General features: G+C 34.0%; 3 protein-coding genes across 3 annotated transcripts; 2 read left to right on the top strand and 1 right to left on the bottom strand.

Moving 5' to 3' along the window:
- The first annotated feature begins 34418 nt into the window (after nt 1-34418).
- LOC128558268 (uncharacterized) lies at nt 34419-36260 on the top strand. Its single transcript, XM_053547167.1, has one exon. It carries the CDS (start codon nt 34419-34421, stop codon nt 36258-36260), a length of 1842 nt encoding a protein of 613 aa, XP_053403142.1.
- Nucleotides 36261-36289: 29 nt separating this feature from the next.
- Nucleotides 36290-38050, top strand: LOC128558267 (uncharacterized). Its single transcript, XM_053547166.1, has one exon. The coding sequence runs from the start codon at nt 36290-36292 to the stop codon at nt 38048-38050; it is 1761 nt and encodes a 586-aa protein (XP_053403141.1).
- Nucleotides 38051-40651: 2601 nt separating this feature from the next.
- On the bottom strand, nt 40652-53887 carry LOC128558266 (uncharacterized). Its single transcript, XM_053547165.1, has 3 exons — nt 53860-53887; nt 42575-42743; nt 40652-41189 (listed from the first exon to the last, which is right to left on the bottom strand). The coding sequence occupies exons 1-3, from the start codon at nt 53885-53887 to the stop codon at nt 40652-40654; spliced, it is 735 nt and encodes a 244-aa protein (XP_053403140.1).
- Nucleotides 53888-72089: the final 18202 nt, after the last annotated feature.

Genomic DNA, 72089 nt, shown 5'->3' with positions numbered 1-72089 from the left:
GGAATCGTATCTTCATAAAATTAAGGAACTTGATAGCACAATGAACAGAGCATTAGATATGGGGGGTATTGAAATAATCAACATAGGAAATCCAGATAAACCCGGTGATGCAGTTTTATATAAACGGTTTGTGTTTAAAAAAGTTCAAAGTGTAATAGAAGACTATAATCTTGAAGACATCAAAAGTATAAAACAGACATTAGAAGAAGAAGTAAAGAATATTGAAGAATTAAAAAAAGATTTTAAAAACAATTCATTATTAATAGTTCAATTACAAGGTAAATTTGAAGAAGAAATGAAAGCTATGGTTGATTCTATTACAGAACTTGAAGAGAAATCTGATATGACAGACAGTCAGATGAAAGAAGTATTACGGGTTAATTTTGAAATGTTATTCAATCAAGTTCAGGAATTAAAAGACAGTATGATTAAACATGAAGAATTAAAAGACAAGATTATTGAAGCTGAGAAAAAGTTACAAAATATGTATCAGTTAGAAATCAGAACAGAAATAAATAAACTTAACACTGAAATGATCAAAAAGAATCAAGATTTACTCGACACATTTTCAAATAAATTTGCAGAATATCAATCAGAACTTAAAGGCAGCTTCACAAAGAGGTGATGACCATGACAAAGCATTAGATAACCTTAGAAAAAACTTAAATTCTAACATAGAAAATTTTAAGGAACAACTTCGGATCTTGATTAGTACTGTCGACCTAGTCACAATTTAAAATACGCGGAATTAAGTACACTACACTGCGAAAAAAGAGTTAATATACGGGAGTGTACGGGATCCCGTATATTACCCATATACGGGAAGAAATACGGGAAAACTAAAATACGGGCGTGTACGGGGCTTGTATATTTAAAAGTCCGTATACTAATAAAATACGGATTTCCGTATACTATGAAATACGGAATTCTTAGTATACGATACCCCGTATATTATTGAAATACGGGAAATTCTAAAAAGGGTTATTCTGATCGTATACAACACCGTATATTCCCGTATATGTCTGGTGTACGGGAATACATAAATCCGTATATTACGAAAATACGGGAAGTATATTTCCCATATATGTTTCATATACAACCCCGTATATTTCCTGTATATTCTGGATATACGGGATATGTATAGTTTGTATATTTCGAAAATACAGGGATTAAATTTCCCGTATATTCTTCGTATACAACTCCGTATATTTCCCGTATATGCCGGAAATACGGGATTTAAATAATTTGTATATTTCGAAAATACGGCACGTATATGTCCCGTATATGCTTGGTGTACAACTCCGTATATTTCCCGTATATGCCAGAAATACGGGATTTAAATAATTGTATATTTTAAAAATACGGGACTTATATTTCCCGTATATTCTTTGTATACAACTCCGTATATTTCCCGTATATTCTGGATATACGGGGTATGTATAGTTTGAATATTTTGAAAATACAGGGATTAAATTTCCCGTATATTCTTCGTATACAACTCCGTATATTTCCCGTATATGCCGGAAATACGGGATTTAAATAATTTGTATATTTTAAAAATACGGGACTTATATTTCCCGAATATTCTTTGTATACAACTCCGTATATTTCCCGTATATTCTGGATATACGGGGTATGTATAGTTTGTATATTTTGAAAATACAGGGATTAAATTTCCCGTATATTCTTCGTATACAACTCCGTATATTTCCCGTATATGCCGAAATACGGAATTTAAATAATTTGTATATTTCGAAAATACGGGACGTATATGTCCGTATATGCTTGGTATACAACTCCGTATATTTCCCGTATATGCCGGAAATACGGGTTTAAATAACTTATATATTTCAAAAATACGGGATGCAATCAATATGTGTAGTGAAAATTATATTCTCGGCCATTTCAAAGGTCAAACGTTTCGCATGTTTTTCGAACTTGTACGTGTATGTAGAATGAATGCCAATATTGAAAGAAAGAAATGTTTAATACTAATATGACATGAACTGAAAAAAGCATTCACGGACCAAAACAGGTATAAATTTAAAATCAAACGTGAATGAATCCATCATTTCATCTAGCGCGTTCCGATTTATTTTAACATTTAATCTAAATAGCCGATTGAGAAAAGAAAAGGATTAATCAATTCATCCCTATTTATTTGTAGTGATAAATACATCCGTTGATCATCGCCATTGTAAAAATCTAATGCAAGCATAAATTAACTGTTTTTTCTGCACATTTCCAACGCTTGTGCATACAATGCAAATATTTATAGAAAAAAAGAGGAACTAATCCATTTATATTTTGTACTGAAAAAGTATATAAGACATGTATTGATACTTTACCTTTGAAATCAATTCTAATATTTTTACAGACGAAAAATAATCGATATAATGTGTCTGCGTCCAAGATTCGAACAAACGCCCTTTCATATGAAATATTTTACTTTTTCTGTGCGCACGTGTTAGCTACCACGTGCGTATGTGGTAATTCACACGTGTGCGGGTGATAACTATCACGTGCGAAAGTGACAGCACGTTATACTACCATGTGCCCATGTGATAACTAACACGTGCGCACGTGTTAGCTGATCAATGAAAAAGCGTGAAAGATCTGCAATTTTTTCTAAATGGATGTCTTTCATAAGGAAGTGTTATTTATAGTTAGCTGTAATTTACGAAGTAAGTGTTTCTTGTTTATAAAAAAAGGCTGATATCTCGATTAGTTTCGTTGGTAATATTTCACGTTCGCACGTGTCAGCTAACAACTGCGAACGTGATAGCTATCACATGCGAACGTGTTAGCTAAGATAGTTTTTACGTGCGCACGTGTTAATCAACACATTCGCACGTGGTATCTAACATGTGCGAATGTGGTGCTAACACGTGTGCACGTGATAAATAAAATGTTTCCTATGTCCCCTCTATTCCACTGTATTTATACACTGTGGCAGACTATTTTATTTCTCGTGGATGTAGGGTCCTTTAGTATTGACCTAGCACATGTGAATATTTCGTATATTTCCATAAATTCATTTTCAATGTCCAAACATAAATAGCGATACAAATATACATATATAATTCTTAGTTGATATTTACTATCGCATGTGCAGGTAGCTGGGCGGCAAAGCGTTTAGCTGCCAATATCAGGGTAGTGGGTTCGAGTTTTGGCCATACCTTTTCCCCTAAATTTATCTGCAAACTTTCCACTTATTTGTCAAACGCACCGTGATATTTACGGTCCATTTATTAAAAGTTATCATATTCATCCGTTGTAAAAAAGTCAAATTTTTTAAATATTCTAGACAAAAAGAAAGACACATTACCAGTCACAAGCGTACTAAAAAATAAATACTTTAAGAGAAAAAATAAAATTTATAAAGATAAAACAGGTAGCGATAACATTACATTACTTTACTTTAAAGCAATGATAACCGTGGTAACGTGGATGGCGTGACACTGATTGACTGTATAAAATACAAATATTGCTTAAAATTAACGAAACCGCTCGAAAAATACTGGCAAAGATTAATGAGTGTCTTTCATTAAATCAAATGATATAAGCATTTACACTGACTTACCCATCTCCACGAAAATAAACTGTACATATAATTTCTGCCGAACAGTTTTACTGCAACATTAATTGATAATAATTGTATGCATATTAACTAAATCAGATAGATAGCCCATGTACCCTAAGCCTGGTAACCCAGTCTGACAATTTCTAACATTTTTCTACCTGCAAATTGACAATATCAGAAACTCGATGAATGCCAATTAACACAAATTAGCGCAAATTAATTGGGATCTTTAATGCATACAGATATTAGGTATCCAATCAGTTGAGAACACGCTTCGTCACGCTTCGCGCGTTCATATATCCCAAAGCAATAACATCTGGCTCAAGTGACCGCACGCGATAATCTGTATTGCATATTTTAGAGGGAAAGGAAGTCACGAGTAAGTACTTATTTGATTTTTTATAAACTGATTTTTTTTTTGTGACAAACCAGACCATGAATTATATTTCAATTAATCGGAAACACGGGTTGCTTTTTATTGCTTTAACAAATTCAGAAGCGTCAAAAAGGTCAGTTTAAGGTAACTTGACATGAACAACCAAGATGGTGTCACGAAATTAGGGTTGGTCACATTATTTACCTCTATAGACAATATGCTGCTACAGAGGTCTAAAGATGCATTTTAATCATTTAACACACACATAAACAATTGTAAAAATGCATTTAATTTTTAAAATTATAAAATCAAATGTTCTGAAACTCACAATGAAAAGTAGTCAATTTTTGTCCGCATCTTGCGGAAAAGTTATGTATCCAAACTGAAAATAATTTATATCATCATATGTTTGAATATGTCCTTCAGATGCTCCACCTATGAACAAAAGAATTTATCCTCTGAGTTTTATGCTATTTGCTCTGAATTTCATCAGTAAATTATAAATTTCAAGTATTTTGTTGCAAATAAATTCAGTAACAAGGGCTATGCAATTTCATAAATATGTTTATTGTAAAACTCACCCAGTCCTATGAATGGAAAATCAACAAAACATAGCTGATTTTGGTATTATTACATTATTTTTATGACTCTTCATGTTCAAATGAAGAAATCCTTATCTAAACCCGTCTCTATATTTTTTGGGAACAACAAAATCAAGAATATGTACTTTATCAATTACATTAAACATATATTATTTGGTATGGCCTAAGATCCATGCTTTCCATGAGATTTCCATGCAAGTCAGTAAAGTTTTGACATTGAGGGTTATTCAAACAGTAGCAAACACATTTGAACTAGGACACAGATTGAAAAGACTGTAAATGTTTTATAAAATTTAAATAGAAACAATGTAAAATTACTAAGAAATGAACACATCACTCAAAACTCTTAATATGTGAGGATGTAAAGTCTCAGAAATAAGGACAAAGTAAACTTACATGTACTTTGAATTTTTTTAACGACCCTCATACTGCCAGCAGGTTTCAACATTTTAGGGTGTAAAATATAGAAATTTATAATTTGCTGATGAAATTCCAGAGCAGATAGCATAAAACTCAGTGGATAAGTTATTTTGTTCATGGGTGGAGCACCTGAAGGACACATCCAAACATATGAGGATATAAATTATTTTCAGTTTGTATTCATAACTTTTCTGCAAAATACGCACAAAAATTGACTAGATTTCATGGTGAGTTTCAGAACATTTGATTTTATATTTTTATAAATTAAATGCATTTTTACAAGTGTTTATGTGTGTGTTAAATGATTAAAATGCATCTTTAGACCTCTGTAGCAGCATATAGTCTATAAGAGTAAATAATGTGACCAACCCTAATTTCGTGACGCCATCTTGGTTTTCCCTGTCAAGTTACCTTAATTTTGTAATCTTAATATAACAAAGAAATTCAGAATAGCCGTTAAGTAGTTCATTCATTCATTCATTCGATTGATCATTTCTTCACAACTAATCATTTAACTATTATTTCATTCATTCTTTCATCCGATAGTCTACAAGGATGTCAGTCACCACATGTTGATGTTGCAAGTGTTTGAAATAAAAAAATATCGTGCAAAAATCATTTGATGAATACCATTGGGGTTAAACGAGATTAATGTTGAAAGGACAAAAACAACTCCAGATAGAAGTTTTATTTCGTAGAAGCTAGGTAGCCGAGGCTAGCTTTAAGAATGAATAAGGCGGCACGCACGTTCATTCATTCGATTAAAACTGGAATCTCGGAAAAGCATTAATAAAGTTAATAATTACAATCTTTTATTTTTAGAAAATGGGTACCGGTAATCTGACAAAATAACGCTTTTTTCTAGATGGCACTTTTGCAAAAAATTACAACATCTCTTGCCTCTGTCTAGAGAGAAAATGTATTTCTCTGCGAAAATATCAGTGTCAGTATGAAGAAATTAATACTATTACAGATTATTTTATCTCTACAGACTTTGTAAGTCTATGTAAGCGGTTGTCATGCGTATTTTTTTTTCAAAGTATTATATAAAATAATTGGTAATAATAACAATTTATATTATGTAGAATTTGATTATTAATCTGAAAGTTATAAGAATTTTATAGTGACCTAAAATACATACATACTATAGATCTTTTGCATTACCAATTTTTAGTAACATCTTTAAAACCGATAAAGCGGGAGAACAAATAATCCAATTTGTCGATTTCCGTACAAAGTGTTGTTGTTGTAACACGGGGGTGGGGGTGGGGTGAATCGATAACTAATAGCTTTGGTCATTATATTTTTATGCCCCCGAAGTGAGGCATATAGTTTTTGAACCGTCTGTCGGTCTGTCAGTCTGTCGGTCTGTCCGCAATTTTCGTGTCCGGTCCATATCTTTGTCATCGATGGATGGATTTTCAAATAACTTGGCATGAATGTGTACCACAGTAAGACGACGTGCAGTGCGCAAGACCCAGGTCCGTAGCTCAAAGGTCAAGGTCACACTTAGACGTTAAAGGATAGTGCATTGATGGGCGTGTCCGGTCCATATCTTTGTCATCGATGGATGGATTTTCAATAACTTGGCATGAATGTGTACCACAGTAAGACGACGTGCAGTGCGCAAGACCCAGGTCCGTAGCTCAAAGGTCAAGGTCACACTTAGACGTTAAAGGATAGTGCATTGATGGGCGTGTCCGGTCCATATCTTTGTCATCGATGGATGGATTTTCAAATAACTTGGCATGAATGTGTACCACAGTAAGATGACGTGCAGTGCGCAAGACCCAGGTCCGTAGCTCAAAGGTCAAGGTCACACTTAGACGTTAAAGGATAGTGCATTGATGGGCGTGTCCGGTCCATATCTTTGTCATCGATGGATGGATTTTCAAATAACTTGGCATGAATGTGTACCACAGTAAGATGACGTGCAGTGCGCAAGACCCAGGTCCGTAGCTCAAAGGTCAAGGTCACACTTAGACGTTAAAGATCATTTTTCATGATAGTGCATTGATGGGCATGTCCGGTCCATATCTTTGTCATTCATGCATGGATTTTAAAATAACTATGCATGAATGTGTGACACAGTAAGACGATGTGTCGCGCGCAAGACCCAGGTCCGTAGGTCAAAGGTCCTAAACTCTAACATCGGCCATAACTATTCATTCAAAGTGCCATCGGGGGCATGTGTCATCCTACGGAGACAGCTCTTGTTTTATCTGATGCATTTACAGGCAAACGGTTTACTAACGATTTACTTGAATGAAGTTTAAATTAATATTAAAGTGAAATGCGGAACAAGTCGAATATGTATATAATACTTTATTTATTGTCAAAATAAAAGTAATATTTAGTAATAGGAAGTGGCTATTCCTACGGTCCCGTAAGAATAGCCTCACAGGCTATTCCTACGGCTCTCTCCGGTAAGAATAGTGAAATAGCCCGCAGGTGGCTATTCCTACGGCTCTAAAGACAGTTTGTATGTCCACCTTGTATTGCATTGTACTGAATTAATTCAACTGGTATATTTTCGAACAAATTGTTTACTTTTCAGTTTCACACCCAGGGCGCCCCCTCCCAATAATTTGACCAATTAAGCTAATTCTCTTAACAATCTTTTGACAACGAGTCAATTTTAGCTGTGTCCTGCAGTTTTATAGTTGTTTTTGAGGTTTTAACAACCACTTTAAAAAAAAAAAAAACACAAAAAAAAGTTGTTTAACATTTTATGGAACTGGGTTTGTTATAGGTCGGCTGACTTTCAAAAATGTACGCCGCCCTAGCTCCCCACTCTAAAAATGCTTCCTACGTGCCTGACAAGCGCCTGGATTCTTCCTCTAGTACCAGAAAGACTGGAAAATCATCAAATGACACATTTTCCTGTCAATGTTATGTTAAGCATTTTCACACACAATATGTAGCTGTCCGGCAATGAAAGCCTTAATGCATGAATATTTGATCACCACCCGAAAGAAAATGCACCTACCTTCCAATCAAAATTTAACAGTGACTTAATGATAATGAACATGTAATGGAGGCCAAATGCAAGTGATATTAGAAAACTTATTTTTCCTTGAAGAGATCAAATTTTTATGCAGCTTCTTTAAGCCACGTCCTTTAACAAGTGCATGTACATATTTCACATCTGCCAAATAAGTATCTATTGTGAAATTGGCGAATTCACCCAGATTTTCCCCTTTTCAATAAAAACATGAAAATGTACTCAGAATGTGAAACCCCTTATCTAATGCATTGTTTTATAAGAAGACTTATAATATTTTCTACATGTTCACAAGCACAGGCAGTAATTGTGGTCTAAACTGAAGTAAAACTCTTAAAAAGAAACTTTGAAAAATTAAACAAATTCCTTGAAAAACAGTACAAACTATTATCTGATGAATTGTTCTTCCACCGCTATAAACCATTTATCTACCTGGTACTAACAACATACCGGTAATTATTGGTTTTTAACCGATATTTGCGCTAAGTTCAGTGATTTGAATATTACTTCCTTTTCTTTAAAACAATGTAAAATAGCACTTACATATCTTAAAGACGATTATCTCTAAGTGAACTGAAAAAATAAGGCAATTAATTTGGATGGCAAGATATGGGAACCACAAACTGTGGTTTGAAATGAAATGATAATAATTTAAAATTACCAAAGTGCTCCCTGTAATCTTTATGACTTTATGACGTGATTTTGCATGTCGATGACCATCTGGCAAAATCAACACCTGTATATACTTTTCGTTTCTAATTAATACTTAGTATAAGTATTTTTTTCTTGAAAATTGGCATGCACACGTAGAAATATATACTTAATAAAAGCTTAAAAGGATTTTAAAAAGTATTCAACACTTTAGATTTTATGTCTTGATTTTGCCTTTTACTTGAGATTTCTTCGCATATAAATTCTGTCCAAATCAACACCCTCAAACGTTTTTCGTGAATGAAAGCTTAAAATGATTCTTTAAAAAATCATCACTTTAAATTTTATATCTTGATTTTGCCTGTCATTTAAAATTTCTGCGTATACAGTAGAATCTGGCGAAATCAACACCCGTATACGTTTTTCGTTTCAAAACCACCTTATATATAACTATTTTTTCTTGAAAATTGACATGCAAAGTTCTCTCTGGATGTGATACTAAAAGGTAAACAATTTGTTCGAAAATATACCATTTAAATTAATTCCGTACAATGCAGTTCAAGATGGACATACAAAACTGTCTTTAGAGCCGTAGGAATAGCCACCTGCGGGCTATTTTACTACTCTTACGGGAGAGCCGTAGGAATAGCCTGTGAGGCTATTCTTACGGGACCGTAGGAATAGCCACTTCCTTAGTAATATGAATATGGTATCTAACATATTTAAAATCGTTACATATTATACATCTAAAACAAACATTTACTTTCAGGACCATACATGTACAAACAATAAGTAATTGCTCAGCTTAGTCTGTTATTTTAAATCGATTTTCAACGGACCACTGTGACATCTTAACAAATTAAAGTTGACGATATTTCCGATTGACTGGTATTTTTTCAGTTCTCTGTTTTACTCCATTTTACAGCTGTAAATCTTCAAATATGACCACAAACGTCTTTTTTTTTCAGCAGGGCGCAAAATGATGTACTTAACAGGTTAACCATAAAACCATAAAATTTAAAGTACCTATCACTTGTAGTAAGTGGGTTATCATATTTTTATGACCCAGCTTGAAACAACACTGACCGGATATTTCTTATCCCCAGGCAATATTGTAATACACAATGAAATTTAAAGGGCGATTAAACATTTGACACAATTAAATTATCTTATATTTAGTGTAACTGTATGCAATCTTGGGGTTAAAATAAATTTAAGAAATAACGCAATGTTTAAACGAATACTAAAAAAAGGCACTGGCCTCCAGATCGTCCGACAAGAACAGAAATAAAATATATAATTGAGCCGTGCCATGAGAAAACCAACATAGTCTTAGTTTTCGACCAGCATGGATCGAGACCAACCTGCGCATCCGCGCAGTCTGCTCAGGATCCATGCTGTTCGCTAACAGTTTTTCTAATTCCAATAGGCTTTGAAAGCGAACAGCATGGCTCCTGACCAGACTGCACGGATGCGCAGGCTGGTCTCGATCCATGCTGGTCGCAAACCCACTATGTTGGTTTTCTCATGGCACGGCATTATATTTTTTTAGATATATGGATATTAATGGTGTATAATTATGCTACGTATACTGACAGACTATAATGTTGCGGAAACACATGAGAATTGGATGTTTTAACTAATTTTTACGATAAAAATTGTATATTTAAGGAGGTAGGTTACCTTGTTACAAGGGTATATTCAAATTAGTTGAACCGCAGCACATTTTTGTATTTCGTGTAATATGAAGTTTTAACTGCTACAATCTCAATTTCGTTTGTCTCTGTCCCTTCAAGTTCAATTTTTATCCAGGTTTGAAGAACATGACCCTCCAAAGGTATTTCATATTAAAAGAAGAAGGAAAATACGGATATTTAACACTTTTCAGTGTATTTTAGTTTCATTAATATCCGTAGAAGTCTGCATAATTGATAATTTTACTAGTTTGCACGTTATCTTTCTAATAAAAGCTTAAAATGTATATGTCGCCGGGCTCGTGTTTCCATGGTAACGCATTTTCTCTCATTTTTAAACAACTATGTATAAAAATAGGGGTTTTCGACGGCTTCAGTGCCATTCTATTAATGACCAACATGGAATATTTGAGTAATATTATTAGCAAAATACCAAGCGCTTTACATGGTACCCTATTTTTCTTAAAGTTCAAAGTAACCATGTCAACAGAGATGTTTAAAATAGCTTATATCTTGCTTTTTGTCGTAGTTTCGTATAAAAAATACTGAATAAGATTATCTTTCTAGTTAATGTAGCTATAAAACATATTATTTCTAACGTAAGTTATATTTTCGTGTTATTTGCATTTATTCAAACAAATTTCACAGCTTAGAATACTTACAGCAGTACCCCTCGTCTGGCATTTTTCATGGAAAAATCGTTTAGCATGCTGCTATTATTCTCATGGATATTGTTGAAATGAAAATAAAAAGCCGAAGCTGTGTTTCTTAAATAGACCAGTGTCAACGCTTTTGAATTTTACATTTAGATACATAGGTCACGGGCTTCGTTTCCATGGTAACATCAATTCAATTCAAGAAACCACAATTTTCTACCGAAATTTGTACAATTTTAGATCTTAGTTTTAGTATATAAGTAACAAATTATCAACGGAACCTGAAAAATAGGTATTACAAATCGAACTGCTAGATTTTTTATTTGAAAATGGCCGTAACAACTAACCTTTCACCCAACTATATTCCAAATAACATTGGTTACCATCATCCATTTTCTTACATTCCGCATAACATTTCAATATAACTACATAAAAGAAGCAAAATATTGATTTTTATTCAGAGCAAAATTCTCATAAAAATATTTCAGCAAATAATGGTTATCTGAAAACAGCTAAAATAAAAAAAATGCACAGAATTACGTACATTCAAGATAAAAACTATTAATTTTGCGCGGTAACTGACACGTAACGTCATGACGTCAGTGACGTCATTTTAAGGCAACATTGTTTTGAAGCGTTTCTGCGGCAATTTATTCATTATTTCTGCATTATTAAACCATAAAGCATCAGATCGAAGACAGGTTCATGATTTGTTTTCAGAAGAATGAATATACAAGCACATTTAGTTTGTCGTAAACGTCGTCGTAAATCGTCACGTTAGCTTCCGGTTGGACATGCGCACATACAAATATGAAGGTAACCTACCTCCTTAACGCGCATTAAACACTAAACCCTCCCTTGCGTTGTAATTGGTAACGACAGTGGAAAACTTCTTTATTGCCGCTGCGGTCAAGGTTCGTTTCCCGGCGCGGCCACATGTCATATTATTCGTCATAATTTTCACATCATTTAATAGATATAATTATCAGTATCCATGAATTGCAAGAGTCGATTTTTTATAACTTTTAATGCGTGCATTTTTTTATTCCAGGTTGACACAAGAGTTGTTTACTGGAATCAGAAAACGGGACGACTATTTATTTTCACGATAGAGAATATACTTATGTGAGAAGTTTCTACTAGTTTGATCAACAGATGCAGACAGACAGCCCGGATGAGCCATTCGTTCTTAGTGACATTCGTAACAACAGATAAAAGCTTATACTTATTGAGATCAGGAAACTGAATATTTCCATGTGGTTCATCATTTGTAACCTGCTTACATATCGTGTTCCAGTACAGAACCAACATGCGTCTTTTTAAAGTACATCTTCGGACATTAGGAGGGGTGTACTGCTCTTTTTAGAAGACGGCAAATCGAAAAGCCTATAGCGGTAATCAGCATTCATGGGAATAACGAAAACATGTACAGACAATAGTAAAAGAAGTGATACTCAACTGATTTGTTGAGTCAACCGCGCAGAATTAAATGTGCGAATTGCTAGTTTTCAATCAGAAATGAACATATAATAATATAAAGAAATGCTTGATGTAATTGATTACTCACATTTTAATTCTGCTTATTTCATTTGGACAAGAAATGAAAATGATTCATAACCGTTTGAAAAACTGATTTAAAAAGTATTTAAGTTGAATAAAATGTTAGTTTAATCTGACATGTCTCCAATTAATAACAATATGATTTTTTTCTCATACCCTGTCTTTGTCTTGCTTTTTTCTAGCATACCGTATTCTGCTGTTGGTATCACCGACATTCATTTTGTCATCTTTCAGTGTGTGCCCATATACAAAATCAGTTTACATAAAAGAAAAATAAGGGATTTGTATACTATACATGCATATACGGGAAAAGTCTGGTAAATGTATCTTTTAGAAATACTGGTCCGTGAATTCCCCGAATACGAAAACCAAATTCAGTCTAAATGTGACACAAATATGGAATCTGTATACTCTGCATATCTTGCATAAACGGGGAAAAACCTGGCCCGTATATCAAAAACTACAGGTTCGTATATCCCCGTATATCAGATGCAAATACATTCCGTATATGACACAAGTACGGGATCCGTATATTGCGTATATCATGCATATACGGGACTAGTCCGTAGCCCGTATAATAAAAAATACAGTTTCGTATTTTCCCCGTATATGACACAAGTACGGGATCCGTATATTGCGTATACCATGCATATACGGGACTAGTCCGTAGCACGTATATCAAAAAGTACAGTTTCGTATATGCCCCGTATATGACAAAAGTACGGGATCCGTATACTTAGTATATCATGCGTATACGGAAAAAATCCGAAGCCCGTATATTAGAAAATACAAGTCCGTATATGCCCCGTATATTAGATGCAATCACAGTCCGTATATGACAAAAATACGGGATCCGTATACTACGTATATCATGCGTATACGGAAAAAATCCGAAGCCCGTATATTAGAAAATACAAGTCCGTATATGCCCCGTATATTAGATGCAATCACAGTCCGTATATGACAAAAATACGGGATCCGTATACTACGTATATTCGGAATATACAGGCTCGTATACGTGTTCCGTATATTCTAAAATACGGAAAGTATCCGGGGAAAAAAGTCTCAAGACCCTTCGAATACATGAAAATGAAACTTATGTTAAAGCAGGACACGAATAAACACCATTTCTAGGGATTTTTTAGGAAAGTTCGTATATTGCATATATACGGGAAATATACATTTATGTATATTCGGCGTATACGGGATCCCGTATATGCATGACAAATATACGGACTTCCCGTATATTAGATGTTCCGAATACGGGATCGTATATTAGGTCCGTATATTTGTAATATACATCCCGTATACGCCCGTATTTTCGAAATATACGGGATCGTACACTCCCGTATATTGACCTTTTTTTCGCAGTGCTAACAGGAATATTACAAAAAAATATACGCGTTTTAATGAAAAAATTTAAAGAAATTAAAAAATAATCTGATTTGTATTTAAAAAACATCTTTTAAAAAAGGAATTGATTACTGCAATTCTAAAAAATTCCACAAATGCGAAGAAATTACAAAAAAAAAATGTTTTTCTAAAACAAAAAACCACGGGGCCAAACCCAAAAAATACTGTTAAAATTGCCCTGCTTCTAAATTGCTACAACAAAAACAGTTTGAGTTTTTTAGCTAAAGTAATTTTTTTGAACAGAAAAAAAATAAAGCAAAAAAGAAGACAAAAAAGAAAGACGTGAAGTTTTTCTTTCGAATACTACAAAAAACTTCTAAATAAAAAGCATATAAAGATTTTAATATTGCAGACAAAATTACAACAAATTTTATAAACCTCGTTTTTTTTTTTTTTGCTTTTTTTTGGAAATCACATAAGATATAAATTAAAAATTTTTTTATCTAAAAAAACCATAATATATCTATATTTAATCAAAAAACAAATGAATAGAAAAAATCTTAAAAAAAAGACTACACATTTTGTAATATAAAAATTTTAACTTATGAAGCCTCAAATTCCTTAACCAACACAAGAACAAGAAACAATGTTTGGGTTTCTGAATTTTTTAGACGACAGGGGGTCATTTTATTCACTTTCATGTTTATCGTTTTCCGTAATCTCGAAATTCTTGGGGATCACTGATTTTTAAAAATTTTTTTTTAAAACGAATATCCTTTTAAAAAGACCGCGACAAAAAAAATTTAAATTTCCAAATTTAATTAAACACATTTGCACGAAAATATGAAATGTAAAAAATTTATTTTTAAAAAATTGACAGTGACTAATGGGGCCAAGACAATGTGTTTTAATTCAAAAATTTTTTTTTAATTAATTCAGTAATAACAAAAAAAAAAACAACGAAGCCCCAGAACTTCATGGCGGTCAACATATGTTTGGGTTTAAAAATTTTTAAAAGATTAATGTTTTAAAAAACAAAAGAAAAAAAAAAAACATTTGCAAATCAGTTACAGTTTTTCTTTTAAAAAGAATATTAAATAACTATTCCAAATTTTTTAGCTATTAATTTGTTCAAAAGCGAAAAATGCCAAAAGAGGGGAAATAAACTATATTTGAAAATGTTGTTTCCAGATTTTTTGGTCGGACAATCTTTATTAATTTTCCCCTTGTAACATTTAAAAAAACCACAATTCCATTTTAAAAAACCCGTATTTTTTCTAAAAGATATGGATCATAACATTTGCAATTTATCAATCCTGTTTTTTTTATATTTTCGTTGACTATTTGATCAAATTTTATGAAATAACGTTTTTTTTCTTTTTATACTTTTGAGATTTTATATTCGTTTTTATTATTTACCTAAAATCTGGATAATTTTTTGGGTAATCAGTTTATCTACCTCCCATTAAACCCTTATATAATATACTTATAGAAAAAAATCTTTAAAGAAAGGGACGTAAAAAAATTTTATATTAACTTTTTTAAAATTTTTTTATATCAAAATCTTTTGAATAGGTTTTTTGAGGTTTTTTTATCTAAATTTTTATCAAAATTTTTAATATTTTACTTTGTTTTTTACCATTTGACCCCAACCATTCTTCGGGAATTTATTAATCTCTAAAAATCAAACTAACTTTGTTTTTCTTTCGTTCGTTTTTTTTTAAGTCTTTGAAAACACCTTTGGCGCGGTTTTAAACATAAATAAAACATCAAATTGGGGTTTTCCCCCCTTTTTTTTTTTTTTAAAAGATCATAAATAAAAGATGATAACTACCCATTCGGGGTTATTTATAACTCCATTGTCATGGTATTGTTTTGTAAAAACATTACTGTTGGTTAAATAACATCGTTCAAGAAAACAAAACACCATCAAAGTTTTTGGTAGAATTTAACATTTTTATATGACTGTTTAAAGTTGCTAATTGAAAAGGAAACGAATATTTTAAAGGTTCTTGGGCAGCAAGTTCAAAAAGATTATATGAATTACAGCTTGGGTCCATAAAAATTTGCCATTCATGAATTGGTTCTGAAATTATATTAAAAATAGGATTATATTCTTTAATAATATCTAAAAATGTGCTTTTTCCTGATGCAATATTACCTTCAACTGATATAATTTTTCTCTTTTATATATAATATACTTATAGAATATTTTTTCTTTTATATCCGTTAAGATTAAATTCCTTCATATACGTTTCAAGAGGCATTGAATAGTTTTCTTCTTTCTGCATTTCTAACAGTATTGTAAAAATATCTTGAATAACTTTTTTTGAATCTTCTTTATTTACTTTTCCGATTCGTGCTTTTGTTATTAGTTGTTTTATTTTGTGATGATGTAATTTTAAAATAGCTTTTTTCTCTCCAACTTTTAGTTTATTAATAAATATAGTAATTATTGATGGAACATCGCCAGCAACTGCTTCAAATAAAGGAATAGCTGGAACAAGTGCTAATGCAGCTGAGCAACTAAAAATACCTGCTGTAATTTGTAATCCTGTGTTTACTCTTCCACAAAACTTATAACTTTTTTTGTATGCAGCAGCAAGTTTAGTCAAGTGAATAATTAATTGATCTATTGTTTCTATTTTAAGAAACCCGTGGTTTCCGAAGACTTTGTCTTCATTAGAAATTAAATTTTTATTACTCATTTATATAATATATTTTTTAAATTTAAATTTCTTCTAGTTCACTAAACGGAATCCAACTATTAAATTTTTCACTATAACCTTTCCACTTTACTAAAGTTTGTTTTTTCTTATAGTCTCGTCTAATAACTTTTTCTATTCGAAAAACCTCTTGTTTAGTAGGTAAAAGTTCTTGCTCATAAAATGAACCCTGAATTATTTCATTATTCAAATCTTTAATAGTATATGTTCTGGGATTTGTATTATTAATTCCATAAATTATGAATATTTCCTCTGTCCAGTTTGGTGTATATCCTTTTTCAAAATGCCGTTTAAGTTTGCTTAAGCGGACTCGATCACCAATTTTAAATTTTGGTTTATTCTTTGGTATCTTTAAAGTACCGTATAAATTAAAGTAAACAGTACCTATATTTAAGTTTTTACTGGCTTCAGTCGGTGTCATTTTTATACTAGAATGTTTTGTTTTGTTATATTTATCAACCATTTCTTGTAAATTATCTAAATAAGTGTAAATATTATTTGCTGTAAAATATTTCCACATTATTTGTTTTAAACTTCTATTGAATCTTTCAATTACTACAGTTTTTCCTTCATTCAATGTATGATACATGTTAATCGTTTTATTTTATTCAAAAATGATTCAAACGTTTTATTATAAAATTCTTTTCCTTCACCTACCCATAAATTTGTAGGTGTTCTACCTTTAGAAATTATTTTTTTCAAATGCTTCAGTAACAGATTCTCCAGTTTTATTCTTTAATGGAATAACCCAAGCATATTTGCTGAATATATCAATAACGGTTAACAAGTACTTTACACCTTTATTATATTTTGAAAAAGCTTGCGTATCAACTAAATCGACAGACCAAGTATCATCGGTATCATTAACTATCACTCTTCGTTTCATAAATTTTCGTTTAATTGGTTTATGTAATTCTTCTGCTAATTCATCACTCCATGTTATTTCGGGGGTCTTTTTGAGTGAGCTTTTAGATCCCAAGGACTTACGTCCAAGTAAATACTCTACCCCCTTTTCCCGTTTATTTTTTTACTTTCGTTTTTGTCCGAGACCAAGTTTGTATTTCGTTTTAATTGCAGGTTTTACAACTAAATGTTTTGCAATCTTTTCTCCAAATGTTTTTGATTTAGTGTTATTTAAGTTGGAAAGCATTTGCTTGTCACATATACTCTTTTTTACACCACTGTCATAGCAAAAGTCATGGTCCATACATACTACGTCCAGTTCATTAACAGGATGTCCATTATCTAAAGGATTTCCTGGCCCACAATAGTTATATCCTTGGAGTGTTAAACCTTTCTTAGGCAATAAAGGTAACATTGCTTTATGAATATCAATTGTTCCTCCGGCGAGCTTCGCTGCTCCCCCGAAACGTTTCACAAACTGTGTTTTTATACTACCGCAGGATGCACACTGAGCTCTTAACATAAGTCTACCATTCTTTGTTGTAACATATTGAGGATTTATACTATCAGTAAATTTCCTTTCTTTTACACAAAATATTTGTTTTTGACACATTTATATTATATGTATTTAAAACTTTTTATTTTTGCACTGGGTTCAAAACCTGCGGGTTTTTTAGTTATATGAGTGGACCCTAAAAATAAGCGTTTTCACTGTAAACGTTACTAAAAATAAACGTGAACATTGGACACGGGAGTAACAAATTCCACTTATGCTAAAAATAAGCGTTTACACTGTAAACGTTACTAAAAATAAACGTGAACATTGTACACGGAATTTTAAACTAAAAATAAACGTTTACATTGTAAACGTTACTAAAAATAAACATGAACATTGTAATGCTAAAAATAAACGTTTACACTGTAAACGTTACTAAAAATAAACGTGAACATTGTAAGTGATCAAAAAATAAACGCTTACACTGTAAACGTTACTAAAAATAGATTTACTTTATCAAACCAAAGGTTTTCGCAGTTAGTTGTGGGTTTTTTGAGTTTGCCGGTATTGGTCAATGGGTTAAGGTCAAAATGGGGTCAAACAGCGCTTATAACCTTATTTATATAACTACTAATATAACATTAAAGTAATAGGTTGTCAATATATTAGTTGTACTAAAATGTGTATGTCTATGTGGCAAAGAAAGGAGGTTGGAGGCGTAAAATAGGAAATTAGAGAAGACATGAGTTGAGTGGTCGCCTTAGAGACTAGCTTGGATTTGAACTTTGTCTATATACCGTGTGTAAATATATATGGGTTAGTATGGCAGTACATAGAAATTATGTTTCGAATCTCTTTGGTTTTTTTATGTACTTTTGTATGTGCAGAAATATTGAGCTGTTGTGTGTGTTTGTACTCGAGGTGTCACAATAAAGTAGTGTGTGTAAAGTAACAGTCGTTATTGGTCTGATATTGTTGAAGAGTTCAGTGCGTTCTATGATATATTTTGGACAAAGAAAGAAATAATGGTAGGTGTTTTCAACTTCATCGCATGTGCACAGATGACTGTTGACAATGTTATTGGAAAAGAGGTGTTCATTAAGAGAGCTACAGTGAGTCCAAAGCCTACCGTTCTGTATTTGATATTTGCGATCTCCAATATAGTAAAGACAAGGAGGTTTGTATGTCAGCAAAGAGTCTTCTTTTGAAAGTTGACAAAGTTGGAGAGTTTCGAATGTCTGTTGGTAATTGGTTCCAGTCTGTTATAGTTGATGGAAGGAAGGAGTTAGCAAAAAATTGAGTATTACATTGAATATTTCTGGTGTTGATGTCATTTCTAAGATTGTATGCAGAGGCCTGTCCAACAGTGTGAGGAACTAGTGTAGAGAGATACTCTAGAGATGGAAGTATATACATTTTATAGAATGGAATGAGTTTGTGTTTTTGTCTTCTTTGTTTTAAGAGGCTCGAATCCAGTGTCTGTGTAGAGATTTTCAAATGAGACTAGCTTGGTTGCTCCGGTGATAATTCGACAGGCTTCTAATTGAATTTTCTCAAGCTATGTCTCTTGTTGTTGGGTAATATTGCTCCACACTACGTCCAAACACTCCAGAAGTGGTCTTATGAATGACTGAGTATAGATAAATAGTTTAAAGTGCTTATCAATCGGGGATCTCATGACGTTGATTCGTTGCAGGTCTTCTCTTTGATGTTTTCTATATGTTCATGCCAGCTTTCGTCTTCGAAATGGAATTCCAAGATGCTTGTGGGAATCAAGGTCGTTTATTTGTAAACCATTCATAGAGAGAGGAGGAAGGATAGGTTTGATAAGTTTACGTGATATGAGAAAAGTCTCTGTTTTTGTTGGATTGAAATCGACCAACCAATCATTCGCCCAACTGGTGATTTTCGGAAGATCAGAATGAAGAGTATCAGCAGCTGTAGTTGGATTATCAACAATGATGTACAGGCTTGTGTCGTCAGCAAACATTTTGATAGTAGAATTTATGTCCTGAACATTGTCGTTGATAAATATAATGAAAAGAAGATGACCAAGAATAGAACCTCGAGGGACACCAGGTGTGTCGGAAGAGCCACTAGGAAGAACCACTTTCTGACTTCTATTTGATATATAGTCTCGAAACCATTCCAAGAGACTTCCCGAAATTCATGCAGACTTTATGGAGAAGACCTCTATGCTATACACGATCAAAAGCGTTGGAGATCTCGCAAAAGACTTCACGTCTAGAGCTTGACAAAATGTATTGTATATAGATACTAATTGGTTTGTTGTTGAATCATTTGGTATATAGTAGTATATAGACTGAAAGAACTGGGACACAGTGTGTCGGAAGAGCCACAATGAAAACCCTTCTGACTTCTATTTGATATATAGTCTCGAAACCATTCCAAGAGACTTCCCGACATTGGTCTGTAATTTTAAACTATTTTAGGGCCATTATTTTTGAAAAACAGCGCTGACATGTGCTAGTTTCAATTGTGACGGTACTCTGCCGTTGCTTAGTGATTTATTGAAAAGTTTGCAAAGTTGCTGTGATAGTTGGTGCGATAGCTCTTTTAGAATTCCAATATTTACATTGTCCGGTCCAGAAGCTTTTCCAATCGATAATGAATTGAGTGTAGTGGTTATTTCATCTTCTGTTATTGTGATTGATCTGAGTTGCGGATGATTTGATGCGTTATGTATGTGGGGCAGTGTTTTGTTGGTGTCATTTAAGATAGATTGTGATTGGAAGAAGTTGTTTAATATGTTAGCCTTTTCTGTGTCAGAGTGGATAAGATTACCATTGTGGTTCAGAGTTTGTATGTTTGTATTTGGCGTTGTTGGTGCAATGATTGTTTTAGGATTTTCCAGTAGATTGATGCTTTAAGGTTTTCATTTTTCAACTGATCTGACAGTTTTGGTGAGAGATGTGATTTTGCGTTTCTGAGTAGCTGGGTTGTTTTATTACGTAGTTGTTTGTACTTGTGCCAATGTTGCACATTTTGCGTTTGTTTTGCTTTACCATATGCTCGTTTTCTTTTTCTGATGTATTTGCGTGTGTTGTTGTGCATCCATGGGGGATCTGTTTGTCTTATTGTGGCTATTTTGTTGGGTATATGTTTTTCTTAAATAGATAGTATTTGTTCAGTGAGACTGTGTGCATGTGAATCAACGTCATGGTGTTCAAAGGAGTCCAAGTCTGTAGATGCAGCCTCTTGTCTCAGGCTGTCATAGTCACCCTGGTCAAATTTCCATACCATTTGCTTATTACGTCGAGATTTAGATTTAGAGTAGTTCAAACAACATGATTTAGGACAGTGGAATCTGACATGTTGATCAAGGAAGGGATCACCAACTCCAGATGTGTAAACACTATATGAAGAAGAGACAAGAAAAATATCGATGAGAGGTTAAAGTATTCAGTGCAATGATTAGGTTCAGGATTTACTTGTGTCATATTGTATTGTGTCGCCATGTCACTGATTATTTTGTGTGTATGGAGTTTTTTCATGTCTAGATTGAAGTCCCCTGCAATGACGATATTGTTTATTTTTGTGTCAAAGGCAAGACCGATTGAGTTTTCTATACTAGACAAGACAAGAGGAGAAGAATTTGGAGGACGATAGGAAGTTCCATAACGGAAGTCGAATTTTTACCCAAATGCACTCAAATCCGTCGGGTTCAAGATCATGTCTTCTCACAGCAGGAATATAGGTTTTCACGTAGACAAGAACACCGCTGTGGTTATCTCCTGGTCTGTCTTTTCTAAACGGAGGGGCATAGTTGTCTAAGCAAACAGAGTCAGATTTAGTGTTGTGACCGAGCCATGTTTCATTGAAAGAAATGACGTCAAAATGATTGAGTTCCACTTGTAAGATGTCCTGTTTGTTAATTAAGCTTTGAACATAATAGTGTACAAAAGATAGAGAGTGACTAAAGTTTTCCATATTATCAGAAACAAAACAGGAAGTTGATGTCGAGATTTGGGAATCAGGTCCAGGATTCTCGTGAATATCTCCGGCTCTAAGTAGAACCAATGCCATCCACGTTAATAGTTCAAAGCTTGTGAAATAGCATAAAACCTTTGTTTTCATTTGACAGATAGCAAAATGTCCAATCCTCACCCGATAGGTATCAAAATCAGTTGACATAGGTAATTCCATGATTGAAAATTTAGTTTGGCGGTGATACCAAGAACCAGAGCCTAAAGTGATCACTACATGAGATAGAGATAGAAAAGTAAAAGAGAGGATAGTAGATGTGGTAGAGGATTGAGGTATATGCGAACATAGTGTGTTTGTATGTTTTTTGGTCATATCACACGACCAGAACTAAAGCTTTTATATTTCAAGTGTAATAAAAATTTATTCATACAGTTGTGTATAATAATGTTTATCTTATGGCTATTTCTTTTTGTTGGGTTAAACGTCGCATCGACACGATTATAGGTCATATAGCGACTTTCCAGGATTGATGGTGGAGGAAGACCCCAGGTGCCCCTCCGTGCATTATTTCATCACGAGCGGGCACTTTGGTAGAACCACCGACCTTCCGTAAGCCAGCTGGATGGCTTCCTCACATTAATAATTCAAAGCCCCGAGTGACGCTCGAACCCACATCGGTGAGGGGCAAGTGATTTGAAGTCAGCGACCTCAACCACTCGGCCAAGGAGGCCCCTTCTTATGGCTATATTTTGTACCCAATGACCGTAATGTTGCTTATATATGACAGGTAATTTTAGGTGATAGTAGTCGGGTTGATCGAGTGTGTATATTCATTGACGCATAAAGTGACAGGCCAGTTGAGGTAAAGCGATCCGATTGGTCAGTAAAGTAAAGATACTGTGTCTATTTCATTGATGTAAGCGTTTGGAATAATTTGTGGATTTTTACACATAATTGTGAATGAAGATTTCGATGGGATGTTTACTATTTTATTTTACTAGTTGTTCACGTGTTTGTAGTAAAGGTGTATTTCAAAGAATACTGTTCTTCTTAAATAACATTTTTAACTGTTAATTCATAGTGTAGTTACTAATTTGGTGCATGGAAATTCATGTTTTAATTCGAAAAGTGCCGTAGCTGGTTGTTTTTTTGTTAAATGTAGAACAAGTGTTTGTGTTAAGTTTCGAAATTATAGACATACAGTGTTTTGGTTTCTATTGTACTTGTGACGACTTTGACAGTGATGTAATCGATATATTTTTCATTTTGTTTACAAGAGGAATTTTCTTATTGTGGATTTCTATGCTTAAAAGAGTACTTGGAGAAAGAGAAATTCTTTGAAGATGTACAATGGGATGAGATTAAAAGTAAGTGCACATAATTTATTCTATACAGTATTTGGAAGATTACTTAAGAGTATAAGGTAAATAATGTGTAGTATTTTCTTTACAATTTCAAGAGCTTTAGGGATGGAGTTTGACTGATACATATACACAAATGTAGTTTAAACTATGGTACTGTTTGGTTCTTGAGAGAATTTGTTATAAATAATTAGGTATTCACTGTAATAAGCAGTTGACAAATTTTAATTTATCAAATTGCAAGGATAGGCACTATTACCATTGCCCTAAAAATGATACCGAGTATATGCTACTGTATGTTTGCAGTACTTTAAATCAATTTAGAAAGTTGTATATAAGATGTGTTGGTAGTATATAAAAGAAGCAGTTTTAAATAAGCTCTCTATTTAGCTCCACATGCTGACTAATGTATTTTTTTAGAGTTTAGTGTACACAAAATGCTATATTCAACATACAAACTGTAACAAAATTACAAGAAATCATAATATTTACATAAAAATGCATGTTTTTACAAACTTTTTAAATTTAGTACATTTTATTAAATATATTCTTAATCACAGTTTCTTATAACTGAAAGCATAAAAGATTGTTTTGAGCTAATGTTGCAAAACCTTTTCTAATTTGCTGGCTGTACACATGTATTTTCAATGGAACATTGGTAAAAATGTGACACAGGTGATGAAAAGTAACAGGATGATTTTGACCATGGTAGGTTTGGATGTTGATGCAACAGATTTAGAATACCATAGGATTTAATTAGAAGGTTGATATGATTTTCCCAGTGGCAGGTATTTCACACAAAAGGGTGTTTAAATTTAGTATAAATATACTTAATTAAGTTAATTAGACTATGCTCAGTGTGAAGCTGAAGTGTCGAAATAGAATATCAATGCAGTGTAGATTAATTACAAATCGCACCATTACACTAGGTCAATTACAAATTATATACACTAATGTAATACAGATACAAATCAGAGTTTCATTGCAGTGTAGACCAATTACATATTGCACCAATACAGATAGGAACATGTAGGTCAATTACAAATTACATACAATTCAGTAATAACAGATACAAAACAGAGTAGCCAGGCAGCGTAGATCAACTACAAATTGCATCAATACAGATAGGAACATGTAGGACAATTACAAATTACATTCACTGCAGTAATATCAGTGTAGTGTAAATCAATTGCAAATTGCATCAATACAGATAGGAACATGTAGGTCAATTACAAATTATATACACTGCAGTAATAACAGATACAAAACGAAGTAGCAATGCAGTGTAGATCAATTACAAATTGCATCACTGCAGGTTGGAAAATGTAGGTCAATTACAAATTACACACACTGTAGTAATAACAGATATAAAACAAAGTAGCAATGAAGTGTAGATCAATCACAAATTGCATCAGTACACATAGGAGCATGTAGGCCAATTACAAAATATATACACAGTACTAATAGCAATGTAGTACAGATCAATTATAAAATGCATCAATACAGATAGGAACATGAAGGTCAATTACTGATTATATACACTGCGGTAATGACAGATACAAAATAGAATAGCAATGCAGTGTAGATCAATTACAAATTGCATCACTACAGATAGGAAAATGTAGGTAAATTACAAATTACATACACTGCAGTAATAGCAGTGTAGTGCAAATCAGTTACAAAATACAACACTACATATAGCAACATGTAGGTCAATTACAAAATACATACACTGCAGTAATACAGATACAAACATGTGTGTAGTTAATTTTACACTTGATATATGAAGGTCAATTACATAATACATAATTTGACAGATAAGACTTGAAAATACACGTGTTTAAAATACCTGTAATTGCATCTTTAAATTCAAGTTTCATTTGAATATGTATATTCATTTATTTATTAGCACATATTTTTGAGGTGCATGTATTTTAGTATGTAGGTCCATTACATAATACATATATTCACAGATAGACATGTACATACATGTGTCTGTAATACCTGTAATTGCAACCTTCAATGCAAGTTTCATTGAAATGTGTATATTCATTGATTTACTAACACAAATATATATATTTGAGGTGCATGTACTTTAGTAGTGTAAATATATGTCAGTATCTAACATACCTGAAATTGTAATTGTCATTTTAGTGCATACATGTATTGTTTTCAAGTATTAAGCATTTACCAATAAGCGTGTGCAAGCAATATTTCAATATGTTTTACCTTATTGGTGTAATTTTCATTTAAGATCCATTTAATTGTTACGTTGTTTGTCGTTTTCGTTCAGAAACATGCTAATTTTAATAATATTTAGACAATTGTAGTGCTAAACTGCGAGAAAAGACATTTACTAGATCCTAAAACGGACCAAGATAGAGCCACCTGGTCGAAAATTCGACCAGAATTTCAAAAACATAAATTTAAGAGTTGTCATCCATTTGTGTCCATTTTACATCATAAAGAATAGATTAATCGCATTTCCATTGATTTTCGAGGAGTTTGACAAAAACCATGTATTGCCCCTTATAGGCTGAACACCACTAAATCCAGCTGTTCTTTATTTCATATAAAATCGACATACTTCATTACGGGTTTTCGACATTTTCTAGCATATCAGATTTTCAGAGACTTATATTCCCATAAAGAACTAGATCGCTACTTTAGAAAAAAAAAAAAGAAAAGGGGGAGTGTGGGGGGAGGAACTAACTTTTATATAAGAAAACTACAGTTCGCTAAATACAACCCGCTTTATTTACTACTTTTCGCTTCTTTTAATTTCTCTTTTCGAGGCATTAAATTCTTAAGCCGCCATTTTTACCTAGCATGCGATAGGAACATGCCGATTTCAACAGAAGGCAAATGATTCATACTGAAACGCGGAAGGGTAAAAGTAAGCACGTTGCTGTTGAGAAAAGGCACTAAGAAAGGAAAATAATATAAGCGCTATTTATATTTGGACTACTTGTGACTAGACTAGCGGAGGCTTGCATTCTATTTGGTAGTGATCAGCCTAAAAAACGACAGATAAAGGATAAAGGTTGGTAATTTCACAGATTTTTTTCCGAGATCTCCTGTCGTTGGGTATAATAATATTGTTCTGCCACCTATGATATTGTTGTGGGTTAGCGTCATCGACATGATAACATGACAAAACACTCTGTGTATTTGTCGTTGTCTTTATGCCGTGTTGTTGTGTCACGGCAACTCAACATAGCAGAAGTCAATCACAAAACGAACCACATATTGTAATTTTCGGAAACAGTAAATGAATAGAGGATATTTGTTTGCTTCCAAGTAAGATCGAAATACCTTTCACCTAGTAATCACTAAATGCTATAGTCGTGTTTGAAAGTGCGAAGTGTACTACCGTGTCAAATAAGGTTGCTTTTTTCTGTAAGAATATCAAATATATTTCATTCTAATATTTCAATAATTCACTTAAGTTAAAATATCAGAAATGGTTTAAATCTAATAGAAGCAATGTCAGTCTGTCAGTCCGTAACTTTAAGCACCCATGATGTGTCTTCAGTCCCATGACATGACAATAGAATACATGCAAACTTTTGTAGCCTAAGGTTATTGCTAAATTTCACGTTTGATGTAGACACCACCTTTTGAAAACTAAGATATGAATTAATAATTTATTATGTAATAGGCTTGGATCTTCAATAGTAAAATAATATGGTGTTTGCTTTAAGCCCAACGGAAGTTTTACATTCTATTAAATGTATACTTTTTAAAGGCAGCAGTCTTAACATGTATAATTATCTATATACTAATTGCCTGTACATATTGAAAGAAGTGGACCATGATCACCTTACCTTTACAGTTTATTTGATAGAGGGTCACGCAAGAAAAATATATGTGAAATTATTTTGAAATAGGGACAATTTTTTTGACAGGAAGATTTTAGTTTCCACTAAAATGATACGGGATGGTAATGTCGTGTATTTCAGGCCTTGTATAGGGGTTTGGTAGGGAATGATTAATTATAATAATAATAATTATAATGATAACAGCAAGAGGGCCAAAATGGCCCTAGGTAGCTCACCTGAGAAACACACCATAACAGTGTAAACATGTTTGACCTAGTGGCTCATGGAAACAAATATTCTGGCCAGTTTTGATTAAGATTGGACAAAAAATGTGGTCTCTTGAGTTTAAACAAGTTTATTCTTAGATGCAACCTAGTGACCTACTTTTTGACCCCAGATGACCCATATTCAAAATTGACCTAGATTTCATCAAGGCAGGCAATCATTCTGACTGAATTTCATGAAGACAAACTGAAAAATACAGTCTATCGCATACACAAGGTTTTTCTTTGATTTGACCTAGTGGCCTAGTTTTTTACCCCTGATAACCCATATTCAAACTTGACCTAGATTTCATCAAAGCAATCATTCTGACTAAATTTCATGAAGATCCATTGAAAAATACAGTCTCTATCGCATACACAATGTTTTCCTTTGATTTGACCTAGTGACCAACATTTTGAACCCGGATGACCCATATTCAAACTCGACCTAGATTTCATCAAGGCAATCATTATGACTGAATTTTATGAAGACAAACTGAAAAATATAGTCTATCGCATTCACAAGGTTATTCTTTGATTTGACGTAGTGACCTAGTTTTTGACTCCAGATAACCCACATTCAAACTTGACCTAGATTTCATCAAGGCAATCATTCTGACTAAAATTCAAGAAGATCAATTGAAAATTACAGTCTCTATCGCATACACAATGTGTTTTGTTTCGATTTGACCTAGTGACCAACTTTTTGAACCCAGGTGACCCATATTCAAACTCGACCTAGATTTCATCTAGGCAATCATTCTGACTGAATTTCATAAAAACAAACTGAAAAATATAGTCTATCGCATACACAAGGTTTTTCTTTGATTTGACCTAGTGACCTAGTTTTCAATGGAAAAATACAACTTCTATCGCATACACAAGGTTTTTCTTAGATTTGACCTAGTGACCTAGATTTTTTTCACCCCAGATGACCTATATCTCTTGATGGGATGTCGTGCGATTGAAATAACATGTCTTGCGCTCAAAATGTAATATCATACTGTCGAGATAGATGTTGCTCACTCGATATAAGATGTTGTCCCCTCGAGATAAGACATAGGATGCCATACGATCGAAGTAAAATGTCTTGCGCTCGAGGTAAAATGTCATGCTCTTGAGATAAGAAGTCGTGCACTCGAGTTAAGATATCGTGTGCTGGAGATGTAGAACGCACGAGATAATTTTTCTATTAAACGGGAAAGTTATGATGGTCTAGATCGATCACTTAAGTTTCACAACTAGAAGTCTTGCATCAACCTAAAATATTTTACAACATAGTAATTTGACGCTATAATGCGACATATGATGGTTAATGTTACATGGCTTAGAAAAAGGACTCCATACGATTCGGTGGTTTAAACCTAAATGATTTTAGTACTCTGCTGAATACCGCCTTTAAATATAAATCAATAACGTATGTATGGCACGACATCATTGAAAAGCAAGTATACAGTTCAGAGGCCGTATTCATAAAGCATCTTAAGTGTAAGACTTGACTTAAGCTGAAGATTTTACTTAAGTTTGTGGTGATTTCAGCTTAATATAATCTGAAAAGTAGATCCCTCGGAAGCACCGAGAACAATGCAAACAGTGAAAATTGCAGACTCGGTTTGATTGAGTCTGTTCATGAGCAGTAATGGAAAATGCAACACTGCCCACGTCCCCTAGCACCGGCGTAAGCAGTACTCAATCTTCAAATCTAAATGAGTTGAAATCAATGATCCCGAAGGACCAGAAATATAACAACACTGAGATGAAGTCGGGGCGACTTTTTACGGCCGCCACACAGCACTTAACACCCGCTGTTTTGAAGTAAATATAATCTGAAAAGTAGATCCCTCGGAAGCACCGAGAACAATGCAAACAGTGAAAATTGCAGACTCGGTTTGATTGAGTCTGTTCATGACCAGTAATGTAAAGTCGGAGTAAAAAACTTAAGTCCTATTCACAAAACAGCTTAAACTTTAGATACGTAAGAAATGACTTAAGTCAGAAAACAAAATGGCGTCATGAGTACGATTAAAGTGTTGTTTTTCAGATAAAAGCACTTTAAACATAATTGTGCATGTTGTATCTCTCTGAAATTAATGTTGTATTTTTAGTATTTTCGTCCACAATAAAAGCCAAGAATTACTTATTAAGTTGTTTTATGAATAACAAATATACTTAAGTAAAATAAATTTCTTACCTAAGTAATACTTAAGTAACTAATCAATTTTTTATTCTTATACTTAAGATGCTTTATGAATACGGCCCCAGAACAGTATGTTACTTATACGCCATTTCCATATTCCACACAATGCATACTCATGCATGCATGCACGCACTCACTTTTTTATCTCAATAATTAAACATTATATATTTAGCGGTGTTTGCGGTATTTAACGTCAACCTTGCGACATTTAACGGTAGTTGCGACATTAAGCGGTGTTGCGAGATTTAACGGCGCCACACTTACATTGATATATCTACGTTGCTTACTTCAAGCATAAAATTTAAGGTATTAGATCACTAATAGTAATGTTTACAAAATGGCCTTTGCTTGGTATATTCTGAAAGGTAACCATGTTTTGCACTATTTTGCATTTTTTAAACAACTTTTACAGTGCCGTATTTTTATAAATTTTGTATAACTTATGGTATATCCTCAAGCTCAAGTAGAGACAAATTTCAGAGTGATAGCCACTATCCAAAAGGTTTGCAGAGAACTCATTTTACCATTATTTTTTATAAAAGAAACATCAAACTATTGGTAAACAATTATAAAACACAAAATAAAATGTCAATATCATTTTTCCTATGGTGCCTCAAGTAAACGGATTTAATGAGACAGAATTCATACTTCAACATTGAAAAATAAGGTCGAATGATGTGTTTCTGTTTTGCAATTTGCTTACTCAATTTAAAAATAACCTTAGGGCAGGCGTAAAACCTACCTAAATTGCTTCCACAATATATAATCTAAGAGTGAAAGCAAAATACAGAACTTTAAACGCGTGTAACTCAATACTTTTAAGGATGTGTAACTCTACCCCTTCTGTTTAAGTAGTAAATTCACTTTGAACACCATTTCCATTTGTGTACAAGAAGTCAATAATAAATTGAAAGAAGTAAAAACTTACCAGAAAAAAGGAAAATAAAGAAAACCTACTCTCCCCCTAAGAATTGCAGTAAAAGTAGGTTTATGGTAGGAATTGAATACTCTTCAAAAAGGAGGTTCTCTCTTAGTGATCTAATACCTTAATGCTGAAATGTTTTACCATTTATATCTTTAAAATAATGTATTGTTTTTGTTCTTATTCTGCATGAAAATTCAATTTTAACTTGGTATCACAAGCCTAAATTAAACATACAAGGTCATCATCATTACATCAATATTACAGTCACGATAAATCATGTGTAAATCAAATTACATAACTGCTCTATTATTCTCTGTGGGTTAATAAGTAAATAATAACCAAAATGAATACAAACATACAATACCTGCGCAAGTGCACGGGTATCATTCCATACCTGCACACGTGCACAGGTATCATACCATACATGAGCACGTGCAAACAATGTTAGATGAGTTAAAACTGTAATTTTTATTTAATGCAATGTCATTGTCCGTAAGTATTGACCTGACACTCATGTATATTCCATATATTTTCCGTAAATTAATTTTCGGTGCCTGAAGCTAAATAGCGATATAAAGATTGCGTATATATATATTTACCGCATGACTCCTTTCTTTTGACTTGGTTAGTATTGAGCGTATCAACCTGAAAAGCGCACGAACTAAGGAAAACAACAACAACAAAAAAAAAAACAACAAGAAAGCAATCGAACAGATGTTAAGTTAAGCTCTATTTTCTTGAGAAAACTGTAGAAAGTACATAATATTTGTACTAGTTATCACTGCTTGTAAATTTAAATGATAAAATATACTATCAAATACTATATTAGCTAAATTATTAAGTGAAGTTAAGCAAAACAACAGCTGTCCGTATGACAGCGCGCTCCACTATTCGGCAATTTGACAGAAAAATGAATATATGTCTCAATGAGAGACCTCTACTTTAAAATGAAGATACACCAAGGGGCATAATTCTGCCAAGAACCAAAATCAGAGTTATTGGGATTTTTATCACACATGCAAAGTTTGCTGAAGAACTTTAACATTAAAAATAACCTAAGTACAAACCCAGCGCCATTGTTTGTATACTGGACAATGATTATGTAATTTAAAAGTTATAGTTAGCAATATTAACAAAGATATGACAGAAAAACAAAGGTTGTCGAAAAACTTTAACCAAAAAGGTTCACGCCGACGCCGACGCCGGGGCGAGTAGACTCGCCCCCCCCCCCCCACCCATAATCTCCGAATAGTGGAGCTAAAAGCGAAGCCCAGTCTCTGTTGCGATGGAAACGCGGTACACATTCAATGTTAACAAAAGAAATGTGTTCTGCTTTGAAGATACTCCCAGCCTTATTTTTCCAGCAAACGGTAACTCACAGGAAAGGTAAACTATATATTTTTTGTGCCCCCTACTCCAATGAGTGGGCACATAGATTTGGTCTTGTTTGTGCGTCCGTCCCTCCAAAGTTCGTGACGCGCCTAGTTCAAAATGTATTTTATATAAATTGATGAAACCTTGCATGAGACTTTATCATGATATGAACTTGTGCACCTCATATTTTTTGTCTGACTCCGTCTCCTATTTTTAGAGTTATGGCCCCTGAAATAATGCACATTTTCACCTTTGGACGCGCCTAGCTCAAAAAGTATTTGATATAGATTCATGAAACATTGCATACGTATTAATCATGATATGAACTTGCGAATCTCCTATTTTTCCTTTGGGTCCGCCCCCTATTTTCAGAGTCATGGCCCCTGAAATAGTCAGAATGCATATTCACCTTGTGACACGCCTAGCTCAAAACGTATTTGATATAGATTGATGAAACCTTGTGTGATTCTTAATCATGATATGAACTTGCACGCCTTCTATTTTTCGTTTTGGTCCATTCCCTTTTTTCAGAGTTATGCCCCTGAAATAGTCAAAATGCACATTTTCACCTTATGACGCACCTAGCTCAAAAAGTATGATAAAAAAGTTGGTGAAAAAATATAAAATTAGCATTTTTTCTTGCTCGTTAAAGTCGGATAGATATTTTATCTTTTGTTCTAGGTGAAAAGATATAAAATATGCATTTGTTTTCTCTAGCTACACACTCGCAATAAAACCAAATTTGTATGAGCTCCTATAACCCTCTTTACCATTTCTATGTTGGCCTTCTGTGTTAACAGCTCTTGATTTTGTCACAAAACCGTCATACCAAATAAAGTACATCAGAATGCCCAAAATGGTTCCATTGTTTACAAAATGTTCAGGGGAGGGTCCTGCCCACGGACACCAGGAGTTGCGCCGCCAACATCAAATCCTTTATCTGCACCTGGGGTCATATGACAAGACTGATTCTACACTTGATTGCTGCATGCCAATTGCAATTTGTTATCTGAAAGTAGTACTCATTTACCTTCACCAATAATTTCAGGAGTTTTCTTTATTTTGCGCTGTATTTGTTACCTGAAAATATCTAAATAGACCAAAATAACCTGCATATTTTACCAATGGCACAGTGGTGTAGTGATAAGTTCTCCGACTTAAACGCAAGAAACATAAATGTAGTTTCTAATATTTGTTGTATCTGACGCTATTTATTTGACGTCTGTTTGGCGTCTTCAGCCACGTGATAATTTGCGGCGTTCATTGACGTCAACGTTATAGTTGTTTATACTTCCGCCCAGACTTTGAAACGTTAACTGAACTGAACGTTAACTGTGGACATAAATTATTCTGATGAGACTTGATGAGTAAGAGACCAAATTCGGTAACTAAATACTGTTAATTTATTCAAAGCGTAATTACTGAACTCGAAGTTATGATATCGAATTTGTTAAATAGCATAAAATGAATATATAGACTTTAAATTTAATTTTCTGAATGATTGGATCGTGCAAGCTTTGTTGATGTGAAGTATGTTCAAAAGTACATCAGTTGTTTATATGAGTATATGTATAATTGGTGAGCGTTGTAAGAATGTTGTTTGTATGTTTGTATATGCAGAGAATCGCTATAACTAGAGAAATAAATGAGTAAAGGCGCATCTCTCGTTTAGTCACTGAGTTGATCCAAGTCCCAGAACAATTCTCGAATAGTCGAATAATCGAATGCTCGAATCCAGCGGTTGATGTAGATCCACTGAAGAAACAGTGACGATACCATTGGATACAAGATGACAGACTCTGAAAATAAAACCTTTCAAGGACTTAAGCGGTCAAGGTCAGCACAATGTGCGCAACTGACGAAACTGTATAAGGAGTTGGAGCAATACATGATTTCTCATGATAATGATGATCTTGTTGAAAACTTGTATGTGAAACTGTGCGACAAATTCAACGCTTTCAAGAACATACATTTAGAGTGCCTAGACTTATGTGACGAACCCGCCGATTGTGAAAATCTAGAACAATCCTATGAGTGTTATCATAATAATTTCACAGAGTTTCAGGATAGATATGAACAATGGAAGTCATCGAACCAGTATAATGAAAATGACGAAATTTGTAGCAATGCGTCATCAACGTGTAAAACGAAACTTGCGAGTTCCAAAGCTAAACGTTTGATTGCTGAGCAAAAGTTAAATTCTCTTAGAAAAAACACGAGCTTGAACTGGCGCGCAGAGAAATAGAAATTAAACAGCAAGAACTTGAATATCAGTGTGAATTAGAGCAAGCGCGTATTGAAGAATCGGTCTGGCACGAGGCATTGGAGGAAGAAATTGGTTAGCACGTGCAAGATTCGTCATATGTGAAGCAGACGACAGTAAATGATTTCACTTCCGGTCATGAACAGTCTGATAAGAACACAAGAAGTGCACACGACGACTGTGTAATTATAAAAACACCTAACAACACTCATTTGGTAACGGAGCAACGTAAGAATGGATCAATGAATCAGAACGCGCATCCATCTGAGAATGTAGTCACGAGCGTTTTGAGAAATACAGACACTAACGTTTTGAGAAATACAGACACTAACGTTTTGAGAAATACAGACACTAGCATAGAATCAGCTTTTCAGTTGCTGGCAAATACGTTACAAGAAGGATTCAACTTACCAAAGCCGGAGCTCCTGAGATTCAGCGGTTCAACATTGGAATATTGCAAATTTGTGAATAACTTTGAAACAAACATTGACTGTAAAGTTCGTGACGACAGGTTACGACTTAGTTACTTGATACAATACTGTGACGGAGAGGCAAAGAGTGCAATAGAAGACTGTGTATTACTGAGTCCAAGTGAAGGTTATAAACGAGCAAGAGACATTTTGTACTCACGGTACGGTAGGCCACATAACATTGCTAGAACTTATGTAGATAAAATTGTTAATGGTCATTCCTTAAAGGCGTCTGACACTAATGGTCTTTCAGATTTAGCACTTGAGATGAGAAAATGTGAAATTACTTTGTCTCAGTTAGGATTTAAGTCAGACATAGATAACACAGACAACTTACGTCTCATTGTTAGACGTTTGCCTATGCACGTCCGCGGTAAATGGGTAGATATTGCACACTCAATTACTGAGTCTGGTAGGGAACCGGGCTTTTCAGATCTAGTGAAATTTGTAGAAGAAAAGGCTCGAATCGCCACTTCCCTATATGGCCTTGACCTTGCAAATGAGAAGAGTCATGGTAAGATTGTTGAAGATCGAACCTTTAAGTCAAAGCCAAGTCCTGCACCTCGTAGAAATAATGCTGTCAGTTTTGCTACGAATAGTGCAGTAAACAATTCTATGTATAAGCCGTCACGTAAGTGCTATTGTTGTTCAGGTAGTTGTAAAGATTTAGCTTCATGTACGAAATTTACAGCCATGAATTTAAATGACAGGGAACAGTTTGTAAAAAAGAACAGACTTTGTTTCAATTGTTTAAAGGGCAAACATTTTTCTAACGTTTGTAGAAAACCTACTGGGTGCAATGTAACAGAATGTAAATCTAGACACCACTTTCTTTTACATAGTTGGGTAGATAGTAAATCTGATCACACAGATCAACAATTTGTCGTAAATTGCGCAACTAAAAGCGGATCTTATGTGAAGAACTGTTTAGGTATAATACCTGTACTTGTTAGAGGTAAAAGTTTTACGTACTGCAAGACTTATGCTCTGCTTGACGAGGGAGCTGACCAAACATTATGTGATGAACGCTTGTTGAAAACGCTGAACCTACCCTCCAAACCTGTGACGTTCAAGATGTCTACAGCAAGCTCTTCCGGTATTATCGTCGAAGGACAGGAAGTTGAGCTGCACGTGCAACCGGCGTCAGGTGGTAACGACGTTACGTTGAGAAAAGTTTGGTCAGTGAAATCTCTTCCAGTATCAACTAGATCTGCTGTGAGAAAAACTGACATCAGAGATCTACCATATTTATCTAAGATAGAAATCCCTGAAATCGACTCTAGCTCTGTGATGCTTCTTATTGGAACAGATGCACCACAGGCACATATACTCTTAGAAGTGCGTTCAGGCCGCCATGATCAACCCTACGCCATTAAAACTCAACTAGGCTGGGCAGTGCGTGGACCTGTAACAGACGCTACAACACAGAAAACAGCTAATGTAAATTTTCAGCAGTCAGCTGATGTATTGTTACAACAACAACTTGAGAAAATGTGGACTACGGACTTTGATGACAGAGTGGAAGTAGAAAGAAATTCAATGTCACTAGAAGACAAGAAAGCTTTAAACACTATGAACTCTTGTTGCGATATGAAAATGGACATTACAAACTGAAATTACCATGGCGTGACGAGAAAGCAGTAATGCCTAACAACTTGACTCTTGCGCATGCGCGACTCGAAAATTTGAAGAGGAAGTTAGCACGAGATCAGTGGAGACACGTAGATACGGCTTCCAATCCAGCAGACGTCGCTTCTAGAGGAATGCATGCCAGTGATTTTAAGACAATGAAATTTTGGATGCATGGACCTGAATTCCTTCAAAAAGATGAAAGCCATTGGCCAAGCCACCTAACTAAACCTGAATTAGACGACGACGACACTGAGCTGAAAAAAGAGGTTGTCGTCAACACAACTAGTGCAGTTGAATCCATTCAAAGTATTGTAGATAGATTCTCCAGTTGGACGAAGCTGAGAAGGGCCGTTGCTTGGTTACTAAGATATAAGGCATACTGCAGACGTAAACACTTAAACCACACCTTGGGGCTGAGTGAAGGTGATTTAAGCACTAATGAACTCAACATGGCGGAACATACCATATTAGCGTTGGTTCAACGTACGTCGTTTACCGATGAGAGAATATGTCTACAAAATGGGAATTCTGTAAGAAAAGACAGTTGTTTAGCATCTTTGAACCCGATTATACACAATGACCTGATCAGAGTACAAGGACGCTTACAATGCGAATATCCAAGCAAATATCCAGTCGTACTACCTAGCAAACACCATGTAACAAAACTAATAATAAAACATATCCACGAACATAATGGTCATGTTGGAAAAGAGCATGTACTTTCTATGTCACGTGAGAAATATTGGATTCTACACGGACCTAACGCAGTGAAGAGTATTTTGAGATGTTGCATCCCATGCAGACGACAAAATGCACAGTTAATGACCCAACAGATTGCGCCCTTGCTTGACGAGCAGACGACACCGGATATGCCACCATTTTCCCATATTGGAATCGATTATTTCGGACCAATTATTGTGAAGACAGCTCGTGCACGAGAAAAGCGTTATGGTTGTATTTTCACGTGCCTAACATCGCGTGCGGTACATTTTGAAATTGCTCACAGTCTATCTGCTGATTCCTTCATATCTGCCTTTCAACGCTTTCAAAGTCGACGTGGACGCCCACGGAAAGTCTTCAGTGATAATGGAACCAATCTTGTTGGAGGTGAAACTGAACTACGAAAATCATTGCAACTATGGAACCAGTCAAAACTCAGTGGATTTTTTGCTCAGAACGACATTGAATGGCATTTCAACCCTCCGAACGCAAGCCATATGGGAGGAGCATGGAAACGTTTAATTCGTTCTGCTAGAGTTATATTGAAATCTCTCGTCCGAGAACAACTACTTAACGACGAGCAGCTGCTTACATTAATGGCTGAAACAGAGAAAATACTAAATGACAGACCTTTGACACCCGTTAGCAGTGATCCCAGAGACCCACCAGCATTAACGCCGAGTATGCTACTGCTAATGAAATCAAACCAGTGCTTACCTGTTGGTATATTTAAGAAGCAAGATATATACGCAAAACGGTGGTGGAGACAAGTGCAGTATCTCGCAGATGTCTTTTGGAAACGATGGTTGAGAGAATACTTACCACTACTTCAGAAACGTCAGAAATGGCAACGTAAAACTGTAAACCTGAAGAAAGATGATGTAGTTCTTGTTGCCGTTGACAACGTTCCCAGAGGACAGTGGCCACTAGCCCGAGTGGTTGACGTGAATCTTGGTAGAGATGGCCTAGTTAGAAGCTGTGTGATCAGAACTAAATCAGGTCAATTAATTAGGCCAGTTACTAAACTGTGTCTTCTTGAGGCTTCAATGTAAATTTGATCCTAACTTTTTTCGAAGCTAAATAATAATTATAACACACAAGTAAGAGCCAAGTTTTGTTGTACAAATTGTTATAAATGCACTACTTAGGAATTGTCTTTATGAAGCGTAGATAATTGTTTTTTGGTTAGATTTCGTGCACCTTGCATAGATTAACTAATTACGTGAAATATGTCATCAACTTAAGAATTATTGATTATTGATAAAGCAAGGAAGTGTAATTTTTTGGAAAGTTTATTTGTTATGAAATGTATGTAATTTCATAGTGGGGACTGTTAGAAACATAAATGTAGTTTCTAATATTTGTTGTATCTGACGCTATTTATTTGACGTCTGTTTGGCGTCTTCAGCTTTTTTTTTTTTTGGGCACCGAAAATTTATTTACGGAAGCATATGGAATATTCTTAAGTGCCAGGTCAATAGTTTCGGATAATATTTAAAAAATTCTTAATAGATAAAATAATTAGTTAGGTAAATATTCAATTAGGGGAAAACCCAGTCACCGGTCAAGAGTCAGTTGAGGTGGAGATCCCCTGATGATAGTCATAACAATTAATTCTGGCATCACCTTTAAATTAGACTTAATTGTTTTGCTATATATGTACAGGCTTATTACCAGGTGTATAATTTTGCTGAGTAGGAAAATACCCACACACATTCAAAATGTATATGTATGTAATGTCTGAAATATCCAAACTTATTCCTCAATTAATTAACTGCAGTTCCAAAAGTCAGTGACATAGGTAAAATGTTGTATATAGGTACTTATTATTTAGCTTCAACACTGTCATGAATAATTGAGCCGTAACTTAAGGTAGTCCTGTACATTCGATAACCCGAAAGTGATGGCGTAACTTTGTTCATCTGGAAAATGCAGATTAAAGCCTGGATTTGGCGTACGGAAATGAAAATCATTTCATGAATTAATCACAACCTGTGAGTAAATTTATTACAATTACACTGTTGATATATTTCTAAAGTCAAAATATATAAAAACATATGACGTTGAATAATTCAAAATAATGTCTTTAAATTAGCGCGAAATGTCCGGTTCATTTCAATCATGGTCAGATATCTTAACAAGAGCTGTCACAGGAGACAGCGTGCTTGACTATTTCGATGCTGGATAGTGAAACTCGGCACATCTGAGGAAACTGGAGCTGTCACTGGAGTGTTTATTAACTCCAATGATCAATGAAGATATTGCACAGTTGCCTGAGTCTGTGTCAAAAATATTAAGTAATAAAAGAGGTACAGATAAAGTGTATCAAAACACTATATAAGTATAGCCTAAGCAAAAAAGGGGGCATAATTAATAAAATATTGGTGCAAGAGTTATGCATCTTGTGTCATATGATGTGGGTGATAATGTGGAACAAGTACTTCAAGTTTGAAACAAATGCATTTCATAACAAATAATAGAGATAGTGAAAATGCATCAAAATCAACCTTTAATTCTAAGTAAAAGGGGGCATAATTCATGAAAAATTGGTGCCAGAATTATGCACCTTGTGTTAAATGGTGTGGGTGATGATGTTGAACAACTATTTTAAGTTTGAACCAAATCCATTCTGTAATAACAGTGATAGAGTGAAAGTGCATCAAAACTTTAACCTTAAATTCTAAGTAAAAAGAGGGAATAATTCATGAAAAATTGGTGCCAGAGTTATGCACCTTGTGTCAACTGATGTGGGTGATGATGTTGAACAACTATTTTAAGTCTGAATCAAATCCATTCAGTAATAAAAGTGATAGAGCGAAAGTGCATCAAAACTTTAACCTGAAATTCTAAGTAAAAAGGGGGAATGATTCATGAAAACTTGGTGCCAGAGTTATGCACCTTGTGTCATATGGCATCGGTGATGATGCTGAAAAACTGTTTTAGTTTGAATCAAATCCATTCAGTAAAACAGAGATAGAGTGAAAGTGCATCAAAACTTTAACCTTAAATTCTAAGTAAAAAGGGGGAATAATTCATGAAAAATTTGTGCCAGAGTTATGCATCTTGTGTCATATGATGTGGGTGATGATGTTGAACAATTATTTTAAGTTTGAATCAAATCCATTCAGTAATAACAGAGATAGAGTGAAAGTGCATCAAAACTTTAACCTTAAAAACTAAGTGGAAAGGAGAGATAAATCATGAAATATTGGTGCCAGAGTTATGGCCAGATGATGTGGGTGATTATGAGGAATAACTATTTCAAGTTTGAATCAAATCCATTGAGTAATTACAGAGATAAGTAAAAACTGTTGAAAAAATGCGAAAATATAAAAAAACTTTAACCAAGGCGGGGACGCGGAAAGACGCTGACGCAGACGCCGGGTCGAGTATGATAGCTCTCCTTATACTTCGTATAGTCGAGCTAAAAATAAGCACATGGACCTATACATTTTATTTCATCGAATAACAGACCATGTCTTTATTTACAACTGTGAGAAGTTTCATCAAAATCTACTTTGTAGAATAATATCTATTGGCCGAAATGTTCTGAAAGTTATGATTTTCCCACAGACTCCCATTATGTAATATTGCGCGAGGTCTGTATTTTTCAAATCAGTTTAGCAAAAAATAAAGCATACGACCAAATCCTTTTAATTTTTTCTGAATTTTCTAGGTATATTCGGAAGTTTACAGCGTGCCGTAAGATTACTGTTTATACCAGGATGAATTGGCTCAACACCTCTTTTCCTACACAAAGCAGAATATCTGTTTCGGCGTTGACACATTCGGTGCAAGTAGAACAGATGATGTGTTTGCGACATACTGTTCACAATTTTTTTGAATCTGCTCATCCATGCAAAAAGTTGTTCTGCTGCCATTGTATTCACTGCTTTCTCCTCTTCTTTTAGCACTTTATCCGGATTGTACTTTTCTTGGCATGTTGCATTTTTGTGGTTTCTCAAGTGCAGTATGTCTATAATTTTACGAATTAGAGACCACATTCGTGCAAGATGTCCAGGAAGAGGCAGATCTTCACTAGCTGCTTTAATCTTGTCTAAATTGCACATGTTGTCATATGACAAAATGTAGTTTTTAAGCCTTTCCCACAGCTGATCATCGGGAATGTCTTTCATCTCATTGTATATCATCTGAATAGTCAACATAAATATCTGACAAGGACTTTCGCTCCTGGAAATACATGTATATGAAGATTTTTTATTGTAGGTTATTGAAAAAAAGCAACATAACATATAATTTGGGTGATGATGAGGAATATCCATTTTAAGTTTGAAGCAAATCCATCATGTAATAACAAAGATAGAGAAAGTGCATAAAAACTTTTAACCAAGGTGGGGTCGGGGAAAGACTCTGACGCAGGATCGGGTAGGATAGCTCTCCATACTTCATATAGTTAACAAACTAAATCTCAACAACTGCAAAATTCTTCCTGTTAGGAAGTTATCAACCTGATTTATGAATGGGCATGGTTTTACTCAGGTGAAGACCCTCTACAGGTAACAATGGTCAGATGGGCACCTGTGGTCTTCTTCTTATGTCAGAGATGCAAATGGTGTCACTGTGTCATTCATGTTTCATAAATGTAAATGCAACATAATTAAAAAACATATTTAGCTCTTTTTTAAGGTTTGTAAAGCAGTAGTAATACAAAATACTTTAAAAAAAGAAACTTGAACTATTCTTATCATTGTAAGAATTAAGCAAACCTTAATGTTGATGGGTGTCAAAAGTATATTACACTTATTTGGCACTGCAAAACATTTTTCAGCAATTTTGGATATATCAAATATGTTACTGGATATTATGAAAAAACTTGACATCCCATCCAAGAAATATATATAAACAAACTTTGCATGTGAAAAGTGCAAAAACATTCATTGACTTGTTTTAATTAGTTTGTATCTTTTAATTTCTTCGTCCTGAAATATTTTTTATGCACATGGTGGCAATTTAAGACCAAGGAGGCATTTTGATGTTTAGTATATCTGTCCGTCCAACATCCATTCTTGTGAAAGCCATATACAGTTTTCATCAAATGCAAATGAAAATTTGTATAATGATATCAATCCTATTATCATAAAGTATATTTATCACATGTTTGATGTCGCGGAAGAGTAATAAAGCCATTAAATAAAAATGATAATACACTAGTGTAATCAAGCTTTAGCGTCGACATCGTTTACAGTATTGGAAACATTGGTCAAATAGTAAAAGAAAGTTGAATGTTTGTGATGTTGACAGGAAAGGCTAACATGTGATAAAAAAGAATATTACATTTGTGCCTTTCCACAATGCATTTATTAAAATCATGGAATAAAATTGATAAAATGCTTGGCATTATTATTATTTTATTCAACTCGTTTAATAAATTCAATATGAAAAGACACTCATGCATGTAATATCCTCTATGTATATGCATATAATATTGGGATGTTCTGTCCAAATGGTGTGTGGAGGGGGGTGAAGGATGGGGAGAGGGCAAATTCTGCCTGTATTCCTAAGAAAATAGCACAGAAAAGTGTATCGCTCTTAATCAAGGAAAAAAACAAACTTACTTGTAAACTGGATTGAAGCACAGAATATTTCCAGACATTGCAGCAAGATGTCCACGGGCTCTCTGGCGTAGTTGGTCCTTCTCTCCTGTGTCTTTGTTGCACTTGATATGTCTTTCAGGCTCACTGTTCAGCACGCTTGGTTTGATGCTTTCCACTATACTTGAAGTACCTGTATAATTGAAGCAACTTTGTGAACAGCACTAAAGAAAACTGAAACTTACTAACTTCTCCATTACTTGAATTATTATTACTGAAATTAATTTGGTATCATATGGCCATGCTGCAGTGTACTTCAGGTACCAGGTAGTGGGGTGGATAGTAAAAGTATTTAAGTTATAGCTGACAATGGATGTATTAAAGTGCACTAAATACTTACCAAAATAAAATACTTAAGACCTGAACAAGACCCATTTCTTTTTTAGGCAGTTCAAGACATCTCATTATAGTGATTTAAATATATACAGATTATCATTTCTTCTTAGAAGATGGTACCATATACTCCCAAAAAGATTCCCGTGGGCTTGCATTGTGCAAATGGGACAGGTATTTTTGGACCCCGATTTATGGTTTGTAGCACATTTCCCCCAGGACTTTTTCCCCCCAATGAAAAACTGTATTGGGAATTTGCCCCCCCCCATCCGTTGAATTTTGCGATGGACGTTTGTCCCCATTCTTTTTTTTAGTGGAATTTTCCCCCAAATATTTTTGCCTGGTGCCAGAGATTACTGTGTTTTATGTTTTTTTATTATCAAAATTCTTTAAAGGCAATTTTCAGTAAAAAAACAAAAATTTTCTTTGATAAAAATTTGGAATATGTAAATTTTTCTTCAGGTTTTAAAGGTAAATAAAAAGTCTTTTATTGATTTGTTAAAAGTGTCTAACAATGTTACAATTTTTAATTTGTGCAATTTTTTTTAAACACTCAAACTTGTTTAATTTGGCAATTATTACTCGAAGAGTAAAAAAACAAAGACATTTTTTCCCTAAACAATCCTAGGGGACAAATTCTTTTTTTTGGGTGGGGGGGGGGGGGGGGGGGAATGTTTTTCTACCATTTCAATGGTGGCAACTGTCCTGCAGTCCATTTTTTTTGGGGGGGGGTGTGGCAAATTTTGGGGATCCCCCGATTTGATATTTTTTCGAAAGCAAAATAAAATAAAAAACTACCACACGCTTTACATATAAAATAAAAATAGTTGTACCAAATCCCTCCTAATCATTTTGAGTAGTTTCAACTGGTGGAAAATGCCCTGCAGTCCACTTTTTTTTGGGAGGGGGGTGGCAAATGATTTTAACGCATCTCTTTGGACGGGAAAGCTTTTTCTACGGTTTTTAATACAGTTACTGTAAACTTCGAATTTGACACAGTTTATGTTTTTCATGCTGATTAAACAGAATGTAAGAAAATTTTTATGCGGACTTTTTGCAAAGGTTAGTGTTGTTATTGACTGTGTTTTTTTTTAATGTTCCCTTCCCCATAAATGTACGCCCCCTCTGGGGTCGACGGGGTTGTCCTTTGCGTTCCCCAAGATGTCTGTTTTTAGGATCTTTTTTAAAAAAAACATTAACCCCCCCTTTTTTCAAATTTTTTGGTGTTAAATCAAAATTTGTTTCCCGGGGGGTAGGTAGGGCAGTTCTTTAAAATCGAACGTGAACAATTGAGGATAGATCTGTGTTTTTAATAGTAAATAAATTGTTTTATTGCACACAACAAAATTATTTACAACGGTTTTCCTATTTTTAACCCAAATAAGGTCTGACTTTTTTTGCGTTAAAGATGTCGATCTATTAAAGGGAAGAAATTGGTACCGTAATAAATCAAACCTGCATTAATGTTCGGAAAAAACTTTTTCGCAAAATATTGGCACCGGGGACCCACTAAATGACTCCTCCTTCAAAAAGTGAAAATTTGCGAGTCTGTGCATTTTGGCGGGGCAGGTCCGCCCAAAGTCTTGCCAAGTGCCCCCGTTCCGCTGGTAATAGTTTTAGTTTTCTTCATCTTCCCACTGCGAAAAAAGATTTAAATATACGGGAGTGTAGGGGACCCCGTTTTTTAACCCGTAACGGGAAGAAATCGGGAAAAAAAAAAATGGGCGGTACGGGGCTTGTATATTTAAAAGCCCGTTATAAAAAAAATACGGTTTCTGTATATATGAAAAGGGAATTCTTAGATACGATCCCCCGTAATTTTTTGAAATTGGGGAAAAATTTAAATGGGGTTTTCTGATGACAAAACCCCGTATATTCCGTATATGTCTGGTGAGGGGAAATACATAAATCCGTATATTACGGGGAATAGGGGACGTATATTTCCCGTATATGTTTCAATCAACCCGTATTTTTCCCCTATATTTGGATATACGGGATATGTATGTATGTATTTTCGAAATGGGGTTTAAAAATTTCCCGTATATTCTTCGTAACAACTCCGTATATTTCCGTATACCCCGGAAATAGGGATTTAAATAATTTGTATATTTCGAAAAACGGGACGTATATGTCCCGTATATGTTGGTATACAACCCGTATATTTCCGTAATGCTAGAAATACGGGTTTTAAAATAATTTGTATATTTTGAAAATAGGGTTTTTATTTTCCCCCGTAATTCTTTGTTACAACCCGTATATTTCCCTTTAATTTGGTATACGGGGTATGATAGTTTGTATTTTCGAAAATACGGGTTTTTAAAATTTCCCCGATATTTTTGTATACAACTCCGTATTTTCCGTATATGCCGGAAATAGGGGTTTAAAATTATTTTATATTTCAAAATCGGGTGAAATAATTGGTAGTAAAAATTAAATTTCTCGGCCTTTTCAAAGGTAAAAAACGTTTTGATTTTTTTCAAATTTGTAGTGAGTAAAATGAATGCCAATTTTTTGAAGAAAAAAATGTTTAATATAATATGCATAACTGAAAAAAAGCATTCGCGGACCAAAACAGGTATAAATTTAAATCAAAAATGAATGAACCCTCATTTCTTAGCCTTCCCCGATTATTTTAACATTTAATTAAATAGCGATTGAGAAAAGAAAAAGATAATCAATTCACCCCTTTTTTATTTGTGTGTAAATGTCCGTGGTCATGCCATTGTAAAAAATCAATGCAAGATAAATTACCTTTTTTTGCAATTTCCAACGCTTGTGCTACTGAAAATTTTATAAAAAAAAGTGGAACTAATCCATTTTATTTTGTACTGAAAAAGTTAAAAAGAATGTATGATATTTACTTATGAATCAAATTCTAATATTTTACAGAGAAAAAAATCGATATAATGTGTCTGCGCCCAAAAGTTCAAAACAAACGCCTTTGTTCGATTTAATACGTTTCTCTGCTACCGACCGAGTAGGTCGTTTTTTGTGTTTTTTGTTGGGAAAAAAAGTTGCGCTGCCATTTTGGGTCCTTTAGGACTTTCCTGTTTTTTGGTGGAGGAATACCCCAGGTGCCCTAAGGATTATTTATCGTACGAGCGAGCACTGTTTAATGTTTTCCCACAGGGAAAATTTTTAAACACTCTGAGTGAGGTTAAACCCCGCATGGTGATGGGGGAACTGGTTTGAAGTATCGATCTAAACCCCTCGACCCAACCCACTCCCAGGTGGGTTGATCTTTAAACCAACATGTAGATAAATAGCTTTTTGAATAAAACAGCACATATCTCCGAAGTCATTTTGTTTAAAATTTAAATTTAAAAAAACTATAAAAAATGTATTTTATTCCTTTTTGTTTAAAGTTCACTTTAACTGTTTCTTGATTATAATCATTAGCGAAAATATTTTCATCCATTTTTTTTAAAATTCCAATTTCATGTAATGGTTGGCTTCAGGAAAAAGGTTTTCTTTTTTTTCCCCCCCCCCCCCTTTGTTCCCCGTCTATGGGAATCACATGCGCTTTTTAAATTTTTTCCCTGCGAATGGGTTTCTACAGTGATGTGTAAACAACCCCCCCGGGGGTAATAAAAAAAGTGGAAAGTGACAAAGGGGGCTTTATAAAGTTTATTTAATTTTAATACAAGTGGCTTTTTTTTGAAAAAAAGGGTGAAGATTGGTTTTTTTAAATATTCCGTTTTCGCACGTGTCAGCTAACAACTGCGAACGTGATAGCTACACATGCGAACGTGTTAGTTAAGTAGTTATTTCGTGCGCAGTGTTATCAAAACCCTTCGCCGTGGTTCTAAATGTGCGAATGTGGTGCTAAACGGGCACGTTTAAAATAAAATTTTTCCCTTGTCCCTCATTCCACTGTGTATACACTGTGCGACTATTTTATTTCTCGTGGATGTAGGGCCCTTTGTATGACCAGCACATGTGAATTTTTCGTTATTTTCCTTTAAATTTATTTTCAATGTCCAAACTTTAAATAGCGATACAAATTTTTACATATTTTCATGTTTATATTATACTATCGCATGTGCAGGTGGGGCGGGAAAAGGGTTTTGCTGCAATATCGGGTGGGGTTTTTTTTTGTTTTGGGCCCTACCTTTTCCCCAAAATTTTTTTGCAAACTTTCCATTATTTGTCAAACGCACGTGATTTTATGGTCCATTTATTTAAAAATTTCAATTCACCCCTTGTAAAAAAATCAATTATTTAAAAAATTTTAGACAAAAAAAAAGACACATTACCAGCACAGGTACTAAAAAAAAATATTTAAAAGAAAAATTAAAAAATTTTAAAGATAAAACAGTAGCATAAATCACATTCTTTCTTTAAAGCAATGTAACCGTGTAAGTGGTGGCGTGACACGATTTATGTATAAAATTAAAAAATTGCTTAAAATTAACGAAAACGCTCGAAAAATATTGGCGATTAATGAGTGTCTTTCTTAAATCAATGATATAAGCATTTACATGTTTACCCCTTCCCGAAAATAAAAATGTACATTAAATTTTTTTGCGAAAGTTTTCTGCAACATTAATTTATAATAATTGTACGCTATTAACTTAATCAGATAGATAAACCCCTGTACCCCCAAGCCTGGTAAACCGTTGACAATTTCTAACATTTTTTTACCTGAAAATTTACAATATCAGAAACTCGTGAATGCCAATTAACACAAATTAGCGCAAAATTTAAATTTGGGAACTTTAATGCATAAGATATTAGGATCCCCTCGTTGGGAACCGCTTCGTCACGCTTCGCGCGTTTATACCTCGAAGCGATAACATCTGGCTAAGTGACCGACGCGATAATCTGTTATTGCAATTTTGGGGAAAAGGGAAATCCGGTTAAATACTTATTTTATTTTTTATGTTTTAATTTTTAATTAAATGATTTTTTTGTGACAAACCGACCTGAATTTATTTCAGTTTTTCGGAAACCGGGTTGCTTTTTATTGCTTTAACAAATTCAGAAGCGTCAAAAGGTCGTTTATTTTGTAATCTTAAAGGGGTAGGTTACCTTTTATTTTTTTGTGCGCATGTCCACCGGAAGTAATGGACGATTTGACGAGTTTTTCGGGCAAATAAAAATTTTTTGTATATTATTTTCTGAAAACAAATCATAATGTCTTCGATCTGACGCTTTATGGTTTAACAATGCAGAAAATGAATAAATTGCCGAAAAAAACCTTCAAAAAAAATTTGCCTTAAAATGAGTCATTTACGTCAGACGTTACGTGTCAGTTACCCCGCAAAAATAAATAGCTTTATCTGAAAGTAGTAATTTGTGCATTTTCTTTATTCAAAATATTTTCAAAATAACCCTTTTTTTGCTAATTTTTTTATGAGTCTTTTGCTCGAATAATAATCAATATTTTGCTTCTTTTACGTGAATATTGAAATGTTATACGGAATTTTAAAAAAGGATGATGGCAACCCCGGGGTTATTTGGAATAAGTTGGGTGAAAAAGGGTTTCTTTTTCGGCCATTTTTAAATAAAAAGTCTTGCAGTTTTTTTGTTATACCTATTTTGCAGGTTCCCCTTTATATTTGTTATTTAAATACTAAAATTAAGATTAAAAAATTTTTCAGATTTCGTAGTAAATTGTGGTTTCTTTATTTAAATTGAGTTACCAGGAACGAAGCCCGTGACCCATGATCTAAATGTAAAAAATTCAAAAGCGTTTACACGGTATTTAAGAAACACGCTTTGGCTTTTTTTTTTTTTTCATTTCAACCCTATCCATGAAAAAAAAAACACGCTGAAGATTTTTCCTGAAAATGGCAGACGATGGGTATGCTGTAAAAAATTCTAAGTGGAAATTTGTTTGAATAATGCAATAACACGAAAAAGTAATTACGTTAGAAATAATGTTTAAAAAACTCTTTTAAATGAAAATAATCTTTTTTTCAATATTTTTTTTGGGAAGAAATTCAAAAAAAAAAAGATATAACCTTTTTAAAAAACCCTTTTTGCCTTTGGACTTTTTAAAAATTTTAAGAAAAATGGGTCCTGTAAAATGCTTGGTATTTTTTGATAATATTACCCCCTATTCCATGTTGGTATTAACGAATGGCATGAAGCGTCGAAAACAATATTTTTTTAATAGTTGTTTTAAAACTGAGAAAAAATGCCTTACCATGGAAACACGAGCCCCGCAATAATTTTAAGCTTATATTAGAAAGCTAAAGTGATACTAGTAAAATTATAATTATGCAGATTCTACGGTATCAAAGGGAAATAAAAAACAATGAAAAATGTTAAAAAAATCTGTATTTTCCCCTTTTTCTTTCAATATGAAAACCTTTGGGGGTCAGTTCTTAAACCCGGATAAAAAATTGACTTGAAGGGAAGAGACAAAAGAAAATTTAGTTTAGCAGTCAAAACTTTACTCCGAAATAAAAAAATGCTGCGGTTCAATAATTGAATTTCCCCTTTTAAAAAGGTAACCTACCTCTTTAAAATTTGGAATGAAAATTTAGAATAGCCGTTTTTAAAAAGTTCATTCATTATTATTCGATTGTATTTTTAGAATAATCATTTAACTATTATTTCATTTTATTCTTTTCCGATAGTCTACAAGGAGTCAGTCACTAAATGTTGATGTTGCAAGTGTTTGAAAAAAAAAAAAATCGTGCAAAAATGATGAATACCATTGGGGTTAAACGAGGTTAAAGTTGAAAGGACAAAAACAACTCCAGATAGAAGTTTTATTTCGTAGAAGCTAGGTAGCCGAGGCTAGCTTTAAGAATGAATAAGGCGGCCCACGTTCATTCTTCGATTAAAACTGGAATCTCGGAAAAGCATTAATAAATTTAATAATTACAATCTTTTATTTTTAGAAAATGGGTACGGTTAATCTGTCAAAATAACGCTTTTTTTCTGATGGCACTTTTGCAAAAAATTACATCTCTTCCCTCTGTCTAGAGAAAAAATGTTTTTCTCTGCGAAAATATCAGTGTCAGTATAAAGAAATTAATACTATTACAGATTATTTTATCTCTACGACTTTGAAAAGTTTTATGTAAGGGGTTTGTGATGCGTATTTTTTTTTTCAAAGTATTATATAAAAAAGGTTGGTAATAATAAAAATTATATTATGTAGAATTTGATTATTAATCTGAAAGTTATAGAATTTTATAGTGACCTAAAATCCCATACATACTATAGTTCTTTTGCATTACCAATTTTTGTAACATTTTTAAAAACGGATAAAGCGGGAGAACAAATAACCCAAATTTGTCGATTTCCGTACAAAGTGTTGTTGTTGTAACACGGGGGTGTGGGGGGGTGGGGGTGAATCGATAACTAATAGTTTTGGTCATTATAATTTTTTATCTGATGCATTTACAGGCAAACGGTTTACTAACGATTTTACTTGAATAAAGTTTAAATTAATATTAAAATGAAATGCGGAACAAGTCCAATATGTATATGATACTTTATTTATTGTCAAATAAAAGTAATATTTAGTAATATGAATATGGTATCTAACATTTTTTAAAATCGTTATATATTATACATCTAAAACAACATTTATTTTCAGGACCATACATTTTAAAAAAATAATTTAATTGCTCAGCTTAGTCTGTTATTTTAAATCGATTTTCAAAACGGACCATTTTGACTTTTTTAAAAAATTTAAAGTTGACGATATTTCCGATTGACTGGTATTTTTTTCGTTCTCGGGTTTTACTCCATTTTACAGCTGTAAATCTTAAAATTTATGACCACGGGACGTCTTTTTTTTTTTCAGCAGGGCGCAAAATGATGTATTTAACAGGTTAACCATAAAACCATAAAATAACCTATCACTTGTAGTAAGTGGGTTAACATATTTTTATGACCCAGCTTGAAACAAACTGACCGGATATTTCTTATCCCCAGGCAATATTGAAATTTACATAATGAAATTTAAAGGGTGATTAACATTTGACACAATTAAATTATTTATTTTTAGTGTACTGTATTGCAATCTTGGGGTTAAATAAATTTAAGGAATTAACGCAATGTTTTAACGAATACAAAAAAGGCACTGGCCTCCTGTCGTCGACAAGAACAAAAAAAAAATTAATAATTGAGCCGTGCCATGAAAAAAACCAACAAAAGTCTTAGTTTTCGACCAGCATGGTTCGAGCCAACCTGCGCATCCGCGCAGTCTGCTCAGGATTCATGCTGTTCGCAAAACAGTTTTTTCTAATTCCATAGGCTTTGAAAGCGAACAGCATGGATCCTGACCAGACTGCACGGATGCGCAGGCTGGTCTCGATCCATGCTGGTCCAAACCCACTATGTTGGTTTTCTCATGGCACGGCATTAAATTTTTTTTAGATATATGGATATTAATGGTGTATAATTATGCTAGTATACAGACAGACTTTAATGTTGCGGAACACATGAGAATTTAGATGTTTTAACTAATTTTTACGATAAAAATTGTATATTTAACGCGCATTAAACCTAAACCCTCCTTGCGTTATAATTGGTAACGACAGTGGAAAACTTCTTTATTGCCGCTGCGGTCGGGGTTTTCGTTTCCCGGCGCGACCATTTTTTTTCTATATATGACTTTTTTTTAATAGTTTATAGAAACAAAATGATTCCTATTTTAAGTTTCATAATGTGACAACTTCAGCTTAAAGGTACCCGGGAGAACTGTTTAATGTGCTTTTAATCGAACCTACTTTCAATATTTTACTCCGTAGATGTTATTTGTAGAATTTTATCGTCAAGCATATCCTGTGCATTTAGGAATATTGATTAAGGAATATTAAAGCTGTTTGCCTGGGGTCTTTTATTTCGAAAAAAAAAAAAAAAAAAAAAAAAACTGTGAGAACAATAACATCTCGCGGGAAGGTCATCTTTGCATGTCTACGTTTTTCTTTTAAATATAGCCGGGCCCTGTTCCGTGCACAAATTTAGACATGCGCTTGTGCAAAACCAATCATTCTGAAAACAAAATGGTCATTTTTTTAGGAAAGAAATCGAGTATGTCTGTAAATTCGATCTTCAAACATTAAATCAAATGTACCATTTCTTTCATTTTAACCACAGATTAGACATGTTTTAACTGTTACAAATTTTATTATCGAAATTGTTTCGGCAACTCTAATATGACTTATATATGAAATAATGTAAATTATTTGATACCCTGATATTATTTATATTTTGTTAGGTTAATCTATGAGTTTTGGATAATTTAAATCCAGATTTACAGATGTATTATATTTATTTGAACATGATAAAGAGAGGGGGACGTTTATGATGAATATTTTACTTGTCTAAGAATATTATACTGACCGCGAGTTTGGGAAATTTTCTGGAAGCTCTTCAGATTGTTTAAACCAAATATTAAAACGTTTAGAGGCAATAAAATTTATCGTCCAGAACTTGTTCAGTCACAAAGTTTAAAAGAGGATGTTTGATTTTTAAATTAAAAAAAAAAGCTTAACAAAAGCGACTGTTATGCTTCTCATCAGTCAGATGTTCGTCAAAATCCGGGAAACCACGGTAGACCTCTGGTATGCGAGAATGCTGTTATGTCACTCTGATATACTTTATCCAAATGTACAAAAGATTTATTGTGCATTTTGAATAAGTTCTAAACACGGAGGGTTGCGTAAATGGCGGACAGGTTAAGGAACACTATTTAGCATAGTTTACGTTAACATAGCGTTGGTTTAAAATTTTACCGTGGCTGTAGTTTTTGACATTTTGGTTAGGAATAAAATGGGGAAGTGTTATTTAGATCCCCTTACCGCACTTTGTGTGCTTTTGAAGTTTTGTGACAGGTAAAATCTCTCTTTAAAAAAGTCTCTCCGTATTTATGTTATACTGTATGTCAGTTTGAAGACAATTTATCAAATGAGGTGAGGATTTACCGGGGCAAAGGTGACGGCACTATGAACACCATGCATTTATATTAAATATAATTTGGGGATAGGGTTTTAACGTAATATAACCATAAAATGCAATAAAACACTAATAGATAACTTGTATTAAATATCAACAGGCACGTTTAATGATATCTATTTCTTTTCGCGACGAAATGAGTTAGGCGTTCTGACACTTAATGATGTCGTCATCCCTGCCCACATGTCATTTTATTCGTCATAATTTTCACATCATTTAATAGATATATTATCAGTATCTAGAAATTTCAAGAGTCCATTTTTTATATAACTTTTAATGCGTGCCCTTTTTTTTATTCCAGGTTGACACAGAGTTGTTTACTGGAATCAGAAAACGGACGACTGTTTATTTTCACGATAGAGAATATATTATGTTTTGAAGTTTTGCTAGTTTGATCAACAGATGCAGACAGACAGCCCGGATGAGCCATTGTTTTCTGTGACATTCGTAACAACAGATAAAAATATACTTATTGAGATCAGGAAACTGAATATTTCCTTTTTGGTTTTATCATTTGTAACCTGCTTACATACGTGTTCCAGTACGAACCAACATGCGTCTTTTTAAAGTCCACCTTCGGAATTAGGAGGGGTTTTACTGCTCTTTTTAGAAAACGGCAAATCGAAAAGCCCATAGCGGTAATCAGCATTCATGGGAATAACGAAAACATGTACAGACAATAGTAAAAGAAGTGATACTCAAAAGATTTGTTGAGTCAACCGCGCAGAATTAAATGTGCGAATTGCTAGTTTTTCAATTAGAAATGAACATTAATAAAATTAAGAAATGTTTGTTGTTATTTATTACTCACATTTTATTTGCTTATTGTCATTTGGACAAGAAATGAGAATGATTCTAACCGTTTGAAAAACTGATTTAAAAAATATTTAAGTTGAATAAAATGTTAGTTTAATCTGACATGTCTCCAATTAATAACAATATGATTTTTTTTTCTCATACCCTGTCTTTGTCTTGGGTTTTTTCTAACATACCCTTTTTCTGTGTAGGTATCACCGACATTCATTTTGTCATCTTTCAGTATGTGGCCCATATCAAATCAGTTCACATAAAAGAAAAATACGGGATTTGTATAACTACAACATTTTACGGGAAAAAGTCTTGGGAATGTATCTTTTAGAAATATGGTCCGTGAATTCCCCCAATACGAAAAACCCAAAATTTAGTCTAAATTTTGACACAATAGGAATCTGTATACTCTGCATGCTTGCAAAAGGGGAAAAACCTGGCCCGTATATCAAAAACTACAGGTTCGTATATCCCCGTATATCAGATGCAAATACAATTCCGTATACGAACAAGTACGGGATCCGTATATTGCGTATACCATGGATATACGGGACTAGTCCGTAGCCCGTATAGTAAAAATACAGTTTCGTATTTTCCCCGTTTTAGGACACAAGTAAAGGGATTTTGTATATTGCGTATACCATGCATATACGGGACTAGTCCGTAGCCCGTATATCAAAAAGTACAGTTTCGTATATGCCCGTATATGACAAAAGTACGGGATCCGTATACTTAGTATATCATGGTATACGGAAAAAATCCGAAGCCGTTATATTGAAAATACAAGTCCGTATATTGCCCCCTATATTACATGCATCACAGTCCGTATATGACAAAAATACGGGATCCGTATAATACGTATATCATGCGTTTACGGAAAAAAATCGAAGCCCGTTATTAGAAATACAAGTCCGTATATGCCCCGTTATTAGATGCAAAACAGTCCCTATATGACAAAATACGGGATCCGTATACAAAAGTTATTCGGAATATACAGGCTCGTATACGTGTTCCGTATATTCTAAAATACGGAAAGTATACGGGAAAAAAGTCTCAAGACCCTTCGAATACTGAAAATGAACTTATGTTAAAGCAGGACACGAATAAACACCATTTCTAGGGATTTTTTTTTAAAGTTCGTATATTGCATATATACGGGAAATATACATTTATGTATATTCGGCGTATACGGGATCCCGTATATGCATGACAAATATACGGACTTCCCGTATACTAGATGTTCCGAATACGGGATCGTATATTAGGTCCGTATATTTGTAATATACATCCCGTATACTCCCGTATTTTCGAAATATACGGGACCGTACACTCCCGTATATTGACCCTTTTTTCGCAGTGTTCAAATAAACGAACATTTTCTTTAAGAAAAAAAACTGTTTTAATGTTTTATTTCTCGACACATCTTTTTACAAAATAGAAATTAGCTCTACGAAAGTAAACTTTAGACAAAGGTGCTAGATCTAGTCCATATAATTTTAGACTCGACAGATGAATATATCGTGAGGTCGATATCCAACGTAAAATATCAAACTGACTGTGTTGAATGGGTCTGCCTTTGAAGTCGAAAACAGAGACTTTCATTTAAACCATGTCGACAAGGACTGTTTATTGATTGATTGATTGATTGATTCTTTTAGTAGGCTACCATGTTCCTCCATTTTTCCTTAATTTGTGTCACCGTCCTCGGGCAGTTCCCAACAGCGTTCACCGTCTCCGTGGTATCAGCCCATATTTGGTCCGTTTCCTTCTTAATCTCGGGATGGGACCTCCACTTTAATGTCTGGCTGTGAGTTCCCCATACTTGATTTCCATCATCTCTTTCAGTACTGGCTAACGTCCTACAATCGGGCACTTTTGTAATTTGATAATTCGGGAAATAGATATATCTAATGGTTCAAATTTCACAAGAACAAATCTAAGTTATCCTCCCAACTAAAGAACTTATTTGTTTACTTCTAAAATTAAGTCAAGAAATTTTTTGAGGTCCGAATGAAGAACCACCGAATCACGTTGTTTTAAGGTCTAACAGTACCATGTTTCCGGACCATATATGGACATCGGATTTTTACTTTATTGATTTTCAATTTACGTTCAATATTGATTTAAACATTATTTTCAACCAAGGGAAAGTAGTCGTACTGAGTCATTGAAGTGTTTGAATTACCTCTCTTGAATCGATGATTTGATCGTATCTCTCCCGACTGAAACTTTTAGATTTCACTTTTCGAAGTTGATATGTTGATAAGAAAATGTATTTTAGGGTGTGTTAAAATAATGCACTAAATTACCAAAGCTGTATTGCCCAAATTAAAGTGTTTACTAAATGTCTCGTCTGCTTACCTCAAATTTGCATGGGGCATTTAGATTTAATGGCGGGACCTCATGGAAATACTTCGCATGCGCATCACACCACTTCCGGCTTCCCGCGACATGTAAAGATGCTTCGTGATTGCAGACGGAATGAAATGTAGAATTTATTGTAAAAATACTTAAATGTAACCGTTGTAACTTCGCTATGGTGTTGAAAATCAAGCGTCCATTTGGTCGTAAACAGATGCGCAAGGTTAAAGACTGAAATAAAGCATTTACGGGACTGTCCGGTTTGGTGGTCATCCGGATTTGGTGGTCGCTAGCCAGCACCTCTGTTTTGCGACGGCTTAACTGTTTAACACGATACCTCTTTTCCGACGCCAATTTGCTTTTGTTCTTCTGACATTTGTGCGGGAAAATTACGTCACGATTGTATTGTATTGTGGGAGTATTAGGTAACTTTAACCCACGGTTAAAGTATACTAAATCTGGTTAACTTACCACCGGGTTAGATTCTGAAGACGTAATAACACATAAAACATGCACTAGCGCTATTCTAGCATAAAACGCATAAAAAACAAGTAAATAAATATATTGTCCCTCAACGTCATTAAATTTCCATGAAATGCGCGGTAAAGTCTCCGTTTTGGGGCCGTAATAAGTTTACACTTTGCCACGGAACGCGCATATATAAAAAGGTGTTATAACAGCACGTGAGCGCAAGAATCTCTCTGTTAACAAACGTTTTCTATCATGTTAAAACACCCCCGAAAAATGACAATAACAGCAGTTTTATGCTAGAATATTGTGTTTACCATACTTATTGTTATATGCTTAAAGCCAAATGCATGAAAGTCTATTAATCAATATTTATTGTCAGATGATAAATGCTTAATGTAAAATTCCCTTTAATTTGAAATGATAAAGGACATGTACCTCTTCAACTGGTGGATAATTTCGAAGTATATCTGAGTTGTAGCAGTGCAATTTCTTACTGGTCATGTGAACAGAATGTAGAGAAAACAATTAAAATTATATAACAATAATGATTTACATTACAACATTTAGCATTATCGCGTATTAAGTACGAGGGGTGTTCAAATAAGAATCCAATTAGGCCAATTTTCAGAAGTGCTTAAGAAACAATGCAAAAATAATTATCTCAGTCCTTTAAAATACTCACCGCTATCTGATATACAAAGTTTCAGTCTTTTATTCCAATTTTAAAGGCGTTTTCATAATCTTTTCGAGATATACTGTTCAGATACTGGAAAATAGCCGAACCAAGAATTTTGCGCGTTTGATATTTTCTTCCAGCAAGGTGTTTTTTGAGCCTCGGAAATAGGAAAAAGTCACAAGGGGCAAGATCTGGCGAATAAGGAGGGTGAGGAAGCTCGACAACCTTTTTTCTGCTTCAGGTATTCGCGTACAATGGCCGCTTTGTGTGACGAAGCATTGTCATGCAACGATTTGACACCACGGAGACCAGTTGCTGGTCGACGGTTTGCGAAATATGTCTTTAATTTATGAAGGACCTTGCCTTTGTAAAATTTGGCAATTACAGATTTACCCTTTCGTACAGCAATTTGAATAGTAGGACCTTGATTTGTAAAGACGCCAATGGTGCGTTTTGATATGCAAAGTCTTTGGTTTCCTTTGGTTGCCAATATTTTGTTCTGTATCTTTCAACTGGGCTCATAAAGTGAACCCACATCTCATCGCCAGTGATGATATTTGCGAAAGATCAATTGTTGTATTTGGGGGACTGTTTCAAAAATTGTTTGGCGATACTTACCCGGGCAAGTTTTTGATCTTTTGTAAGGAGATGGGGTATCCATCTGGTACTTATCCTTCTTATATTTAAATCACGTCTGAGAATTGTATGAGCAGCTCCTGTTGAGATACCAACGCATTTAGCTATACAAAATGTATGCCTACTTGTAAATCTTGCATCGGTAGTAATCAAATCCTTTAGTTTTTAAACTATTTTTGGAGAAGTTGCGGTTTTCGGACGGCGTTCATGAGGCGCATATTTTACTGAATCTTCACCACTTTTAAATTTCTTATACCACCGTGTGACAGATGAAAAAGAAAGTTCATTGTTTCCATAAACACGACATATTTCATTAAATATAATGAATCACAGGAACTAAACCCAATTTGAATGTTTTGGCAGGATGGTTTACTTCACTTTTGAAACTTCGGCAGTAAAGGTGTATTTCGAAACATCGGTAGTAAAGGTGCCATTACGATTCACAAATGTTTCAATCTAACGGCCATAAATTATAACGTCAAAGTCAGCGACATTTAACACTTGACTGATAATGTCTCAATTTACTTTTAAGAGTACACATATTTCATCTGTAACTAGCAAACAAATTTCTAGTTATATCATCGCCAAAATGTATTGGTTTTGTCTACGAGGGTCATTCTAAGAATAATGACAATCATGCTGGAATATGGCACACAGTCTATGTACTTACTTCAACTTTAATGTATTCGCCCTTGACTTGCACCCAATATCAAAGTCGAGAAATACAAGAGGCGAACGCTGCAGAGTAGACTCCCCTCAGTATGGTCTTAAGGTACTGAAAATACCACTCCTTAGTGATTTATTTAAGGACCAAAATTATGAATCATAAGAATAATATAATAATAAACACAAGTTCTGTAAGACACTTGCTTTTAATTACTCAAATACTGACAATATTTCATTTACAAATTGGTGATGCAATTTTCTATGCAATATTGATCTCACCGGAGACCAGTGCCCAGCCAGCCTTTCTTAACAATTATCAACGTAAAATACCGTTAATTACGTCTTTTTGTTGCATCTGCTGTTTGTTTACCAGTAATAGGATATCCGCCTACTTTCGAGACAAAATTATGGTAAGGGCATGACATGCGCTTATTATCCCATACGGAATAACGGTAAGGCCGTATGCGCTTACTTCTGATACGCGCTTATATTCGAATATGCGCTTATTTACCAGATTCTACAGTAACATAATTAATATTCAATAATGGCAATCAAGTAATTTCAGGATTTATGTAATGCATTACTTATGTTGTACGTTACCAAAATAATGTTTATTATTTTTAAAGTAAAAGATCCTTTTGTAATGACGGTTTACTTATTTATATAATATAAAACATTGCTTTTGTTTAACTCATTAAGGACGCAGATCGCATTTATGCGTTCATTTTATCTCTTATCGAGTACCGCATGTCGTATTTATCCGTCAAAAGATAACAGGCGTGACGTGATTTTACGTTTGTAAGAGTACCTACGATTGGGCTGCTGTCAAAATCAACCAATGAAAATATTTTACTCTAAAGATTAATAAAACCCAGAAAAGATCGAAACAATCAAAATATTTATTATTTAAGCATTTTTTAAATATACTCATCACTAAATATCGGAATAAGAAAGTTATTTCTAGGTATTGCCTGTTTTATCTTCTCATTCCATTATACCGCAGAATCTTTCTTTTTTATTCAGTATTTTTAAATTCATTAAATAAAGTATAATTTTGTTCATTCATAATGTAATTTTCTTTAAAGTTAGCGATAGATGATATCTAAATAAATATAAAATAAACAAATAATGGCTGTTTTCTATGTCCAGTCTTTCTTGAATATTGCAGTTTTCCATATTCATGTTACTTCAGTTGGCCTGTAAAACAATTTTGCAAATCAAAAAAAATAGTACATTTTAAATTATTGATCAGATCATAAATTGTAGTTTCAGTTGTGAAAATTTCAGTTTTATTCATCTTTTATAAACAGATGTTTGTCCCTAATTTTGATCAAAGGATGCCTATATCTTATCGATTATTGATTATCAGTGAAAATCCACAGGCATACAAAGCAGATAAATTGATAAGTGGCTCAGGAATGTATCGGCAAATTGATCAAGTAATTAAGCGGCGATATGGCTGCAGGTATTAATGAGTTAAACAGTATATAAAATACATGGTAGTATGACTCGATATGGTTTGACACCCAAGAGAAGACATACGTAATATAAAATGTCTGTAGCATAACATGAAACAAAACGGTGACTAGATAGTCTTCGTATTCGTATTGATATGTTCAATTTCAAGTAATCAGTAGCTTGTCTAACGACTTTTTTGGTTCATTACCACATATACATCGCCTCATAACATACATACACGTGTACGACAACAGTCACTGTTATTTCAGCTAATTCTCACACGAACAACTTCTTAATATGAGGGTTTACAGTGGTGCCTGATCGGAATTTGCAGGTACCATGGCCGGGCAAAACGGCTTGAGCTCTTCAAAGTTCGTCAACCCAGGATCGGTTGGGTACTCTTCTGGCAAATGCGGATCGACAGCGTGTTTTACACACAAACATAGAAATGCACTCATTTAGTATTCTGTCATTGGTGAAAGTGAGTCTTTGTGGCAATTTTCCAACATATTTGACCAGGACTGCAACACTAGCTTCAGACATTGTGTTCTTCTTATTACTTCTGTAACAAAAGAGAACAAATGTAGTCGGGTCTCTAGCAACATCTTCATGTTTTGAAAACTAATCTCCAACCACTTCGATAGGACATTTACCATATATATAAAATTTGAAAACTGTCTCCTTTCCTATCAATGAGAACTTAAGAAATGGCTTCTCAAAAACAAAATATGGGGACGTGGTTTACATACTTCGTCAGATTTTGGTCATGGTAAGGTTTCAGCTGTATTTGGTAAAATTATCAAACGTTATAGTAAGAGACGTCCGGACAACTGTTTTGAGACACACCGCATGTTTAATGTTGCTAACGGAAAAGGAAGAGGGCTCTGTCATACGCTGTTTTTTAAATCCCACCAGAACTAAACTGTTTGGATTTCTGTCTTCTTGTCCGTTTCGTCTGGCCCTTAAGGGTGTTTCTCTTGTTACTTTCTCTTCTACAAAGACATTGAATACATGCGATTTCGGTTCCTAAGGTTTGCTTTTGATACAGTTATACATGAGAGTTTTGGTGTTTTACATGCCATGCCTTCTGTTTCCACTGTGTTTGTTAGAGATTCACTCGGCGGGGATTACGTTATTTGCACTGTCATTTCACTTTGGAACATGGTGAGGGTATACGTGAGATTGGGTGCTCATTATAAACCGGTTTAAGCTCCCAAATGTTGTTTTCGCCAATAACCGTTCAAAGGCGATGCCCTACTGTGTTTCTTTATTTGTTCGTTTAGTTCTCGTGTGCTTGCTTTGTATGTGTACGTCGTTGTGTGTGTGAGAGTGTGTGTGCGTGCGCATGTGCGTTTGCCTGTGTGTTTGTGTGTGTGTTGTTTTTGTCTTGCTTGTCTGTTTTTTTTTTCTTTGCCTGTTATTTGAGTAAATGTGTGCTATATGAAAACAGGAATGTCAAAAGGGGTTAGTAGTCACAGAATGAAGAAGTGTTTCAACGCTCAGAGCTATTCCACAATTATCGTAAGTCCGTCTGCATATCAGGGAGAGTCCGTATATACGGATTGCGGGGTCGTGTGTGCGGCCCTCGGGCGAAGCGTATGTTTTCCTTGATGTTTTCTAAAATACATTTTGTCTGAAATCATTCGTTCTTAAACTCCGTTTCATGTTCGAAAATTGACGGTTACAACCAGAAAACAGATGAGTAATAGTAAAGAATCCAGGATGTCTGTTGACTTTAACTGTCTATCATTACATAACTGCAATACTGTTGGAAAACGGTGATAAAACCTCCAAAAACTAAGAAGGGGACCAAACGTATCATTAATTCTTCCATTAACATCGCCATATGAACAAGTCTGTGAATGTCTCTAAAGAGTGATTTAGTACTTGCAATACATACAAATGATGAGTTCCGCTAACGTCGGAACAGAAGGCGTGGACGGTAGCAAGCATTTGCTCATTAGATGAAAAATGTGTATACTATAAAGTACGAAGTTCCAAGATTGCAGGTCCCTGAAACAGCAGTTCTATTACACTGTATTTAAAAGTGTGTTCCTGATAACATACTCACGAACATACATCGACAAACAGAAAAAAACATATAGACAACGGAAACGATTAAACAAATAATGTGGGTCACCGCCTTCGACTGATTGTGCACAAAGCCTTACTCCTTATCTCTCCTTGTATAGATTAAAGGGATATCCGCCAGCATATACTTACTGCTCTATGACAAAGTATAATGATATATTATATATACGTGTTGCTTTCATGTGTAATAATGTAGGTAGTATAGTTTGTCTGTCTGATGTTTAATGGAAACTGCATATTGACTAGTAAAGAATGATTAATTTTATGAATAAATTTTTTTAATGCATTTGTCTTCACGTTATATCATCTGCATCCCTGACTGCAGAAAGATGTGCACTGCAATTTCAATTTCAAACTGGAATATAAAAGTAAGCACCAAGAACTTTTCAATATAACTTTATGCATATCACGTTTTGACAAAGTGTATTGTAATAAGAGACTTGTTAAAGGGACCGCATAGTGGTAATTTTAGCCGATTTTTTCTTTTATTTAATTGATTGTAGAAAATTTAAGGAATAAGACGTTTTAATTGTTTACTTCAGCCGTTCTTTTTCACATTTTCAAAATATAGCCGAACAATAAGGAAAACACATAAACTTATATCGATAGAAAATAAAGTTCAAGTTTAATAAACGGCATTATGTGCGATCGTCTGTGAGATTTATAAGATTAAAGCTGTGTAATTTTCTGCATGGAAACGGGTCTATTAAAGAGTAATCAACAGAATAGGTATGTTAGTTGATTTATCTTAAATTAATCCAACATAAATAAGCTTTCCTGACACATCCTCCACCCAACCTCAGATACATTGGCCAGTACATGTAAGCTCATGTGTGATTAGATTTCATCGATTATGGATCAAGTAATGAGCCCTTTGATAAGGCCATAAACTAATATTTCAATGCAGTACACATAGGGATTGAGAAACCTATATGTTAGGTCAAGACGTCACCAATTTCACCATGCCTTGAATGTTTATGGCTTGATTTGAAAGCAATTGACCAGAACATACACATCTATATCATGTATATTCTGGCTTATGCTAGAGATAAAAGTCTGGTACCTTGTGTTATGCAGGTCATAGAAGGTGTCAGGATAATGTTCAAACTTTGTATAAATATTTTGACATCATCTGAAATGTTTGGAAACTTTGACTGAAGTATATGCCAATACTGCATATGTGTAAATTTAAGTCCTTGCTATAATTTTGAACCAAGTATGGGTACCTAGAGGTTAGAACAGGTTAAGTGAGTTTCAGTTTATAAAGACACTAAAATACGCGTTGACTTATATTCAAGTGCCGGTTACCGACTCATAAAATAAATATCCTCGCTTCGCTGTGTAGAAGTCAAATGATGCCTTCAAAATTTAGAAGGGAGTCCCGCTGTCGATCGCCACTTGCGCCATTTGCGACAAAAAATTAAATGTGGCTCCGAAATTTTCTAATTGGCGAAAATGGCCCGAAGCTATGTCTGTCTGCAAAACTACGAATATTGCCAGTTTTACGAACCAAAAGGTGTGAAAAATCGATAATCTGTGTAGACACAACATCCGTTATTGAAAGGGAGGAGCCAATTTGCAAATTTTTCATTTGATCAGGCAGTTAATTGGCGATTATTGAATAACAAACTAAATCATCATTTTGTGCACTTGATACGATTTTATGAGCAGTCGGCCGTTAGACAAATTTTCTATGATTGCCGAGGGTTAGTTTGGGCAAAAACAAATAAAAATGCTTTAGACATGCAGAAATTGTAAGTATTGAATAGATAAGATGATAGAAAAGAATAAAACATAGGTATTTTAGCAAATATTTAATTCTCTTATTTTGAAGTATTTTTCGAGAAAAAAACATGCGAAGGCATCGAACCCACCCACTTATAGGCAATGTGCAAAATAAGACACTGTTTTTTTTTTTTTAATATTTTTTTTTCTTTTTTGACATCTTTATTTTAAATGTGATTTTCAGATTTTTTATATACATGTAAATGCAATTGTTTATAAAAAATGTAAATTTTGAAAGAAACAAAATTGATTTTTTAACAGTTTTAATTTTAGTTACTAAGAAATGTAATAACTACATTTTCTTGATATATGATTTACTTTGTACATATAATGTGCCTATCAAGAACTTTCAATGCTATCGCTCGGCCGTTGTACCTCAAAATTTATCTTCGAAAAAGCAGTGGCTCCGAAAAAAAATTCCCAGGCGAACCCTGAGGAGAACTTTTATATAGATTGTTGGGAACTGTCCACTAAGCTGCTTGACAACAAGGAATAAACAGAGCCCTCACAAGTACATGGATTTAGTTAAAAACTATGACCATTTCATCATAGTTACTATTTAACTGCCAAACAAAAAACATGAATATTACGAATGTAACCTAAAAACCTTTGATGCTGAGATGTCTAGATACGTACCATAGACTTTTTCCTATAACGATATAGACATAAGTTTTTAAATAAGACCAAATTTTGTTTGATTCCAATGCACACACAGTTTCGTGTGAATATGTTTGAAAGGAAGAAAGAATTGTTATTTTTATAATTAATTAATTACAGAAATGCGTCGCTGTAGCATTTCTCTTGTCATTATACGCTTATGTTCGCAATGCCTTATAGCACGTGCTACCGACATAGAATTAAACATTTTTTTATATCAAGGCAAAGAGAACCATTTGAATAACCGGAATTTGCAATTAAGTCACACCAACTATCAACATTACTCGCAAAATACAACATGTCACAAAGCACGAAATGGTCAAGAGAGTTACCATTTTGGTGATACGTATTTAAATAGCCATCAAGCATAAGGACAAACTAGAAATGTGTCCATGGGACACAGACGTCCCCACTACATAACAAAGGACACAGATAAACTTTGGGAAAACAATATGTTGCTATTTAAAAAAAATGCAAAAAATAACCATATATAATGTACATATAAACATATATGTTTTCTTGAGATTTTTAGATACCTGTCCATCACCGCATTTTAATGTTGCTTGAACTCAACGATTACTATGCTGTGGTCTGAGAAGTATGTAGACAGACATGAAGTTCTTGGCTGCTGTGTACCAGGTCTAGTGTAGAACCACTGCCATGCGTTGGACACTGCACACTCTGCAAAAACTGGGTGTGGTTCACCCTATATAATGTACATATAAATATGCTTTCTTGAGGCTTTTTTTTTAGATACATGTACATCACTGCATTTTAATGTTGCTTGAACTCAAGGATGACTATGCTCGGAGCTACGCGCGACAAAACATTAAAATGACATTTTTTCCTAGGTCAGGGGCCATAACTCAAACTACAATATTGAATGAATCCGGGCGCGAAACCCCAGGTGCACAACTGCACATGCTGACCAACATTCCTGTAAACTTTGTTGACTCTAGGTCAAATATTATTTGAGCTACGCGCGACACAACATTAAAATGACCAAGATTTTACTAAGTCAGGGGCCATAACTCCTACACGACTGAATGAATCCGAACGCGAATCCCAGGTGCACAACCACTCATGCTGACCAACATTCCTGTAAAGTTCTGTGACTCTACGTTAAATACTTTTGGAGCTACGCGCGACACAACATTCTCGGCAGGACGGACGGACAAGGGCAAGGGCAAATCTATATGCACCCCCCACCCCCACACACCCCGCAAAAAAAGTGGGGGCATAAAAAACATGAAAAACAACACAAAAGCACATGAACGTTTAGATAATAAACCGAGTTACAATTGCAGTATGCCTGTAATAGCGGATATCCCCCTCCTTAGCACTATTTCAACCGGATGAGGATGTTATATATTTCAATGACAGATATTTGAATTGAGAATTAGAAGTAATGTTTAATGAGCTAAATATACCATTTTCACAAACTGAAATTATTAAAGCTTGTAAAAACTTAAATACAGGCAAATCTGGTGGACCTGATTATTTTTTAAATGAATTTTAAGTATGGCATCATGTGTGACAGTTTTCTGACTATCTTATGTTCATTTTTTAACAAATTCCTTGACGCTGGGTATTTTCCTGAAGCGTGGACTGAAGGTTTTGTAGTACCTTTACATAAAAAAGGTGACATTGATACAGCTAGTAATTACAGAGGTATAACATTACTAAGTACATTTGGTAAATTATTTACAAAGGTTATAAATAAGAGATTGAATACTTGGGCTGAATATTATCATGTGTATATTGAATCACAGGCAGGTTTTAGACAAAATATGGGAACTATCGATAATATTTTTGTGTTGCATGGCCTTATAAATCATTTATTGAATAATAATAAAAGAATGTATGCGGTGTTTGTAGACTTTACCAAAGCTTTTGATTTTTTAGTGAGAGATATTATTTGGTATAAACTCATAAAAAATAGGTATTAGAGGTAAAATGCTTGATATTGTTAAATCTATATATTGCAATGTAAGATCAAGAGTAAAGTACAATAATAAGATAAGTAATGAAGATTTTTCATGTTTGCTAGGGGTAAGACAGGGTGAATCGCTATCTCCTTTTTTATTTTCGATTTATTTGAATGATATTGAAGAACACTTTATGATACACGGGTTTAATGGAATAGATACTGGAATGTTAAAAATGTTTCTACTTTTATAAGCTGATGATATAGTTATTATGGCAGAATCGGAAGAAGAACTAAGAAAGGGTTTATTTTTGTTAGAAGATTATTGTGATAGATGGAAACTAAGTGTAAATTCAACAAAGACAAAAATAATGATATTTAAGAAAGGTGGACAGTTCAAAAATGATCTACAATTTTTGTTTAAAGGTCAGGTTTTAGATATTGTCAATAATTTTACATATTTAGGAATAGTTTTTACCACTGGTGGCTCATTTAAAATGACATATGATACATTAGCAGGACAGGCTACAAAAGCAATGTATAAACTGAAATCAGCTCTTGTTAAATACCTAGGTATGCCAATAAAAAGTCAGTTGGAATTATTTGATAAGCTTATTTTACCTATTTTAAACTATGGGTCAGAAATTTGGGGGTTAAACGAATCTATGGTGCTAGAAAGGGTACATTTAAGCTTTTGTAAAATATTACTTGGTGTTAAAATCCAAACACAAAATAACTTTATATATGGTGAGCTAGGTAGGACATCGCTGCTAACAAGAAGAGCTATGGGTGTTATTAAATATTGGTTGAAAATTATACAAATGAAGAATGAAAAATATGTAAAGGCTGTTTATGATTTGATGTGCAGACAATTAGAAGTAAAACCAAATAGTAACTCATGGGCAAAATCTGTGAAAAATCTGTTACAATCCCTTGGCTTTTATGATGTGTGGTTATTTCAGGAAGTTGGTGATAATGATGCATTTATATCTGTACTAAAAACTAGATTAACTGATGTATTTATTCAAAACTGGAGGGCGGATATTAATGATTCAACAAGAGCAAAAGTTACGCTTTGTTTTCAAGTTTCAAGCTTCGACCATATTTAAAATTAGTAAACATAAGTAAGTTTAGAAATGCACTTTGTAGATTACGAGTTTCATCTCATAGACTAGAAATTGAAACAGGCAGATGGCATAAACCGGTTCCAATCCCTTATAATGAAAGAAAATGTCACTATTGTAATAGCTTAAAAGATGAATTTCATTTTATTTTAGAATGCTCACTTTATAATGATTTGAGAAAAAAGTATATCAGAAATATTACTGGTCAAGACCAAATATACCAAGATTTATTGAATTAATGACTGTAGAAAATGTTAATATTAATAAGAACTTAGCGATGTATGTACATAAAGCTTTTGACATTAGAAATCAATAGTGTTATTATTTTAATTGATAGAAAACCTCTCTTTCCTCACGCTGTATACATGATACATAATATATGAATTAACACGGTCCTTAAGAGTAAGGCACTTGCGATCCCGTTTAGAAGTCATTTTTGTATTCCAACATGAATTCAAACAATTAAATCCGATGTTATCATTGACAGAAACTTTTGATAAGTGATACAAAACAGCATGTTGAAATTTCACTTTAGTTACGATCATCTCAAAATCACGTCTATTCATTATTACAACAAAACGTGTAAGTTTCCTTTTAATGAAGCCCCTTTGATTTACTTTAATTGCCGACAAACTTCTCATCACCTTTTGGATTACAGAAACAACAATTTACAGTTAATTTGCAAACATATTACATCAAAACACATTTACACATTTGCCGACCTAATTATAGATAATTTATGGCACATGTGTTGCATAGACGTAAAATCTTTTCTGATTGGTTAACGATATACGACGAAAACACTTCGTCAATCTCCGCTGAACATGAGGTCAAAGTTATCTAATTTTAGTGCATTTTCGACATATTGGAATTTCCAGCTATGTTTATTGAACTTTCACGCCTGACTGAGAGTTTTGCAAAGACCGTTTAAAGGGGTAAATTTTTACATTTGGGATGAAATTACCTGGCCGCTGTCCGCGTTGGCCAGGTGACCGTTCAATCAAGGGCAAATAAAGAATGATTTACGTCGGGCGGAACTGAACTGGCCGTTAAAGTAAGGTGACCGCTTATTCAAGGTGACCGTAAGGCCAGTTTGGACTGTATATGATATAATATTGCACTTCCTAATATTGATGTGCTACTGATATTTACATCATATTCAATTAACTGATACTTGACAATGTAACTATTTGTAGATATATATTTATGTTTGCATGTATGCTCAAGGACCTATGGTCCAATGCATGAATGAATAAACTCTAAAAACTCTAAACTCTATGAATGAAAGTAGTAGGTCAGTAATATTTGGTTCCTACCATCAAGGTGATGTCAGATTTTCTATTGATTCAAGAGGAAGTTAGTGTACTATTAACTCTTTGTGTGCTTTAATTTATGCAAAGTATTCTAATTTTTCATCAAGAGAATTATTAGATGATGTGCTTAATACAGGTGATCAGATATATAAACATGTTTTAAACACCTTGAAAGGTCTTGGAAAATTTAGACACAGATTGTTGAGTCTTGACGAAATTCCAGATAAAGTAAACGTTCTATCAAGGCTTGTTTGTGTTGAAAAGGCAGACATTATATCAGGAGTTGCTGTTGAACAGTTTGGCAGTTCTGCTTTACCTTCTTTACACCAGTCATTACATACAGCATTTCAAAATGTTACACATGCTTTGGTGATGATTGGAGCAATTTGTTCAGCAGTTTTTGTCAAAGATGACTTGGTCTGGCTTTTTGATTCTCATTCACATGGTAAAGATGTGTTGTCTAGTCCTGATGGTAAATGTATGTTGATGTCATTTATCTGCCTAGATGATCTTGTTACCTTTATGTATGCTATGTATAGCAGCATGAAGATTGATCTGTCTTGTCAGTATGAAATATTGCCGTTGCAGTTAGCTGTCTCAGGTGGTGAAAGTAGTAATGCCTCAGATCTATTAGCAAAATACTTTGAAGATCAAGAGATAAGAAGAGATCATAAAATGAGTAAGCAAAAAAGCAGTCTTATGCACAACTCGGGAGAACAAGAAGATTGGATTGTTGTAAAACATAAAAAGAAAGATAGAAAAGAGTACTTTAAGAAATTTAAACAAGCTAAACGAACTAATCCTGAGTTTAAAGAAAAGGAAAAAGAAATGCAGAAAAGTTCAAAACGAAAAGAAAGAGCTGATGTAGATTATGCAAACAAAGAAACAGAATCAAAACAAAAAGCTAGAGTTGATGTAGAATTCAAAAATAAGGAAAAAGCAATGCAGAAAGTTTCAAAACAAAAAGCTAGAGCCAACATAGATTTCAGAAGTAAAGAAAACAAAATACAGAAAAGTTAAAAAAAAGCAAGAGCTGATGTAGATTATGCAAACAAAGAAAAGAATCAAGAAGAAAGGCTAGAGTTGATGTAGAGTTCAAAAATAAGGAAAAAGCAATGCAGAAAGATTCAAAACAAAAAGCTAGAGCCAACATAGATTTCAAAGGTAAAGAAAAAGAAATGCAGAAAAGTTCAAAACAAAAAGCTAGAGCCAACATAGATTTCAAAGGTAAAGAAAAAGAAATGCAGAAAAGTTCAAAACAGAAAGCTAGAGCCAACATAGAGTTCAAAAGTAAAGAAAAAGAAATGCAGAAAACTTCAAAACGAAAAGCAAGAGCTGATGAATAGTTTAGAAGTAAGGAAATCCTTGTTCAAAGAACCTCAAAAAGAAGTGCTCGAATGAAACCTTATGTGTTAGAAAGAGAAAGGATAACAAAACTAATATCTCGTTCACATGCTAGGACAAAAGAATAATACTTACTTAATGATAAGACCAGAAAAGCTGAAAAGCGAAAGAAGCCTGATTTTAGGTAAACTGAAAACATTGCTGCTAAACGAACGAAGCAAGGAAGAGACATTGACAGTTGCATCTCACTATTTCATGAAAGCATAAAAGTTGGACCTCAGTTTGTCTGCACTTGCTGTAAGCAGACCTGGTTTAAGCAAAGTGGTTGCAATATTAACAACGTTAAAGGTGTTATTGATTCACAGTTTTTGACTGGGACATTGTCTATTGATGGTTTAGAATGGATATGTACAACTTGTAAAACTAGTCTTTTGAACAAAAAAGTTCCAAAGTTATCTGTAAAGAATGGTATGAGCTGGCCTGAAAAAACAAATGAGCTTCATTTGTATCCATTGGAAGAAAGATTAATTTCTTTACATAAACCATTCATGCAGGTCAGAGAGTTGCCAAGAGGTCGTCAGTATTCTGTGAAAGGGCAACATAAAGGCAACATTGCTTTAAAAATATATGACTAAAATAAATAAAATATAGGTCCCTTTTTGGGGCCTCGTTTTAAGCTAATTAAGGTTAGTAAACTGCGTGTCTCCTCCTTTTTTTTTTTTGGATTCAGCATACTTCAAAATAGTTACATACAAAGTTTGGTGCTTTCTTCACAAAAGGAAACATCTTTTTCCTATAACCTACTCACTATAGTGTTTATTAACACTTCACAACCAAATCAGCGAATACAGGTTCTCAAGACAAAAAGTGTACTGGACGAGTTGCCAGATTCTTCAACAGATATTGTAGCTGACAATATCATCAAAAGGTATTCAAGAAGACCAAAATGCTTCGAAAACGGGTGTCTTGCTGATTATGTATCACAGTTAGAAATTGTCTATCCAAATGATGATGATACTCCTCCTGCTGACCAAGATGTGAATGACGATGATAACATGAAGTATTCAATGATGACCAAACTCTATTGGTACTGAAAAATGGTATCAAAATTAGAAAGAGACAAAACCACAAAGTTATACGTTATGTACGATTTAATCTCAAATCAGAGGAAGATAATCATTTTCGAGAAAAACTTCTTTTGTTTCTGTCATGGAGAAATGAAACGACAGATTTGATAGCCAATTATGAAACGTACAAGGAGCATTATGAAGCAAAAAAGCATCAAATTGACAGCAAGTGCAAACTGTATGAACACCATGTTGAGGAGCTAGAAATGGCACGGGAAGCTGCAGAAAATGACGTTGATGCGTATGATGAAATAGCCCCAGAAACACGCAGAAACAGCTGAGGAAGAGTCAGTTGAATCTGAGACATTTGTTTATTTTAATCCTGACAGAGCTATTGAGCAGAGAGAATATGATATTGGTATTGAACTAGGAAGCTGTACTTCATCTGCTACTATTGATGTAAATGAAAATGTGTTGCCAGATGAACACTACAGAGAACTTCTGAGATGTTTGAATACAAAACAAAGACACTTCTTTAACCATGTTATACATTGGGTAAAAACAAAAGATGCGCCATTGTATGCTTTTTTGACTGGAGGAGCAGGTGTTGGTAAAATTGTTGTAATCAAGGCTTTGTATCAGACTTTGTACAGGTATTTTAATCTCAGAGAAGGTGAAAATGCAGATTAGAAAAGAGTACTGTTATGTGCGTATACTGGTAAAGCAGCTTATAACATCAATGGTTCAACAATATCAACAGCTTTCCTTCAAAAATTCAAGCAAAAGGAACAAACGTTAAATTGTGACAAGCTCAACACATTTAGGTCAAAGTATAGAAA

This window comes from Mercenaria mercenaria, chromosome 7 (assembly GCF_021730395.1).
Source record: "Mercenaria mercenaria strain notata chromosome 7, MADL_Memer_1, whole genome shotgun sequence".
Taxonomy (NCBI): domain Eukaryota; kingdom Metazoa; phylum Mollusca; class Bivalvia; order Venerida; family Veneridae; genus Mercenaria; species Mercenaria mercenaria.
Note: the sequence above shows the minus strand (reverse complement) of the source record. Positions and strands in the feature narration are given on the sequence as shown.

Coding starts and splice junctions, on each gene's coding strand:
- LOC128558268 (XM_053547167.1), top strand. CDS start 34,419: ATGAATCAGAACGCGCATCCATCTGAGAATGTAGTCACGAGCGTTTTG.
- LOC128558266 (XM_053547165.1), bottom strand. CDS start 53,887: ATGTCGGTGATACCTACACAGAAAAAGG. Junction 42,744..53,859: donor GATACCTACACAGAAAAAGG/GTATGTTAGAAA, acceptor TCAATTATACAG/GTACTTCAAGTATAGTGGAA. Junction 41,190..42,574: donor TGCTTCAATCCAGTTTACAA/GTAAGTTTGTTT, acceptor ATGTATTTCCAG/GAGCGAAAGTCCTTGTCAGA.
- LOC128558267 (XM_053547166.1), top strand. CDS start 36,290: ATGCCTAACAACTTGACTCTTGCGCATGCGCGACTCGAAAATTTGAAG.